This window comes from Salvia splendens, chromosome 17 (genome assembly GCF_004379255.2).
Source record: "Salvia splendens isolate huo1 chromosome 17, SspV2, whole genome shotgun sequence".
Classification (NCBI taxonomy): domain Eukaryota; kingdom Viridiplantae; phylum Streptophyta; class Magnoliopsida; order Lamiales; family Lamiaceae; genus Salvia; species Salvia splendens.
The window spans coordinates 7,573,110-7,645,198 of NC_056048.1; positions in this window are offsets into that span (position 1 = coordinate 7,573,110).

The window sequence follows — 72,089 nt, forward strand, 5'->3', positions numbered from 1 at the left end:
ATTGGACTTTAGTGACCTAAATATGTGTATAGATTGCATTAAAGGAAAGCAAACTAAATACATTGTAAAGAAATCAGCCACGAGAAGCACTCAGCTTCTTGAGCTAATACATACTGATATATGTGGTCCCTTTGATGCTCCTTCGTGGGATGGTCGAAAATACTTTATCACATTTATTGACGATTACTCACGTTATGGATACATATATCTACTGCATGAAAAATCCGAGAGTGAATGTGTTAAAGATATTCATTGACGAGGTGGAAAGGCAGTTAGATAGGAAAGTCAAAGTGGTGAGATCGGATAAAGGTGGTGAGTTCTATGGAAAGTATAATGAGACTGGACAATGTCCGTGCCCATTTGCAAAGTTACTCGAAAGTAGAGGCATTTGTGCACAGTATACAATGCCCGGTACTCCGCAACAGAATGGTGTAGCGGAAAGGCGGAATCGTACATTAATGGAAATGGCTAGAAGCATGTTAAGTGGTTGTACTTTACCCCTTTCATTGTGGATTTATGCTTTAAAGACTGCAACATATATGCTTAATTGGGTTCCCAGTAAGGCAGTTCCTAAGACACCTTTTGAACTGTGGACGGGAAGGAAACCTAGCTTAAGGCATATTCGTATTTGGGGTTGCCCAGCAGAAGTAATGTTGTATAATCCACATGAAAGGAAACTTGATTCAAAGACCATCAGTGGATTTTTCATTGGCTATCCGGATAAATCAAAAGGGTATACCTTCTATTGTCCTAACCATAGTACGAGAATAGTTGAGACAGGTAATGCTAGGTTCATTGAAAACGGGGAAATTAGTGGGAGTGGTGACCCTAGAAAGGTGGAAATTCAAGAAATCCACGACAAGGTTCATCCACATGTTGTTGCACCAAATGTTGTTGTTCCTATTGTCTCACAGACAAATAACACAATAGAACAACATGATAATATGCAAAACTCACTAACCAAAAATGAAGTAGATGAATCTGTCACAATTCAAGAAGAGAATAGTGAACCACAAACTTTGAGGCGATCAGTAAGGGAAAGAAGATCTGCCATTTCAAATGACTATGTGGTTTATGCCGTTGAAAGTGAATGTGACTTAAGCCTTGATGAAGACCCGATCTCATTCCGACAAGCCATGGAAAGTGAAAATTCTGAAAAGTGGTTGATTGCCGCAAAAGATGAAATGAAATCTATGGGTGATAATAAAGTTTGGGACTTAGTAGAATTGCCTAAAGGTTTTAAAACCATTGGTTCTAAATGGATTTTTAAAACAAAACGTGATTCGAAAGGTAACATCGAAAGATACAAGGCTAGCCTTGTTGCTAAAAGTTTCACCCAAAAGGACGGCATTGACTATAAAGAAACCTTCTCTCTAGTTTCAAAGAAGGATTCTTTAAGAATTGTTTTGGCTTTGGTGGCTCATTATGATCTCGAGCTACACCAAATGGATGTGAAAACCGCCTTTCTAAATGGAGAACTTGAAGAGGAAGTTTATATGAACCAACCAGAAGGATTCTTGGCAACAGGATAAGAATAGTTAGTATGTAAGCTGGGGAAGTCAATATATGGACTAAAACAAGCTTCTAGACAATGGTATATAAAGTTTAATGATATCATTGTATCATATGGTTTTGTAGAAATCATTGTTGATCGATGTATCTATGTTAAAATCAGTGCGAGTAAGTTTATAATTTTAGTCTTATATGTTGATGATATTTTGCTTGCTGCAAATGACATGGGTATGTTACATGATGTAAAGAAATATCTGTCTAAGAACTTTGAGATGAAAGATATTGGAGATGCATCTTATGTGATCGGAATAGAAATATTTCGAGATAGGTCACAAGGATTATTAACTTTATCTCAGAAAGGCTATATCAATAAAGTTTTAGAGAGATATAGAATGGAAAAGTGCTCTGTAGGAATTGCTCCAATTCAGAAGGGAGACAAGTTTAGTAAAATGCAATGTCCTAAAAATGAACTGGAGGGTAAGGAAATGGAAAGAATTCCATATGCATCAGTGGTTGGAAGTTTGAACTATGTTCAAACATGTACGCGGCCGGATATCACCTTTGCGGTTGGTATGTTGGGTCGATATCAAAGTAATCCTGAAATGGATCACTGGAAGGCTACAAAGAAAGTCCTCAGGTACTTGCAAGGCACAAAAGAGCACATGCTTACGTATAGAAGATCCGATCATCTAGAGGTCATTGGATATTCAGATTCAGACTATGCCGGGTGTGTTGATAGTAGGAAATCAACGTTTGGCTATTTGTTCCTTTTAGCCAATGGAGCAGTATCATGGAAAAGTGGAAAGCAGTCTGTCATTGCTACTTCCACTATGGAGGCCGAATTTGTGGCATGCTTTGAGGCCACTGTTCACGGATTGTGGTTGCGGAACTTTATTTCGGGGCTTAGAATTGTCGACTCTATAGCTAGGCCGCTGAAAATTTATTGTGATAATTCCGCGACTGTCTTCTTTTCAAAGACCGATAAGTACTCAAAAGGGGCTAAGCACATGGAGTTAAAATACTTATCTGTTAAAGAAGAAGTACAGAAACAAAGAGTGTTCTTTGTGCATATTAGGACGGATATGATCGTAGCGGATCCGTTAACTAAAGGACTACCACCCAAAATGTTTATTGGCCATGTAGAGCGTATGGGTATTATAGATAAAACCTTGCTAGTTTAGATATATTATGCTTGTAAAGTGTAAGACACTTTGAATTCAATAAAAGTTATGTTTCTGTTTATTGAATATGTTATCATTATAGTTTGTATATAATTATGGTTGTTGGATAACATATGATAAATTGAGAATAAATGTTCATCTCAATGAAAGGACAATGTGAATTGGAATTGGTGTGTGATGCATGGAAGGGATCATGTCGCTTAATGATGTGTGACCGCCATGATTCGACTGATTCTAATTTTATCATGGTATGTAAAGTATATTTTGAACTTGATATAAAAGTGTGCATTATGGTTATTAAATCATCAAGACAATACAAAGATCAAGTGGGAGAATGTAATAATATTTATATTCTTATGTGACCTATGTATCTATTGGTTTAAAATTAAGTTCAAGTTCATAATATTAAAAGCTAAAAAAAAGGGATTCTAATATTAAAGACGACACCGTGATGGATCGGTTTCGATTAAAGAATTAGAATCGGGTGTATTGATAACCCTCTTCTCCCACCTCTAATTATAATGTTATAATATAACATCTATATTATATACAAAAATAATAAATATATGTATGTATAAATGAGTTGATTATATATGTGTGTTGTCGTACATGCATGCATTAAGTTGACTATAATTATGGCAGTTAATTGTGAATTAACTGTAATATATGCATAAGTATTGCATGTATATGAATGTATATAGACGTGCATATGTGTAATGTGAGGAATCAGTTTCCAATCAGTTTCAAAACTGATTCTACTGAATCGGTGTGTCAGATTTCCATATTAGATCAGTATAGTTTCCAAATGGAAAGACACCTCCGTTGGTCTGTGCATGTTATAAACACACCAACAAATGCTTACAGTGTACTGTCGCCATTACACATATTTATACACATATATATACAAAGTGCTCTTGATTCCTTATCCGTTAAAGGGATCAAATAGAAGGCTTGAGGTCAAGGAGATGATAAACATCAATAGCAGCTTAAGGGGAAACATCAAATAGTGGATCCAACCCTACATCAAATTAATAAGCATGGATGGAGGTTGGTGATCTATCTCCAATTTATAGTGTATTAATATGGTTGAATTAATTCAAATCTAGAATTAGATTTCATTATCGAAATCATTAAAGTTGAGATATGGCTAACATTATTGTCTCTATTTTCTCGCTCGTACGGAAAAATAATCTCACTTATCCGTTTTATTACTTATGGTAAGTGGACTTCACATTCCATTAACTCGTCTCACTCGCATTTCATCATAAAACTAATATTAAATACAAAACTCATATTTCACTAACCTTTTAAACTCAGTTTTCATTATAAATTTACAATCCGGACCGAGTTAAAGTAAGACAATTAATTGAAGACTAATGAAATATTGTTTTAGTAATACTCCCTCCGTCCCTGATTGATTGTCACTCTTTTCCATTTCAGTTCGTCCCTCAATAATTGTCACATTTCATTTTTACCATAAATGGTAAGTAGGTCTCACATTCCATTAACTCACTTCACTCTCATTTTATTATAAAATCAATACAAAAAAGTGAGTATTACATTCCAGTAACTTTTTCAACTAACTTTTATTTACATTTCTTAAAATTTGTGTCCGGTCAAAGAGTGACAATTAATCGATGATGAATGGAGTTTAATTTGTATGAAATGATATATTAAATAAAAGATTGACTCCAATTGAATAAATTAAATATTGTCCTACAGTAGTTGTTAAAGATGGAAACGAAAATGAAATAGTGAAAGATTCAATTTACATATAAAATCACTAAAATAACCTTTATTCGATTAATTAATTAGAGACTAGATCCATTATTAAAATGTGATATCTCTATTTTCTATTTGAAGATATCAGAAGACTTTTCTCTCGACACTACTTCCAAGAATTAAAACTATCATTACAATTAACTTTCTAATGTATGCCATATAATTATTTACATTGGGATTTTGGTCATCTTCTTCCCCAAAACAACCGACTACCATATTTTTGAATTTGCATATGCATATTTCAAATTTAGTTCCAGCCCTTTTTCAATCATTTATTTTAGGTGATTTAGTGTTCAATCGAATTGATTCGGTAAGTGCTCAATATTGTCTTTTAAAAATTTTGTAGTACGAAAAAAAAAATTGGTTGAGGGCTTAAGCCCTACCATAACTCCATGTGTGTCCGCCCTCATATACATATTGATATCCTTAATATGAACAAAAGCTTGAACACTCATATTCCTCGTTGGGATAGGAAAATTTGATAAAGATCTCTACTTCAAGATTTAAAAACAAATAAAGATATTATTCTTGAAGATGAAATAAGATGCTCAACCAATTTACTCTAAAATTACATTTGCCTTTCAAAATACTATGTTGTTTTGGACCTCTTACAAATTTTTTTGTGTATGTACGTTCATTTATGATATGTGACATAATTAAGGAAAATTAAACCTAAGAAAAATTTCATAAAGTGGAAATATTATTGTGCAGTGCTGCAATATGAGAAAATTTCACAAAGTGTAAATATTATTATGCAGTGGTGCAAGTTCTTATTAGACATATAGTACTATTTGTGGATGTGATCACATTGGGCTAATAGAAAATAGAAAGGCAAAAAAATATTTCATACAATTAATATAAAAATTAAACTTAAGGAAAATTTTATAAAGTGGAAATATTATTGTGCAGTGCTGCAATATGGGAATATTTCATAAAATGGAAATATTATTTTGCAGTGCTGCAATATGGGAAAATTTCATAAAGTGGAAATATTATTGTCAGTGCTGCAATATGTTGCAAATTTTGCCAATTATTTTCTCATTTCTTATTAGACATGTAGTACTATTTGTGAATGTGTTCACATTGCACTAATAGAAAATAGGAAAAAGAAACAAATTCATACAATTACTATAAAAATATAAATGCGATAAAAAAATTAATATACAATAAAATGTATAAATTAACCACATAACAATTACTAAATAAAACGAAAGAACATAAAAACTAGAAGTGCTTAGAGAAAATCAACAACCAGTGATGCTCTTTTAAAAAGTTGATCTCAATATTAGAAAAAGTTAATCTCAATATTAGACATTAATTTGGGGCATTAGAAATTCCCTTCCCTATCTATTTATGTATCTTGCGTCTCTGATGTAACAAATACTCCATCCGTCCCCAAATAAGAGTCGCTAATTTCCATTTTGGGCCGTCCCCCATTAAGAGTCACTCTTCATTTTTACCATAAATGGTAGTAGGCCCCACATTCCACTAACTCACCCCACTCACATTTTATTATAAAATCAATATAAAAAAGTGGGTCCCACATTCCACTAACTTTTTCAAACAATTTTTCTCTACATTTCTTAAAACCCGTGCCCGGTCAAACAACGACTCCTATTAGGGGACGGAGGGAGTATTATTCTTGTTCACATTTCTTATTAGACATATAGTACTACTACTATTGGTCAATGTCTTCACGTTGTACTAATAGAAAATAGAAAAAAAAAATCAAATTCACACAAATACTAGTATAAAAATATAAATGAGATCAAAACTAAAATACAATAAAATGTACTATAAACTACTCCCTACATGATAGTTACAAAATATAAATGAGAGAACATAAAAACCAGCTAAGTGGTTTGAGAAAAAGTTCAACAAATGCTTTTTGCAAAGTTAAATCTCAATATTAGACATTTATTTGGGGGCTCTCATTTTCTTCCCCCTCTCTCTCTCTCTCTATATATATATATATCTCGTCTCTGCTGTTTTGTTATCATTCTCGTCCCACTGTCTATCTCTCGTCTCTGCTGTTTTGTTATCGTTTAGTTGTGATATTCATTGAAATGGTGCGAAGCTACCTCATTTCTTGAAATCTGAAAATCACCTAAAACCCCTTTTTTCATGATTTCAACAAATTGTCAATTTTTATCTTGAGAGATGTGTTTTTTTTTTTTGGTTTTGGAGTGATCATCTTTGCAATTTGTTGCCTTTGTTCCTTTAAATTCGGTTTCTTGTCTCTCTCTCTTTTTCTCTCTATACATGCAATATGTCTATGTAGTGTGAAATTGATGATATATCTTGTTTTGCATTAAGGGCGATCCAGTTTGGTTTTAATTATATGCACAAGGCCTTTTATCTCTCTATAACAGTACTGGCCAAAATGCTGTTTGGTTAATTACAAAAATTAAATGGTTTAGCCACTATTTTATGTTCTTTCTCTCTCTCTCTATATGCCTACTGCTGTACATTAATTAATAGTTCTACGTGTGATATTAATAATTTTTTATTTTTCTTATGAAATTTTAGGGTTCTGAGTGGGAGTGTATCAGTGACTTCAAAATTATCAAAACAATTCGGCTAGAACGTACAGTTCTGTTTAAAGTTGATGAAGCAAAATATCTTGTCGGAGAGATGATAGAATCTGCATTCCAAGTCCAAAGCCAACACACTAACGCCTATTATGAGGCAAAACTCTGGCCGCATTGCATCTACAGTAACAAGGTTGGTTCGACCATTGTTGCCGGCTATGAATTGCACTGGGATGACTTCGTCGAAGATCACCCACAGGCCGTGGAAGGAGCCAAGGTTCTCTTCACAAGCAACAATGCTAACATCGTTAAAGTCAGATTTGTTTAGAATTAAATTTCTGAATACGTAGCCTAATTAAGTTTTATATGTGGATGATGCATATTATTAGTACTTCAATTCTATATCGATGTCGCATATCATAAAGGATTGTATGTTCTATTGGAAATACTAATATACGTATTTTATTATATCTTAAATTTAATATATTAACATGTGTGTGTTTAGTTGCTTATTTTTGTGCTATTGATAGTAAATTTAACCTGTAAATTGATTTTATGCTATTGGTTTAGACCAACGTGGTTAATTGGTTTAATTATATTTGAGCATTTTTTTATTTATAATCTAAGCTAATGTGTAAATCATGAATTGGCAAACGTTAATTTACGAGAGGGGAATGTGAAGAAAATTATTTTTTGAAGGGATTTTCCAAATTTGTTTGTGTCACATTTGGTTAACATTTGTATCTATAGTCTACTCAAACGTAATTATCGCTTAATTATATAGTACTAGTATATTAGTAACTGTACAGATTTTATGAAAAAGGTAAATACATTTTGGACTTAAATCTTTCGTTTATTTTCTTGGTCTTTTACGGGTCGATTTTTTTACTTTTCGAATTAAAAATCCATTAAAGTGAATTATTAAGGAAAAAACATTAATTGTATGCTACCAAAGAAAAAAAAGAGAGAATAATTAACTATCATCATAGTTTAATTATAAATTATGTCTTAGTTATTGTTCATAAAAAGTGCATAAGTGACAAACTATCTACACAATTTATAGTCGTACAAGTTGAACCACAAAATGATTGTCCACAATATGTATTTTTCATAAACTAAATTATGTCTTAGTTATTGTTCATAAAAAGTGCATAAGTGACAAACTATCTACACAATTTATAGTCGTACAAGTTGAACCACAAAATGATTGTCCACAATATGTATTTTTCATAAACTAGATTTTTCAACAAATACTATACTTTCGTGATCAACCTTAATAATACAGTGTGGCACATTAAAAACAAATCGCGTTCATCGTCTGCAATCCTGAAATCAAAGCATCCTAAAATGATACTAGTAATAATAACTTACTGAAAAGTCTATGAACAATATAATTATACTACAATACAAGTAAAATTATACTACTATAATTTTTTCCTTCTTTATCTTCTATGTAGTTCATTTGTACTACCATTTTCCCCTTCTTTATCTTCATGCTATGTAGTAGTTCATTTCTATGTTTTTCCTTTCTTTATCCTAATATTAATTTTATGAATGTATTTCTTTTTATCTTAATTTGTACTCTTAGTGCTTTGTCCAAATAATTTAGATGAATGAAATATTTGTCCATCCTTTCTTCTTTATATTCCATTTTCTTTTCTTTTTTTTATCTAAAATTGTATTTTTTAATGTTTACGTCAAATAATTTATATGACTGAATAATTTGTCGATTATTTTTTCTTGTTTCTATTCCGTTTTCCCTTGATATAAATATATAGACAGTATATTTTTTTAATTTTTTTAGATAAATAGAATTATCCCAATTGTTATAGAATGAATTTATTCTAACACAAATTGTTAGTTTAATTGTGCTATAAAACGTGTTATTTTGTATTAAAATGTGTGGTTTTAAAGAGTATTTAATTTTTATTTAGATAAACAAATACTCTCTCTGTCCCATTAGAAATGAAACGTTTTCCTTTTTGGTATGTCCCATTAAAAATGAAACGTTTCTAAAAATGGAAACAATACCCTCTCTACTTTTTCTTCTCTCTTACTTTACTCTCTCTTCATTAACTCACAAAACAACACTACATAAAATCCTGTGCCGAAAAGCAAATGTTGCATATTTAATGGGACGGAGGGAGTATACAATTATCTCAATTATTATATTCAATTCAATGAATTTTTCGTGACATGAATTGTTAGTTTAATTATACTATAAAATAAACGTTATATAAAAAAATGAATTAGGATGTTTTATTTTTAATGAGTTATATAATTATTTGTCATATGTTTCGCATACCCGAATCAAATATTATGGATACGCCACAGTAGTGTGGTGTAATTTTTCTGTGTTAAAATGAGGGTATTTATAGATGAAAATGTAAATTTTGGGGTAAAAATAAATTAAAAGTGGAGAAAAAGCGGATACTCCCTCCATCCGCGATTATGAGTCACATTCCTTGGTGGCACGTGTTTTATCATATTGTTATTTTAATTTTGTGTTAAGAAGTTGTCACCTGGGCTAGAGTGCGTGTAGTGGATGATACTAATAGATAATACTATGTTTTAAACGCCACTAAAGAACATTTTATCACTGAACATTTTATCACTTCATCAATTAATGATACATTATTTTAACATAGTAGTAAGAGTATTTGTGATGTCTACAAATGTTTTGATTCTTATCAAATATTATTTGTTGATTTGATAAGTTGTCAAAATTTAAACAACATGCGATATTAAACTTGTAAAATATTCATGATTAAGAAAATCATGTTGGCCTAAATAAACCTTAAACTGTTGTATAGTTATTCAAATCATACATCAAAATATTTGGAATTAATACTTTTATAGGAACTATGGCGTGGAGCGTAACTACGGGCAGTGGGATGGCATCGTGTGGGGCCAGCTCGAGTGCACCGCCCGTTGCCAATGCAGCTTCTCACTGAGAGGAGAGTGGAGTGAGAGGTGGGGGTGGGTTTAACTAAAGTATCAAAATTACAAAATTAAATATTAAAAATTATATAAATAAGTAGATGGTTATTTAGTAAATTGTTAGTAGCTTGAATTTAATTATATATTATTAATTATTTTATACTATTATAATTAAGTCATGTATACTTAACTTTGAATAATTTAAAAATAATATTCAATAAATCTTATAAAATTTTATTGCTATTAGTCAATAAATAAAACATACTATTGTTTTGGGTTGTCATACCTCTTCTAACTAATGGTCTTTAGTTATTGAGTGGCATTTTAATTGCGGCTAGTGCTTACGTGCGATAATTAAATAGTAACTTTGTACTTAAATTTGGGCTGAAAATTTAGTATTAAAGTATTAATTTACAACTTATAATGCAAATAAATAGGCTTTGGCGTTGGTTTGAAAATTGTTTGCTCATAAAAGTTAGAATCTCCTTTAACGGAAGAAATCAAATAGAAGTCCACCATTAAGACTTGTTTACTTCCTACGCTATTCGATTCGTTGACATACCACATATTGTACCAAAAACTACGGTATGAAAAAATATCATACAGATACTATACCGAATTTTCGGTATGGGGTTACGGTATATTTTACCGAGAATGTCATACCGTACTGTACCGAAAACTATGGTATGATAAAATATCATACAGATACCATACCGAGTTTTCGGTATGGGGTGGGTCGTTACGGTATATTGTACCGAGAATGTCATACCGCATATTGTACCAAAATCTACTATAAGTTCGGTATTTTGGTATATTTTCACACCCCTATTAGCATCAATTAATGGTCATGATCGGACGCAATAATAAAAGAGTCTCTTTCCTTAATGACATAAAAGAGTAATCATTGAATTCCACTAAGGCCTACATACTAAGATAAAAAAAACTAAAGAGCCCATTAATGGCTAGTCTAATTTATGTTTACTAAGGCGAAAGTTAGGAATTGTAAACTCAGACTTATATTTTACTTTCATAAACATAACTCCACCACAATATAAATTATATTTAAACTAGTTATAAATTAATCTGACTTAATAAATGATTTTATGTGTATGGATGGTAAGTTCATGAATTTAAGAAATATTAAGGAAATGTGTTTAAAAAAGTTAATGAAAATGACCATAAATAGAGTAGAAAATAGAAAAAAAGTAAAGAAATGCAGAGTAAGAATAAAATAGAATGGAAAATTTTTATTAATTTTTATAAATAGAAATAACTGCGCCCCCGCCACCCACCGGAGCCCTAGATCTCTCGCCCCGACCACCATTGGGAGATTACGGTAAATAACTTTATTCTCTTACAAATCAATAATTTCATGTGTTTTTGCCTCTTCTAGATTATATTTACCTAATTAATGTATATTTCTGTTCATGGTGTTATTGATAGAATATATCAGATCTGTGCAGCGCCACCCACCGGAGCCCCCGATCCCTCGCCCCGGCCACCATTGGGCGATTCCGGTAAATAACTTTATTCTCTTACAAATCAATATTTTCCTGTGTTTTAGACTTTGTTTTTAGCATATACTCAAGATATAATTATAGGGCTTAGGTCAAAACACCGTAAAGATGCTTCAGTTCAGGTAGATTGCATTGTCCATATTTTATCTACAAGAGATAAGTAATATGAATTTATAACATCTCTCAAAAATGTGTTACTCAACTGTAGTCATTATCCATAACCTTAGTGATAAATAGTTTGTTAAGCATTAATAATATTCCATTGAACTAGAGGAGGAGCTCCAATGTGGCTCTTAACCAATTTGTTTTCTTCTATATTAACGTATTTGCTATTCCATTTCTTTTTTTTTCTTTTTACAATACTTTCACCGGAGTGACAACTCAAATTCAAATTTTGTTGAATGCCTCTTTCATTTTTATTTTATGTGCTGCAATGATTATTATAATTTTTTTGGGTCATGAATAATAGGATTGACTAATTTGAGATAATAATCATGACTATAAGAAAATGTATATGTAACACCCCTTACCCGGTAGATAAACCCACCGAATAAGTGATGTTACGTTTCAGTATCGAAAACCCGTGCTGAAATTTTTCTTTTTAATCTTTTGCTTGAAAGCACAATTAAAATCTATTACATTTAAAAAGTTAACATTTGTCCAGCGAAAGATTAAAGATTGAACTATTACACACCATGCCACGACTACTAAACCAGATTGACCACCAGTGACTCGCCAAAGATGCAAAGCTGCACAACACCACTGACATAATATCAACTCTAATCTGCGGGGGGGGGGGGGGAAGAGAGGGAGTGAGCTCGAAAGCCCAATAGCAATATCCAAACTACATAATTCAACTCTCTCAGCTAAGACAATAGTAACTATAATAAATACATTATTTCCATTTTAATCCTTTACTTGTTTTCATTTCAATTTCACATATTTCCAAAATTTCTTACAATCTTATTATATCAAACTTATCTGTATTTTCTTCATACAACTTTTCCATATATTCTTACTTATGTGTTTTCAGAGATTTCATTCGCAATGTCATTTCCTAATCATCTTAAATTATTATTACAATATATATATATATATATATATAGGGTCATGATCTATGGCAAACACCTCTTAACCATATAACTAGAGAACAAATCTCAGCCACACATCTTAATACTCCAGATTAATCTTATGGCTTAGCTATTTTTACATGTTTTAAATAAAAAGTAATTAACAAGGGTATTTTTGGAAACCATATTCAACTCCAACCACCTCCTTCAATTTTCCAACTCCAATTCACACTTCTTTTCCTCTCCCCTCTCTTCCTCCTCTCCCTAGCCTCCGCCGCCGAGCTCAACATGAGTGCCGCCATTAACATGATATGTATATAGAATTTTGAAATGGCTTCGTCACTTTATTGAATGAACTGTCTTTCCTTTTTTCGGATCTGAAAATAAAAGGGGGAAACGTACTCAGTAGGGTTAGCCTTTTCCTCTGAATGACATGTATTTTCTGCTCGCCGCAGTGTGCTGAAGAAAAAAGTAGCCCATTATCATGGAGTATCATTATTTTGGACGGACTATAATTCTAGTTTTCAACATAAACTAAACGAGTTTTCAATTTAACGAAAGACATATATATTATGCGCATAGAGAGAGAAAACTGCCGCGAGGAATGAATTTTAGTATGAAGAATTAGAACCATGTCGGATTGAAACGTATACACAGTTAGAAATTTAGTTTAAAGAATATGTAGGTCATGATATGTATATAGAATTTTAAATTTAGGGCATGATTTTACTTCACATTTGTTAACAAAACACATCACTATTAGCATGATTTTACTTCACTCTTGTTTACAAAACACATCACTCTTAGCATGATTTTACTTCACTCTTGTTTACGAAACACATCACTCTTATTATGATTTTACTTCACTCTTGTTTACAAAACACATCACTCTTAGCATGATTTTACTTCACTCTTGTTTACAGAACACATCACTCTTAGCTTGATTTTACTTCACTCTTGTTTACAAAACACATCACTCTTATTATGATTTTACTTCACTCTTGTTTACAAAACACATCACTCTTAGCATGATTTTACTTCACTCTTGTTTACAAAACACATCACTCTTAGCATGATTTTACTTCACTCTTGTTTACGAAACACATCACTCTTATTATGATTTTACTTCACTCTTGTTTACAAAACACATCACTCTTAGCATGATTTTACTTCACTCTTGTTTACAAAACACATCACTCTTAGCATGATTTTACTTCACTATTGTTTACAAAACACATCACTATTAGCATAATTTTACTTCACTCTTGTTTACAAAACACATCACTCTTAGCTTGATTTTACTTCACTCTTGTTTACAAAACACATCACTCTTAGCTTGATTTTACTTCACTCTTGTTAACAAAACACATCACTATTAGCATGATTTTACTTCACTCTTGTTAACAAAACACATCACTATTAGCATGATTTTACTTCAGGTTGCCTCCCAAATGATAGACAAATGAGTAGAGAGTATGAGTGAAAATGACAAAATCAATCAGCAGAAAATCACGAACTCAATTCTCCAACTTACAATGGAAAGAAAACAAAAAAGGAATTCGAAATTAGAGAAGGAAAATGGTGTAATTATCATCATATCATTCTCGAATTGTAATTATAGCTAGGGATTGGTAAAAGCCCCTTGTAGAACCCTCTATTTCAAAATTTCCTCCAAATCTCACTAATTTACAAAATGCAATACCGAGAATAAGACGAGAATGCGAAAACAAATAAATAAAATGTGTGTCGCGTACTTAGTGTTGGAATTGGGGTAATCTATGGAAGCATTAACAATTGAGAAAAACGGAAGTAGATCCAGTGGGATTAGTCGCAGAGATAGAAAGCATAGAGAATATCAACACGTCTCAACAAAGGTGACACGTCTCTATGTTTTCCTTTCATAAGAAGATGAGCAAAGCGAGTTCTAGCAACCGTCGCTACTGGCGGCACCACCACCACCACCACCCTTATCCATAGCCGACCTCCCCGCATTTTCAGCAGTTCCAGCAACGTATGATTTGCCGTCTCTATTTGATCCAACGGCATGGAATCTCCCTCATCAAACCGACACCTTAACATCTCAGTTTCTGGCCCCTCGAGGCGGCGATCTTCAAGAACTGGCTTGTGAGTTTCTGGCTAGACGTGAGCCATTTCCCTCTCAAATAGTGACAGAAGGAGAGAGTGTGTGTTTGTGTGTGAGCGTGAATAGTGTGTCTATGTGAAAATATGAGAATAAAGTTGATTTCCTAAAATACCCCTATGCAATTTTTATTAACTAAAAATGCTTACTTATTTTGGTCATTGGATTAAGATAATGAGTGGCTGAGATTTGTTCTCTAGTTATACACTTAAGATTAGTTATACATTGATCACTATCCTATATATATATATATATATATATATATATATATATATATATATATATATATATATATAGTTGTGATCATATAAAAACCCCTAATTTGTGTGATAACCCTATAACCAAATCTGGATCACATATATTTTCTAATCTTATGGCTGAGATTTAAACTTAAATTTACTTCACAAAAAAGGCACAGAGGGTAAATATGTCATTTCCCTCATTTAATTTCTGAATTTCGCTCCATTCTTTCATTCTCTCTCAGATCGATTCTCTCCTCTTTCTCAGCGATTTTGTTTCCATATTCCTCTTCTCATCGATTTTGTTCCCAGATTTGAATCCGATTTGGTTCATTATTCCATAATATCCAGATTTTCTTTCCATTTTTCTCGCATAATTGTGAATTGTGACCGGTGAGATGCTTTCAATTTTGAGTTCTTATTTTCATTGATTACCTATTCAATTGTTGTCAGATTCGCTTCGATGGAGTCTGTAGCAAATAACGAAGGTAACAATCATTATCTATTATTTAGATTATTGATTGTCTTCATATTTTAATTTATTGATTGTTTTGATTCATGTATTGAATTTGATTTTAGATTAATATTAGTTGTCAATTGGTTTATGTTTCTGATGTATTGAACTTCTTATTTAATTATATTATGTAGTGTTAAGATGATACTTTTGGCTTATAAATGTTAGGTGTACTATATAAAATGATAGTTTTGCCGGATAGAATGATAATCTGAGTTGATAAAATTATACTTTTGTCGGATAGAATGATACTTTGAGTTGATAATATGATAGTTTTATTGATTTGTAGGTATTTTCATTCCTACATACAATGATACTCTGAGTTGATAAAATGATAGTTTTGCCGGATAGAATGATACTCTGAGTTGATAAAATGATACTTTTGCCCGATAGAATGATACTCTGAGTTGATAAAATTATACTTTTGGTTTATAAAATGATAGTTTTGCCGCATAGAATGATACTCTGAGTTGATAAAATGATACTTTTACTGATTTGTAGGTATGTACATTCTTGTTTGTGATGATGCTTTGATGCCAATGATTGGTAGTTAAGATGATACTTTTAGCTTATAAATGTTAGGTATACTCCATAAAATTATAGTTTTGCTTCATAGAATGATACTCTGAGTTGATAAAATGATATTTTTATCGATAGAATGATACTCTGAGTTGAAAAAATGATACTCTGAGTTGATAAAATGATACTTTTGGTTTATAAAATGATAGTTTTGCCGCATAGAATGATACTCTGAGTTGATAATATGATAGTTTTACTGATTTATAGGTATGTACATTCCTGTTTGTGATGATGCTTTAATTCCAATGATTGGTAGTTAAGATGATACTTTTAGCTTATAAATGTTAGGTATGCTCCATAAAATGATAGTTTTGCTTCATAGAATGATACTCTGAGTTGATAAAATGATACTTTTGCCGATAGAATGATACTCTGAGTTGAAAAAATAGTTTTGCCGGATACAATGATACTCTGAGTTGATAAAATGATAGTTTTACCGGATAGAATGATACTCTGAGTTGATAAAATGATACTTTTGCTTTATAAATGTTAGGTATACTGCATAAATAAAATGATAGTTTTTCCGGATAGAATGACACTCTAAGTTGATAAAATGATACTTTTGGTCTATAAAATGATACTCTGAGTTGATAAAATGATAGTTTTGGCTTATAAATGTTATGTTTACTGCATAAATAAAATGATAGTTTTTCCGTATAGAATGATACTCTGAGTTGATAAAATGATAGTTTTATTAATTTGTAGGTATGTACATTCCTGCTTGTGATGATGCTTTGAAGCCAATGATTGGTATGAAATTCCAAACATTAGTAGAAGCATCTGATTTCTATGAACATTATGCTCGTTCAGTTGGTTTTGGCATTCGTAAACTGGGCAACAAATCAGTTCATGGTATTATTAAGTGGCAGTATTTGGATTGCAGCAGACAAGACTCTAAGAATTTTATGCATGGTGATTCATCCAAATCAACTGAAGTGTCTGTTAAGAAGCGTAGGTGTCGGTCATTTAGGTGTGAATGTCTTGCTAAGCTCAACTTGAGATATTTTTCAGATGGCATGAGCAAATGGTATGAGGTTTATCAGTTTGTTGAGTATCATAATGACTTAATGGTTGCGGATGAGCATAGGCATTTTATGACGGCCAATCGCAGTCTGGATCCTATCCATCGGAGGTTTGTGGAGGATTGTGGCAGGTGTAATATTGGTCCCACTCTCACATTCAAACTTTTGAAGGAGATAATGAGTGGACCTGAAAATGTTGGATGTGATATTATTGATATTAGAAATGGTTATCGCGATATTATGTCCAATATTGATGGTTCAGATGCTCAAATGATTTTTGATTATATGCATTCTCAAAAGGAATCATCGGATGCCTTCTATTATGAAATTGAGATAGGATTTCATGGAAAGTTAACTAAACTCTTCTAGGCTGATGCTATTTCAAGACGAAATTATCATATGTTTGGAGATGTAATTTCTTTGACTCAACATACAACACTAACAGGTATATTACTTTCGGCTGATAAAATGATATTCTTAGCTGATAAAATGATACTTTTCTGTATGTATGAGAATATAATTCATTTTTATGTTATGTTCTGAAGGTATTGCATGATTTTTGCTCCATTCACTGGAAAAGATAACCATTCCAGAGCAGTTACATTTGGAGCTGGATTGTTATCAAGTGAAGGTAGAGACTCATATGCTTGGTTGTTTGGCTGTTTTGTTCGATGTATGGGGGTAGCACCTAAATTGATTATCACTGATCAAGATTGGGGGATGAAACTTGCTGTTCAACAAGTACTTTTACAAACAAGGCACTGATGGTGCATGTGGCATATTATGGTTAAGGTGTCAGATAAGTTGCCCAAATCCTTGCTCGGTAATGAAGATTTCAAAAAAGAGTTGAATGCATGTGTTTGGTCTGATTTGTTAGAGCCTGATGAGTTTGATATAATATGGAATGATTTAATGGAACGGTATGGATTAGAAGACGTGCACTGGTTTGGATCGATGTTTGAAGATAGAGAATTATGGGTTCCTGCTTATTTTTGAGATTTTCCCATGGGGTCGCTTCTTAGGACTACAACAATGTCTGGATCAGAGAATAGCTTTTTTAAAAACTACACAAAGCATCGTGCAAATCTTGTACAGTTCATCAATTTCTTTAACTGTGCTGTGGGAGATCAAAGGAATGCCAATTCACGATTGAACTACTTGGATTACTCAACTATTCCGAATTTGTTAACCCAATTGCCTATTGAGAAGCATGCATATACAATCTACACTGATTCTATTTTCAAACATGTACAATAGGAAATAAGTATGGTATATGAGATTGTTTCAATAACTGTTGAGGATAACATCAAGATGCATAAGGTCAAGGACCAATATGGTAGAACATGGGATGTTAAGTATGATTGTAAGCAAGACACATTCGACTGTGGTTGTAAGAAGTTTTCCAGAATTGGTTTGTTATGTTGTCATATATTTTGTTTGTTGAAGAATAAGTCTGCTAATCTCATTCCTGAGAAATATTTTGGTCGAAGGTGGTTGAAGAGCTCTTTACTAAAGGCAGCCAATGGTCTACCATCTGAGGAGATACAACCATTTGAACGTATACTCCATTTTTAACCTTATTTGTAAAAACTCTATTTTTCAGTCAGAGAAATGATAGTATTTAGTATTTATTGTAATAATGTTATCTTTTACCTTGCAGATTTGGATGAAAAGCAGGAAGTTAAGAAAAAGTTGTTCTCCAACTTTTATCGATTAGTCCAAAAGTCTGAGGGAAGTATGGATCATTTTGTCTTTGTTATGTGTTGGTATTGATGATTTGGAAGAGCAAATATTTGGAAATTGTGCAATACCTTCAGTCACTGAAAAGAAAAAGATGGTTGAGGAATTTTATGGAAATGCAGTACCTGATGTAATTGATGTACATCCTCCGAATGTTGTTAGAACCAAAGGATCAGCTAGTGACAAAGTATCAAAGAGGGAGAGTGCAATAAGGAAAGCAAATAAGCCTCTACGATGATGTGGTAAATGTCATGAGATGGGTCGTCATGATTCAAGAACTTGTGGTAGATTCAATGAGAAGGCAGATTGAAGCCATTTGATATAAAATGACACTTTCAGCCGATAAAATGATACTTTTAGCAGATTAAATGATAGGTATTTGTGGTGTATAAAATGACATTTTTGTTTAATAAAATGATACATTGGGCTTATAAAATGATATATAAGCTGAGGAAATGACATATAAGCTGATAAATTGATACTTTCACGTGACAAAATGAAGTCAGAATTCCTTCTTCCTTCCAAAGTCGGTGTCTGAATGGGTTTATCATCTTGAACAACTTTTTTCAACAAACTATCATTTTATCCCCTAAAACTATCATTTTATGCCCTGAAACTATCATTTTATGCCCTGAAACTATCATTTTATCCACTGACACTATCATTTTATCAAGTGCAACTATCTTTTATCCCCTGAAACTATCATTTTATCAACCCAGAGTATTATTCTATCCGGCAAAACTATCATTTTACCAACTCAGAGTATCATTGTATGCGGGAATGTACATACCTATAAATAAATAAAACTATCATTTTATTCCCTGAAATTATCATTTTATCCCCTGAAACTATCATTTTTTCAACCCAGAGTATCATTCTATCCGGCAAAACTATCATTTTACCAACTCAGAGTATCATTGTATGCGGGAATGTACATACCTACATATAAATAAAACTATCATTTTATCAACTCAGAGTATCATTCTATTCGACAAAACTATCATTTTATCAACTAAAAGTATCATTCTATCCTGCAAACTATCATTTTATCAGACAGAAGTATCATTTTAATCAAACAAACCTATCATTCTATACGGTTAAACTATCATTTTATCAACTCAGAGTATCATTGTATGCAGGAATGTACATACCTACAAATCAGTTAAAATATCATTTTATCAACTCATAGTATCATTCTATCTGGTAAAACTATCATTTTATCAACTCAGAGTATCATTTTAATCAAACAAAACTATCATTTTATCAAATAAAATTATCATATTTAGTTTATATAAGGGCAAAATTGTCATTTCGTTATAAAATTGGTGCCTCGAAAGAAAACGTGAACTAGATGCTGAATTCAATTTCTCTCACACTCAGACCCTTCGAATCGCATCCAAACCCTCCGAATCGCATTCAAACCCTTGCTTCTTCAGTTTCGAAGAAAAACCATTCAACTTCTGAAATATGACGATGGAAAACGCTCTAGTATCATCGAAGAATGGTTGGATGAAGTTTTTTACTTATTTCACTTTTGTTTTTGCTCGATTTTATCATTTTGCCTGCGATTCTCGTTTTTTTAGATTCTATAGTTTTTTAGTGTAGATTTAGAGTTACATATGACAACATGATGAATTTACTTTGAATTTACTTTATATAATGACATAAACCGTTTAACACACTGAAATCTTTTGTGTATTAGGAAAGAACATTCGTGATGCTTCTGCTGATGATGATGATAGACAATTAATGATGGTTTTAGAAGGTAAAATGATAAATCTCATGTGTATTAATGATAAATCTTTAAATTGAAAATGATAGTTTCAGAGGTAAAATGATAGTTACACTAGATAAAATGATGGTTTCAGGGGATAAAATGATAGTTTCAGAAGGTAAAATGATAGTTTCAGAGTATAAAATGATAGTTTATGGGTATAAAATGATAGTTTCAGTGGGTAAAATGATAGTTTCAGGGGATAAAATGATACTTTGACTTTATATAATGACATAAACCGTTTAACACACTGGATCTTTTGTGTATTAGGAAAAAACATTGGTGATGCTGCTGCTGATGATGATAGACTATTGGCAGATGAAATAGAACGTATAAGAAATAACAAGAAAAGAAAGAATGATGATGCAAGTAATAGTAAGGCAGCTTCAAAGAAGGGCAAGAAAATAGTCGTTCAAGATGATACAGCCATTTAGTCACCGACTTTGGCAGGAAGAAGGAATACTGACTTCTTCGTTAACATGCTCGAATCTCTAAACAAGAATAAAAAAAGAGCTGTTAGAGAGATTGGGTTTGGCGCACTCCTAAACTTTAAAATAAGAAGTTTCCCAAGATCATTGGCATATTATCTGATTTACAACTTTAACCATAAAAGTTGTTCAATTAAATTGAACAGCGGGGAATCACTATTTTTAGATGATGAAGATTTTCATATAACTCTTGGGTCCCCTAATGGATCTTCACCTATGAGTAGGATCAAATTTCAGAAAAATATCAACATCAAAACCCAAATTGCTAGATTCTGTAAAGGTGGAGAAAAAAAATATGGTTCCAGCGTATGTTGTAGAGCAGATGATGAAAGACGAAGAAGGTGGTGAGTGGTTCAAATGGAATTTTATGATTCTCGTGGAGTATGCCTTGATTAACACTCCTGCTGATGGAAATCTGAGCCAACAAATTTTAGATTACATAGCTGATGTTGAGAAGATCAAAGAATACAATTGGTGTAGCTATGTCATATCCAAATTGCTTGAAACACGAAAGAGATGGAAAAGAAACACAGCAAAGATATTTACCGGACCAGTTATCTTTGTAGTGGTAAGAATATATTTTTTTTCCATTGTCTATGAATCTATTTACCGGACCAGTTAATGTAGGCTTGTTACGTCAACAGAATTGTGTTTGAAAAAAAATTGGTGCTAAGATGTTATCCAACAGTTAAGGGATGGACTGCCGAACTGCTGAAAGAAAGACAAAGAACATAAATGTATGGTTCAGATTTTGGTCTCGGTCATAAGTATGACCGATATAAAAAGCAACCACATGAAGAGAACGATGAAGATGATGAATCTGAATCTGAAGATGATGATCCTGAAGATGTAAAAGCTTTGAAGATGAATGATCAGGATGAAGAGGGGACAACCAGTGGAAGTCAAGAAAAGACTTTCAAAGATCAATGGAAGGAAGCTGCCAGGGAGTGTAAGGCCTCAATGTCAAAGATGCTTGATGTCCTTGAAGCAGCGCAGGATGAACTCAGGAACCTTAATACCTTTAAGATAATCTGTGACACAACAAGAAATGTAATGGGACTGAGAGAGGAAGGTGTGCAGAATGTTACAGAAAGTCAGAAAATAATGTCACATGCTATGAGCAACGATGAAATTGATGATCCTGAATGGATCGATATCATGATTGACCTAACTAAAGCTGCTGATAGGACATTTATACTGAAAAGTAGGAATGAGTTCCCTACCTTCACTCTGATACCGGAATATGAACAAACTCCTGATGAGAATAAAAAAGATGATGAGGTGGAAAACGAGCAAGAGAAGGAAATGGCTAATAAAGCAGCTCGAGAAGAGAAGGAAAAAGTTCCAGAGAAAGAAGTTGAATTGTTTCTCAATGATGAATATGAGGTAACTTTTAAAAATGATATTTTAAGTACATAAAATGATTGTTTATATGGTTAAGATGATATAGGTTTGATGATGTTTTTTGGTTGTTCTGTTTTATTTGAAAAATGATACTTTTGCATCATAAAATGATAGTGTAAGGGGATAAAATGATAGTTTCAAATGATAAAATGATAAAATGATAGTTTTGTGGAATAAAATGATAGTTTCTGTGGGTAAAATGATAGGTTGAGTGATAAAATGAAATTTTTGTTTCATAATGATAGCTTTAGATTTTTGGCTGATAAAATGATACTTTTGGCTGATAATATGAATTCAATTGGGTAAAATAATATCCCTTATGTCAATAACAATTTATATTTTTGATTGAAAGGACGAAAGATCATGTGCCATAATATCCACTGTCATGGAGGATATACATGGTGAAACAGGAGATGATGAAGATTTAAAAGACAGAGAAGAAGTTTTGAAAAAGGCCAAAGGGAAGAAGAAGGTTTCCCAAGAACCTCCAGTTGAAAAGGAGAAAGTGCCCAGAACAACAAAGAAAATTGTTGAAGCATTGTGCTCTCCCTACAATGTCAGAGCAGTAAATATAAAAGGAAAACTGAATAAAGAAGAGAAAGAAATAATGTACTACTGGTTGATGACACGTGAAGAAAGCGAATAGTAAGTTTTGAATTACATAATTATATTCTTATTAAATTCTTTTAACTAACATTAAATACGATTTTGAAATCAGTTATGAGATGGTTTATGAGAACAACATGATGAGCATGTTCAACATTGATTTCCACACCCTTGCTCCACGTACGTATGTCAGTATCAACATCATAGATGGATGGGTTGTGTACCTCAACCACCATGTAAAATTCAAATCAAATGCATCATCGAGTCGTCTTTTCATCAACACCACACCTACGGTACAGTAAACGGGTAAATAAGTAATAGCGTTACATTAAAAGTTAAATTTATTTACAAAAATGTAAACATGACAGGTATACAATATTACTGCAAGGAAATCTGAATGGACTCAAGCCGAGGCTCAAGAAAAATTCTGCACAGAGTTAAATGAATTTGTGTCAAAGATTTAAAATTTCAAATGGGAAAATTATGACATGGTAAGTCATAATGAGATATACATTACAGAACAACGTACCTATATATTTGAAAATGACATTTGTATATAATGTTTTGAAAATTAGATATTCTTTCCGATCTGGGCGCACGAACATTTTTATATCATGTGCTTCAATCTAAAATGCAAATGATGGATGTGATTGACAATGCTCTGATTACTGAAGAGTTGATTAAGAAGAAATATGGAGCTGCACCAAGTATGCTGGTATGTTTAGTTAAATGCATTCAATATCATTTAGTACGGAACATAATATCATTTTTAATCAACCTCATGTATGTTTTGTGTTATTTGAATAGAAACATTTCTTCCGAATTTATCTTGGAAATGGAGTTAATCCATCAATGGAGAGAATTGTCAAAACGTCAAAAATCAGACACATGACTCTGCCATGGCAGAATGATACAAATAAAGTTGACTGTGGAGTTTATGTGATGCACCATATGGAGACTTACATGGGTGGTCCAGTTCGTAACTGGAATTCAGGTTTAACAAAGAAGGGGACAAAGGCTTTCATAAAACTCCGTGCCAAATATACTGAAGCATTGCTTGTTGGAGATACTAACAAGAAGGCTTTTAAGACATTTTCAATGATACAACAGAAGTTTCAGAATGATAGCAAAAAAGGGGAAATCGATGTTGAAAAGATGATTAGAGAATTTGAACCCCCTAAAGATAGCTAGTAGTTGTAATAGTAACTTGTAAGACATTTTGTCACGTTAAAGTATCATTGTATCAGCTTAAATGCCATTTCTTCAGCTTATATATCATTTTATAAGGTTATTGTCATTTTATCCGCTTAGAATATCATTTTATCAGGTTAAAGTGTCAGCTTATATAGTTTTGGAGGGTAAAATAATAGTTGCACTTGATAAAATAATGGTTTAGAGGGATAAAATGATAGTTTCAGGGGATAAAATGATAGTCACAGAAGGTAAAATGATAGTTGCACTTGATAAAATGATAGTTTGAGGGTATAAAATAATAGTTTCAGAAGGTAAAATGATAGTTACACTTGATAAAATGATAGGTGCGCTTGATAAAATGATAGTTTTGGCTTATAAACGTTAGGTTTACTGCATAACTAAAATGATAGTTTTGCCGAATAGAATGATACTATGAGTTGATAAAATGATACTTTTACTGATTTGTAGGTATGTACATTCCTGCATACAATGATAATATGAGTTAATAAAATGATACTTTTGGCTTATAAGAGTGAAATTATCATTTTATCCCCTGAAACTATCATTTTATCAACTCAGGGTATCATTCTATCCGGCAAAACTATCATTTTACCAACTCAGAGTATCATTGTATGCCGGAATGTACATACCTACAAATAAATAAAATATCATTTTATCAACTCAGAGTATCATTCTATTTCACAAAACTATCATTTTATCAACTCAAAGTATCATTCTTTCCTGCAAACTATCATTTTATCAGACAGAAGTATCATTTTAATCAAACAAAACTACCATTCTATACGACTAAACTATCATTTTATCAACTAAGAGTATCATTGTATGCAGGAATGTACATACCTATAAATCAGTTAAAGTATCATTTTATCAACTCATAGTATCATTCTATCCGACAAAACTATCATTTTATCAACTCAGAGTATCATTTTAATCAAACAAAACTATCATTTTATCAAATAAAATTATCATATTTAGTTTATATAAGGGCAAAATTGTCATTTCATTATAAAATTGGCGCCTCGAAAGAAAACGTGAATTAGACGCTGAATTCAATTTCTCTCGCACTTAGACCCTTCGAATCGCATCCAAACCCCCGAATCGCATTCAAACCCTTGCTTCTTCAGTTTCGAAGCAAAAACCATTCTACTTCTGAAATATGACGACAGAAAACGCTCTAGTATCATAGAAGAATGGTTGGATGAAGTTTTTTACTTATTTCACTTTTATTTTTGTTCGATTTTAGATTCACGTATTTTTTTAGATTCTATAGTTTTTAGTGTAGATTTAGAGTTACATATGACAGTTTCAGATTTAGAGGTAAAATGATAGTTTCAGATTATAAAACGATAGTTTCTTTGTTTAGATTTATGAAAACCGTAGTTTCTGTGCTTAGATTTATAGTTGTTTCACTGATGTTAAGTGATTATGAAAACCGTAGTTTCTGTGGTTAGATTTATACTTGTTTCACTGATGTTAACTGATTATGAAAATCGTATGGCCTTTGTATTATGTTTACATGTTTAGATTTATAGTTGTTTCACTGTTGTTAGCTGCTGCTGCCGAAATAAGGTCTAAGGTGCGTGAAGATAGACCGCAACAAATTGCTGCACCTACAACCAGGGGCGTAGCCACTTGAGGAGGGTAAGGTGCAAATGCCCCCCTCAAAAAAAATTTGTACCATTTTCTTCATTTAATTTTTGCAAAATTTTCAATTTCCTTCATAAACGCCCTCCCTCAAACTCTAGAAATTTCTTTGTAAATATATTTTTGCCCCTTCTTAATTGAATTCTTGGCTCCGCCCCTGCCTACAACTGAAATAAGGACAAAAAATCAACAAGATGTCCTTCGAACAACAACTTCTGCAGAAATAAGGTCCAAATACAAACATGATATGCAACCAAAACAGAAACCAGAGAGAGAGTTATTTAATTATTTTGTATCTCAGTGAATAATTTTGAGCTATATTAAATGTCTATTCATGAATTTTACCACTTTTTTTGTATGTCTTACAGCCTCAAAGCGTGGGAGGTCACAAACCAACGATGAAGAAGAAATGCTTGCGAGAAAGAAACAGGATAAAAGAAAGAGTGTTAAAGATATTAGTTGTAAAATCAGAAGACCTAAATTGGTCGTAAAGATAGGGGTGAAAGTTCTGGTTGATGCCATTGAGAAAATGAACTCCAAACAAATAGCTTCTCTGGAAGAGATGGGTTTTGGACAGCTTGTTCATTTGAAGATACGATGTATTCCTTCTGACATGGCATTTTTACTACTTGAGAATTTTAATTACGACAACTGCTCCAGAATAAAACTTGTTGATGATCAACCATTACACATCACTGAGGAGGATGTGTATGCTACATTGGGACTGCCAAGAGGAGAGTTGATGATTAAAAGAGAAAAGAAGCATGAAATGAATAATGTAATGAAGACCATTATCAAGGATAAGAAGAACAAAGCAATAACCCCAGCTGATTTGCAAGAGCAGCTTGATAGTGATCTAGAAGGTGGTGAGTGGTTTAAGAAAATATTTCTTATTCTGTTGGACAATGTTTTGATCTCACCAACTGCCAACGGAAAATGTCTCGGCCGTATCTTGGACGATATTGGCAACATATCAAATGTGAGGCAGTACAATTGGTGCAGCTACGTGTTGGATACGCTAATCACAGCACATGATAGCTGGAAACTCAAGAACAAATCAACCCCATTCACTGGACCAATCACTTTCCTCTTGGTGAGTTTTCTATTTTAACCACTCCTTTATAGTTAAGTAAAAACATGCTTAGAGTGAAGTAAAATCATATTTAGAGTGATGATTTACACGGTTAAGTAGTAAATGCATTGTTAGAGTGATGTGTTTTTTATACATGAGTGAAGTAAAATCAGAATAAGAGTGATGTATTTTGTAAACAAGAGTGAAGTAAATGTGAATAAGAGTGAAGTGTCTTGTGTACTAGAGTGAAGTAAAATCGAAGTAAGAGTGATGTGTTATGTGAACAAGAGTGAAGTGTTTTGTGAACAAGAGTGAAGTAAAATCATAATAAGAGTGAAGTCCTTGTAATGCATTTTATTATTGATATGTTTTTGCAGGCATGCTATGTAGATAGGGTTGTCTACAGAACAAGACTGGTGGTTAGAAGATTCCCAACTGTCCGTAACTGGACAGAATCCATTCTTAAGGAGAAAGGACTGATGGAATTCGATAATGGAGGCACTATTGGAAGAGGATGCATAGAAAGTATCATTGATCCTGTCTCCATTGAATCTTTATATGCCAACAAGGATTCAATAACTGTCACTACCTCTGTCCCTTCAACTGATGAAGCCCCCCTTCAACTGATCAAGTTCTTTCGTCTGATGAAATTAAAAGTTCAATTTGGGAGGCTGCAGATGCTATTAGTAAAATGATGAGGTATATAAAGGATGCTCCAGCAAATACCAATAACACCAATTGCTTCAAAGTTGCAGCTATAAATGCACTAAAGATGGTTGGTGTGGAGGTTGATCAAGGGGACCAAGCTGTGTCTAAGCCAATTGAAAACATGACACAAGCTATGGAAGAGGATCAAGAAGATGATCCAGAATGGATTCAGCTTATGGAAAAAATGATGGAAGCACATGATGAAAAATGCAAATTAGTGAATGAAGGCACATCAATTTTGCCTGATATTAACTGGGGAAAGAAACCAGTAAGTTGAAGATTTGGGAAACAATTTATTTATTTTTTGAGTTTTTATTCTTATTTTATAACACATTTCACTATTTGCATGAGACAAATGAATGTGTTCAATCAGATTTGAATGTATCTGGCAAAAATCGTTCAACCGAAATAGTAGTTTACAATCTAGACATGGTAAGTGTTAAGCAATGATATATCTCATCCATTCACCAACACTTTTAACAAACATCAAGTGAACTATATGTCTTATATAGTGAAGTTTTCATATCATTCTTGCCCTGACAGGCAACTGTTAGGATTGAACAAATGGACATGCGTTCAAAAGCTGAGAAGAGAATATCAGCTTCATTGACATCTCCATTCCATGAAAGGGTGCTCCAGACCAAAACCAAGTTTACCTTAAAGGAGTCACAAATCTTTTTGTGGATTATGACAACATATAAATCAAATGAGTAAGATTTATATTATAGTTCTGATTTAGAAGAAAAATATACAAAAGATGTGCTAACACACACACATATTTGAACAGGGACGCCATAGTGTATGATGATAATATCATAATGGTAACAAAAAGAGAATTCAGTTCACTAATGCCAAGTTCACTAATAGAAGTGGGTGTCATCAATGCATGGACTTCTTATTTGAATAATGTGGAAGAATACAAGGCTCTATCTTCATCAAGGCGCCTCTTTTTCACAACATACCCATCCGTAAGAATAATATAAATTTTGAAAAATTAATTGCATGGTATATGTTCATTATAAAACATGTTTACTTCACTACTAATCATATTCATTTCACTATATGATCTTTAAACTTCATAAGTATATATGCACTATATTCTGATTTCACTTCACTCTTGTTCAGAAAATACTTCACTCTTGTTCAGAAAACACATCACTCTTGTTCACAGAACACATCACTCTTACTTCGATTTCACTTCATTCTTGTTTACAAAACACTTCACTCTTATTTCTTATTTACAAAACACTTCACTCTTATTTCTTATTTACAAAACACTTCACTCTTATTCTGATTTCAATTCACTATTGTACACAATACACAGTTCATTAGTTCTATAAAACAGGACACAAAGTGAATTATTTCCATCCAGATTTGACTGGTCTCATCTTTCAGCTGTATACAATTGTTGACAGGCCTGATAGGGTCGACCTCATGACTCTAATTGATAGATTCTGCGACAATTTACAAACTGAGGTTGAACAAATTCCGTATTTCAAATGGGCGAAGTAGATTTGGTAAATACTGAACTCAATTGTTTCTTTGTTATATTCACTAATTATTTTTATTCTGAAATTATTATTATTATTATTATTATTATTATTATTATTATTATTATTATTATTATTATTATTATTATTATCTACGTAGGTGTTCTTTCCAATATGTGCTGCAGAACATTACTATACCATATGCTTCAGATTTAGTACTAAAAGTATAGTGGTGATTGACAATTCGAAGAATGCTGACGATGAGGACGTATTAATCAAATATGATAACATCCCTGCAAATGTGGTAAGTATACATGATATATAGTGAAGTATTTTGTGATTACAGTGAAGTATAGTACTATTTATATTGAACTACATCTGATATTCATAATGATATATTGCAGAGATTGTTTTTTTGTCATTATTTGACAAAAATGGGTATCACAACCAAAACAAATCAATAAAGGATGTGAGCATAGTAAGGCTCAAAATGCCTTGGAGAACAACATCAAATGTAGAAGACTGTGGAGTTTTTTTTATGCGACATTTGGAATGTTATTATGGTGAGCATGAACAAGATTGGAAGTGTGGATTAACTGCAAGAAGCAAGGGAATACTCCAAAGACTAAGAGCAAAGTATTGCAGCACATTATTATTATCGGAAAACAACCTTGAGGCATTGAATATCTTGTCACTAGCATCAAAGCATTATGAAGAATATGGGAAAACAAATAAAATAGATATGGAAAAAATGATTGTACACTTCAAGCGTTCATGAACTATTGTAGAAAACTTCATTTAAATTCAATAGCAAGTTCTTATTGTACATTAATATCTTGTTTACTATTTAATTCACTGTTGTGCTGTATCTATTTACTTCGCTGAGTTGATAAAATGATACTTGTTGCCGGATAGAATGATACTCTGAGTTAATAAAATGATACTTTTGGCTTATAAATATTAGGTTTACTGCATAAAATGATAGTTTTGCCGCATAGAATGATACTCTGAGTTGATAAAATGATACTTTTACCGATAGAATGATACTGTGAGTTGATAAAATGATAGTTTTGCCGGATAGAATGATACTCTGAGTTGATAAAATGATACTTTTGGCTTATAAATGTTATGTTTACTGCATAAAATGATAGTTTTGCCGCATAGAATGATACTCTGAGTTGATAAAATGATACTTTTGCCGATAGAATGATACTCTGAGTTGATAAAATGATAGTTTTGCCTGATAGAATGATACTCCGAGTTGATAAAATGATACTTTTGGCTTATAAATGTTATGTTTACTGCATAAAATGATACTTTTGCCGATAGAATGATACTCTGAGTTGATAAAATGATAGTTTTTGCTTATAAATGTTAGATTTACTGCATAAAATGATAGTTTTGCTTGATAAAATGATACTCTGAGTTAATAAAATGATATTTTTGCCGATAGAATCATTCTCTGAGTTGATAAAATGATAGTTTTTGCTTATAAATGTTAGGTTTACTGCAAAATGATACTTTTGAAAGGATTGAATTTTTGACAAATCCAAACTTTTAAAGAATTGAACTATCATTTTATCCCCTGAAATCATCATTTTATTGAATGCAACTTTCATATTATCCACTGAAACTATCATTTTACCTTCAGAAACTATCATTTTATCCCCTGAAATCATCATTTTATCAAGTGCAACTATCATTTTATCCACTGAAACTATCATTTACTAAATTTCAATGAGTTCAAAACAGCAGAGAGAGCATAACCTGTCACTTATGTAGAACAAAACACTACTCACAAAATCAGCACTCAAATAAACTGCTTCGAATCTGCATTACTGTTGTACACAATAATATGGAATAACGTATGAATTGATGATACAAAACCAAGTGTGTAGTAAATTCAAAGTAAATTCATCATGATGTGATATGTAACTCCAAATCTACACAAAAAAACTATAGGATCTAAAAAAACGTGAATCGCTGGCAAAATGATAAAATCGAGAAAAAACAAAAGTGAAATAAGTAAAAAACTTCATCCACCCTTTCTTCGATGATGCTTGATCGTTTTCCATCGTCATATTCCAGAATTTGGATCGTTTTTTCTTTGAAACTGAACAAGCAAGGGTTTGAATGCGATTCGGAGGGTTTGAGTGTGAGAGAAATTGAATGCAGCGTCTACGCGCCCAATTTTATAATGAAATGACAATTTTGACCTTATATAACCGAAATATGATAGTTTTGTTAGATTAAATCAAGACCGCATATTTTAAAAATGTGTGGTGGAGATTTAGTTATAGGGTTATCACACAAATTGGGGTTATCATTATAATACACCCCTATATATATATATATATATATATATATATATATATATATATATATATATATATATATATATATATATATATTGTAATAATAAATCAAGATGATTAGGAAATGACATTGAGAATGAAATCTCTGAAAAGACATAAGTAAGATTATATGGAAAAGTTGTATGAAGAAAATACAAATAAGTTTGATATAATAAGATTGTAAGAAATTTTGGAAATCTGTGAAATTGAAATAAAAACAAGTAAAGGATTAAAATGGAAATAATGTATTTATTATAGTTACTATTGTCTTAGCTGAGAGAGTTGAATTCTGTTGTTTGGATATTGTTACTAGGCTTTCGAGCTCACTCCCTCTCTTTTTTCCCCTGCAGATTAGAGTTGATATTATGTCAGTGGTGTTGCGCAGCTTTGTATCTTTGGCGAGTCACTGGTGGTCAATCTGGTTTAGTAGTCATGGCATGTTGTGTAATAGTTCAATCTTTAATCTTTCACCGGACAAATGTTAAGTTTTTAAATGTAATAGATTTTAATTGTGCTTTCAAGCAAAAGATTAAAAAGAAAATTTTCAACACGGGTTTTCGATACTGAAACGTAAGATCACTTATTCGCTGGGTTTATCTACCGGGTAAGGGGTGTTACAAGTTTTGGTATCAGAGCCTAGGTTTAGGCGGTTCTGGATAAAAGTGAGTCAATAAAGTGTGTAGAAACATGCTACGTAGAAGTAAATGTCTGTTAGTACCAGTGACTTGATGCAGCTGCCTTGGTCTCAAGTGGAAAGAAGTTAGCAAAGTATGGGACATAGTTTCTCGTGTGACCGAGAAAGATGTTATATGGGATTGGCCACCCCATATAGCTCGAACCTTGGTAGCGTCGATATGTGTAAAAGATTTAAAAAGTGCAGGGAGGATATGTTTGAAATGTTGATGAAAAGTGTGTCTTAATGAAATATACTAATAAGTAAATGTAAATTATGAAAGAATATAAGTAAAAGAGAAGAAAAAGAGTTAAAGGAAGGATATGGAAAGAAAGTAATTTATAGACTAAGTGATCATTATGATATAAAGGTGTAACACGAAAATTCACAAAGGTATGTGAATTGTCTGATATAAAATGGATCAAGAGCCATAAAGTAATATCCTATAATGATAAACAAAAGTACAGAAATATGTGAAAGGAAATGTGTTTGGCAAAATGATAAATATTGAAATGAAAACGTATGAAACTATAAGGCATTATACGAATAAAACCATAAATGTGCAAATGAGCAAATGCGACGAATAAGAAATAAATTATATGATCTGAACACGTGTGCCCCTATATGGATTATATGTGTATTCTGAATCGGACAATATGAAATATGACGTGATGTGATGGAAATAAGAACTGAATAATAATGCATTACAATAAGCTATGTGATATGAAATGTGATACGATTGGAAATGTGAACTCCGTGAGAACTATGTGTGTGCTCTAAATGAGCTATGTGTACTTGAAGATGAAGTATATGAATATGTGATGTGATATGAGTTGGATATGTATGTTCTGAACGCGACATTTGTGTGCTCGAGATCTAGCTATATGCATGTGAAATGGGATATGATTGATATGTGTTCCCAAGTGAAGGCGATAAATGGCTCATCGAGACCTATGTAGAAATTATTAGGCAATGTTTGTTACCTTGAATAAATAAGCTTAAGTGTAGAGAGGTTATTTAGTAATCGCTATATCTGATGATATTTAATGATGCATAGGAATGTATAGAATAATATGATGTTTTTGGATGAAGTGATATATGTGAATGCGTGCCCTAAATGGGTTATACGGTGCTCAAAAATGAACTATTAGCATATAGTGTGATATAATGAGAAATTTGTGCGCTACATGTGATATAGGAACGTGTTCGAAGTTAAGTCATACGAGATGAAATATGATATGATTGAAAGTAACAAATTGTAACGACCCGCTAAGCCGATATTATTATAAACTATATTATTAGCTTGATTACCTATATAAGTGACTTTTATGCGATTAAATCCGAGCTTCGATAGATTGTCGTTGTTGTTTGTTTAGGCGTTAGACAAGTAAATAGAACACGTAAATATATTACACCTATATGAATATAATAAATTTAAATTTATAAATAAAGTACCATAATCAAAATTCTAATGTTTGATACATCCAACAAAAGTCCAACAAAATTTAATACATCCCACGTTCTAAGAAAACGAGTACTTCAATGCGGACGGCCCTGAACTTGAACCGATTATACCTACACCAAATTAAATAAACAAGTAAACAAATATTCAAATAATTATATTTTTTAATAAACAAATAACATATTAAAAAGAGAGAGGGCCGATCTTTTCGGACACAGCATTAAATGCTGCGTTAATGGTTTGCAGAGAAATCATATCCTCTGACACATATGGATAACATCCCTCTGACAAAGAATATTTTAATGATACATGTCCCACTTGCCATCTTTTTCTGTATATGTACAAAACATTTTTTTTTCAGTCACACACATCACCATTAGACATCCTAAATTCTCTATACACACTAACACCACATCGGATAGAGGAGTCCGAGTAGAGAGATTTGCACACAAGTCATGCACTACAATCTAACAATACTTTATTTCCACATCAAAAGAGGTAAATCACAAACCCTTCTTTTCCTTCAAATATGTAAGAGCATGCATATATAAATATGGTTGGAAGTAGAATATGGCACATCAAGTTAAACAGCATATTTCAATTTTAAATCTTCATATAACAAGGCATATACCACTCCAAATTCACCAAAATTTAGTAAATCAAAATAAAATAGAATCCTACTGCCTTAACAACTAGAAGGAAGGAGAAAAACTTACCTTTATGAATCTGCCGGATTTCGGCAGCGAGCTCGGCAGCCCGGAGACGACGTAGGCAGCCTCACACCTCTATGACTTTCAATAAATCTTGACAAATCTATAAAGTTAAAACACAAAACAAATAAATGAAAGATTAAATCTTTTTAGAAGATAAAAAAAGAGAGAGAGAAGAAGAAGAGAAGGAAATTTAAGTATTTACCTTCCGGGAGTTCGGCGAGGAGGCGGCGGCCGGGGCTGGAGTGACGCCGGGAAGCTGCGCCGGCTGTGCGAGACGTGGAGGAGGCCGAAGCCGCCACCTGTGCATGCACAGTGGCGGAGGCGGCGGAGGCTGATCTGAACGGGAGGAGATCTAGAGGTGGCGGCGGCGTCTGTGTTGCGCACGGTGGTGACGGTGCGTCGTCTGGCTCGCTGCGGTGGTGGTGGTGGTGGAGTGGTCTCTGAGAGAGAGATAGGAGAGGGAGAGAGAGGGAAACCGACACAGAGAGAGAAGAGAGAAGAAAGAGGGTGAGAAGGGAGAAAGAGGGGAGGAGGAAGGAGGACCACCGCCGGAGGTGGCGGTGGCGCAACGGCGGCACCGGAGGGAGGCTGGCGGCAGCGGCGATGTGAGAGAGAGAGGGAGGCTGCTGTGTTCTTTTAGGGATTTCAATTATGAAGAATGTGATTTGGGGAAGGGAAAGTCACGTATAGGAGGCAGTGTAATTTGGGCTTCTCACAAATTAATTAGTTGGGCCTAGAGGTTATAAAGTTGGGCCAAATTAATTATCTTTGGGTTAGTTCTTCTTTAACTTGGGCTAATGAATTAAATGGTTTTGGGCCATGAATATAATTAGCAATAGGCTATGCAAAATAAATCCGAGCCCAATCCCCTTCAAATTAATTTAGGGTTGCAATACATAGTGAGTGTGAGGCCCATTTTCGAATTTATTTAATTTCTGGGCTTAATAAATTAATTGGATGATCTATTTAAGTTGGGCTCCCCTTAAATTGTTTTGGGGCTTTAAAATATTAATTTGAGTGATAAGGTGGAGAATTTGGGTTTTGTAAATAAATCATTGGGTTGATAATTGAATTAATTGTGGGAACTTGTTTATTTAATTTTAGAATTTTTTTACCAAGGCCGAAATAAATATAAATTCTCGGTGGGAAATTATTACGATAAGTTAATCATGGGATTGAATAAATTTTTAGGAGTTATTTAATTAATTTCGAAATAATTTTGAAGTATGAATAATTTATCCCAAGCCCGGAAAACATATAATTTTTTATTAACAAAGGGGAAATAGTTGCGATAATTCAATTATGCACTTAAATAAATTTTGGGATTTTTGTTCGATATTATGATGAAAAATACGAGGAGCTACCGGAGGAATTATGGGCGTAAGCGGCCGACCGACATCGCCCCGCGACGCCTCGAGCGGCCACTAAGGAAATGGAAAGAAGGAGGGAGACGGCGTTCTCAAGTCACATAAATAATTAAGTTTAATAAAGAAGTGCTATTACTTAAATTTCCCAATTTAATTAATATGCAAGTTTCTAAAATTTTCTAACGGTGAACAAATGATCAAAAAAAATAAAGTAGGGGCATGCATTCCTATAAGTATGTGAATTTCTCGAGTCTTATTAGTACGTTGTTTGTTTTCAAAAGGCTATCTCCGCGAGTTAAGGGCGGAGTCAGGAAAATTCAAGTTAAAGAAACTAAACGATCAAGGTGAACTTTCCTATCCTACATACTAATGTGGATAAAAATGCAAATTATTTTGAGGTGATATTTTATGAAAACACGAACACATGTTCGTGATTTTTTAAAAATGTTGTCTTGCCATAAATGTTTTTGTATGATGCCTATCTGTTGGCTACGGCCAAGTGAATTATGAATGATGATAGAAGTCGAATTCGGGTCCCAGTGAGGGTGGTGTCCCCGCTCGGACTAGTGTACACAAGCTACCTCTGACATGTTGGGCAGAGCAGGTGACCGAGGAAGGTGGCCACCTTCCCGGCACAAGGATACCTCTGACATATTGGGCAGAGAAGGTGACCGTGGAAGGTGGCCACCTTCCCGGCACATGTATGTAAGGTGACCGTGTGAGAACACCATCTCAACGGCACAATGTGATCAGATATGGCTAAGTACAGGTAAAAGGGACTGCAGTCCAATGTGATATTTTTTAGTAAGCTTTCAACAACACCCCGAGTGTTACTTTGATGATGGCTTGACAATATTTTCAAATGTATATGTGTAATTTTCGGCAATGTGTTCACTGAGTACTTTTTGTACTCAGCCCTGCATACATTTCTAAATGTGCAGGTTGAGCAGCGAAGTGGTGGAGGAAGTGCTATTGAGACAAGACATTTAATTCAGTCAGATTGTGACTCTCGGAGGTTCATGTCTTCATACATGGAACCGCGTTCATTTGCTTCCGTTGTGCATCTTAAAAGACTCAAGTCTATTTTGTTCAAAACTCTGATATTTTGAAATTTTTACAAACAATTACTCGAGTCTTCATGATCGAGTATCTTTCTTCTATGTATCAGCACTTAATTAGTCTTGTCTCGCAACCAATGTTTGATTTTATTTTCCCTTATTTCTTCCCCGCTTCTTTAATCCTCCCCTAGTCGCGATCAACCGTGTTTTCTATCCTTAGAAAATGCGGTCGTGACACAAATTCATATGAATTATATGCTTGAAACGAACTATGAGAAAGCGAAAATGTTTATGATCGATACATGATGGGATTGGAAAATAAATATGGTTATTGATGAATGTTAACTTGTTATTTGAACTTGGTTGTGAATTTTTGGTTTGATGTGATAATCTATTATTAATATTGTATCTTGTTGGGTTTTGGGCATGTAGTAGTTATAGAGGAAACGCTGCCCAAATTTTGACAGAAGTCCATAAGATAAATTAATACGAAGTTGTGATAAATAAAATGAAAAACGAGAATGTATGATGTGTTGTGAATGATAATGAATGGAAACGTAATGAAAATATTATGATGGTATATGGAGAATGAAATGCACCATTTTATGGGCTATATGTGCCCGAATAAGGGCTATATGGTATATGATGAGTATGTTAATTAAACATATATGTGATGAATATGATATGTACGCCCCATGTGGGCAAAGAAAAGATGCAAATAACATGGAAATTACTATGTAAAGAAATGATAATGTGACATAATTTGATAAGTATGCTGATGAGTATTATTGAATCTGAGGATACGCTACGAATAGGAAATGACGTTATGCCATGAAATGCCATGAAATGCCATAAGGGAAACCATGACGCTTCTAGGATTTGTGTAGTATCCTGGATTGTAGAGCTTATCAAAATGTCTAGATATGTGAAGTGAATTAGTAGTTAAGTCGGACCCTTTGGTAGAAAATTTAGACGATAAGTGTTTCAACCGATTATCGACGATTTTCGTTGCCCGCGTAAAATCGTAATCAAAATTTCCGGCTAATAATTTTATAAATTATGGAAAATGACCTAAAATGTATGTAAATAATATGAGGAGTTGATTTGGGAAGTTTGAGGGTAATTGGAATTTTTATCCCCGATTATTTCGGTTTTTCGCAAAATCGATCGGCGAAACATTTGAGGTTTCGGACGAGAATAATTTTGCATTAAACTAGTATTAAAATGCTACGAGACGGTAAGAAGAAACATTGAAAATGAATTTATTTTATGGGGAAATAAAATAATACAAGATAAAGTATTTTAACTTAATTAATATTAAATAAAAGTTAGGCATAATTTAAATAAGGAACCTTCTAGACAATTGGAGTCACTTCTAGCACCTCAAACCTCATTTCTTCTTCAAAATTTCGTGCTTCTCCATAGCCATAGACATCTCAAGCTTTTATTGCAAATTCGAGCCCCGTTTTTCGGCATATCGGACTTACAATCGCGTAAACCCCGATAAATCAAGGTATCTCTATATTTCTATATTATTTTTATAGCTTGAATTTTGATGAATTAATGAGTGTGGATTCTGAAAATTTCGTTCAATATGGGTTGAGGAGTTTACACCGTTTAATTTTCGAAATATTGACGTTTGTGCTATCGTAAGGCGACATAGGTTAGGTTTTGATAGTTTAAATCAAGGATAAGATACTAAGGTATGTTGTTGAAGAAGGGATCAAAACCTAAGTTATATAATATTTAATTTTGATGGTTAATGGATTGAAAGGGACATGGATATAGGTTATACGATACGTAGAAACGCATTTAGAATCGAAAAATGAAAGAAAATCAGACTTTAGGCATCAAAATGGAAAGGGTTCGAAATCTGGACCTTCAATATCTATGGGATGTGTATTTTTATTGGTTAATTTGATAGTGTATTTAGAATCCACGTCGAACACTAGAGCCAACGTCATTTTTCGGGAATTTTTTGACGTCGTTTCGACAGTTTTCACTTTTTGGGGGATTGTTCCCAAAAATCCCTAAGTTGAAAATCTATATAATTAGAGGTTAACTAAGCTAATTGGGGATTCCTAATCTTGATTAGTGAGGTGAGTAAGGAATGTACGTAAAGTCGTTAGAAGTGAAGCAGATGTCGGTACCCTACAACCGAACGTATCGAAAAAAAGGGCATTAATAGATAATATGGTTATTGATTTAATTTTGATAATTTGATTATGGAAATATAATTTAGAATAAATATAAAGTTTAATGTGAATTTATGAGAATTTTAGAAATTCGGTAGAGGGGCGAGAGCCGATAAATTTGAAAATACGGGCGCAATGGTTAAGGAATGAGATAATAAGACATATTTTCGTAAGTATGTGAATAAATGACTAATAGTTTGATATTTATATAATGTGTAAAGGCGTATAGATCTATAGTACAAGAAGGTCACTAAGGAATTGACTTAGAAGGTAGCGAAGCATCGAAAGGTGATAAAGGCTTATGTTCATAAGCCTGCGAGGTAGCGTATCCTCTCTATGGTTTTCGATTCCTTTGGTTGAGATGATGTGTGCTATAATGTGATTATTTGTGAGATGTTAATTAAACAATGTGCTTAAACATGCTTATAATTTAATATGTGGATTGTTATTATACTTATTAATTTTAATTTGAATGATCTGCGGAAATCATGGTACGAATATGAATAAAAGACATTGGATATGATATGCAATGAAATATAATAAATTAATAAGATCTGAATAATGTGAAATATGTTTGAATAGATTATGAAGAGATATCCGTATGTATATGAAAAATAAGTTATTTGGTAAGCAGAACATGAATAAAATGAATACAAGAGAACGATGTGTAAATGTTATAGAGTATATACTAAAAGAACGTCTGTGAATACGATAAGAATAATTATCCGAAGTGATTTTTGGAAATGGAATAAATGTGAAAGAAAAGAGATTTGAAAGAATAATATGAAATAAAACGTCTTGTTTGCTTGGTCATATGTGTTGGGTACATTTGGCATACCATAGGACAGCAGCGCTGCATTATCTGTGATCACTCGTCTTCTGGATAACCGAAGCGAGGATCGTCTGTTATCTGATGGGCCCCTATCTGATCTGTCTGATCTGCACCCTAATGGGTGGTCTGATTATCTGTCTGCACCCTAATGGGTGGTCTGATTATCTGTAACAACCCAAAATTTTATAAGTGGTTTTTACGAGATCAAATAAAAGCTCGTTACGGCTAATGTTGTGACATTTCAAAGTGGCACCTAAGATTTTAAGGTATATAATGATGAGTCTAAGAAAATTTAGACAAGACATCCAATAAATGTTGTTTAATGTTTAGCAATTATTTCCAATGACTATCAAAGAATAAATTCAAAGAAAAGTTGTAGTGCCCGTTTCACAAACATCCAACATTACAAACAAATTGAATCCTAATGTAGCACAATTGAGGAGAAATTAAATGCAAATATAGTGGCAAAACGCATATCTTGGCCGTAGCATTTAATAGCAGATCCAAAATTGGATCTTTGAGATCTTGTAAAGATCTTAAAAAGATATGCGTCATTAATACAAGATCTTAAAAAGATATGCGTCATTAATAACTGTAGACACTTGCCAAAAGGGAGAAGCTTACATATACAAATATACCTTAGCCTTTCCTTTTCAACACTCATCACTTTGAAGAAAAATCACACACACGCTAACACTAAGAATCCGGGGGTAAGAAGTACGAGGGAATGAATGCAAATTTCGCAACACTAAGGCCCACAACTAACACTCACATCAAGGTATACTCTCTTTCAATCGAACATTTCTTAACATCATAATACAATCATTTCATCCAGGACTATTGATAAGTCGTATTCTAGGTCTTGGTTATTGGTCAGTATAATGTGCATAATTGGAATATATCTGCAAAACAGTTGCTAAAGTATGCAGGGAAGTGTTCTAGTCAGTATGGGAATGTTAGGAGAATTCAGGTGAGAAGGGCGTCAGGATGTTGCTATCCTGACCAGTATGCATGCTAAAAAGGCTCGAGATGGAGAAGAAGGATAGCTGGGAAGAATAGCCGCAAGCAAGGGGGCAAAAGAGTCATTTCATGTTTGAAGTGTACCCTAAAAATCAAGGGAGGCCTCCCTATAAAAGGAAGCCACTTGGAGAGAGAATCATCATCAATTAGGTCATCCACTCCTACACTTAGTTAGCAATCTCTCTTCGGTAGATCAATCCTTCAGCATTATCCTTCATATTCTCATTCCTCGCCGACAGCCATGGTCACCTGAAGATCATCAGTTCGTCGGAGTTCCACATCCTTTCGTTCCAGTCAGCGTGTTTCGTAGTGTTAACAGTTCCATCGCCCGGAGTGGCAAACAATCTTTATTTTCTTTCTTAGTTAATCGCACTTGTTTTCTTACGTTGGATCTGTTGCATTTTCAATACTTTCTGACTTGAAGTACTGTGGTTAAGATTCGAACGTTTTATGCTATGAAGTTGTTTTTGTGCATCGGTTCTTGTTTGATTTCGTTCTTTTCTGCCTAGATATCTTAGATCTAATCGTTACGGTAATTTCCAGTGTTGAATCGCATGTTTTCATTTCTGTAGTTAATCTCCCTGAGTTTGCAAGTCTAGATAGCTGTTAGATTTTAGATCTGAAATGGTTAAGTGTGAAAGCCTGGTTTATGTGATTTCTGCCACCTTACATGTCACCCAGTAAGCGTAATTTCAGTTTCGTTAGTTTAATCTTTTGATTTGGAGTTCTAATTATTAGATCTGTTCTTGTGAAGTTGTTATTCTGCATTTCTCGTTCATGGAATATGAGTTGTTTGATTTGTGTTCATACTCGTTGGAAAAGACAATGTCCACATCCAAATTTGGGACCACTTTTACTTTTTAGCTACTTTTGCTTTTGTCCTTTACTTTTCTTTACTTTTTAGCAGTCACTTTTCAGATCTGTAAGCCTAGTCACCTAACTACTACTTATTCACTGATATTTCGTTTAGCCTTTTATAGCAAACTCGTACCTTCTACATATTCCTAAACATCATGTTCCCCACTCTCACGTACACAAATGCCTGTCAAACATCTTTCACACCTCCTAGTCAGTAGAGTACCATCTTAAATTCCAGCCAAGATAAAGTCTCAACCCAAAGCGTGGTAGCTAACCAAACCTTTCCAGAATTTCACCACAATTCCCAAAGCGCATTCATCTATGTGGGATTCGACCCTTACGTCCACTATACTAGTCAGTAGAAGTGGGTTGAGGAATTATTGATACCAGGTTCAGGCATAGTTGGGGTTTCATCCTGATCAGTAGGATACATCCTGTGCTCGACATGACACCTGACACAAACCTGCTCTTTCAAATGGCGCCGTTGCCGGGGATGAATGGTGTTATTAACTGTTATTGTGTGTGAAACTTTGGAGTACATATTGTGGATAATTTTTCTATTTCTTTTTATTTCAGTTTATGAGAAGCAGTTCAGCTCCTGACCAGTGGAGACCGAAGATACTTCAGCGATGATCTATACTCGTAACCACTCGATCCGGCTTGTCGACAGCTTTTTCTGATTTAGGTTCGAGTAGTGACGAAGAACAAGACACCATAGAAGGAGGAATACCAGACAATCCAAGGCTACAGTTGGAAGGCAATCCAAGGAGAATGGCAGACCACGATGATGACGATCCAGAGATAGGGACGCTAAACGCGCATACCGAATGAGAACCACCGCAAGCTATAGTAGTCACCCCGGGGCTGACAGTCTGTGATGTGAAGCCCCATGTTATTGCAATCCTGCCCACGTACTGTGGAAAGAGCTATGAAGGCCCTTACGAATTCCTTCATGAGTTCTGTAAGATTTGTAGGGCACAGAGAAGGCCCGCAGGGGCGACCGAGGATGACTATAGATTGAAGGCTTTGCAGTTCATTCTAAAAGGGGAGGCTAACACCTGGTTCATGCGACTGCCCCCCAATTCCATTGAGAGTTGGGCAGATTTCGAGTCGGCATTCTTAGGGGAATTCTTCCCATCATCAAAGACGAGCGCGCTGAAGAGAGAGATCACTAGTGTGAAACAAGGGTACGATGAACCCTTGAGTGACTATTGGGCGAAATATATGAGCCTCTTGGATGCATGTGAATATAGATGCTACAGCCTGTGAAGAGGAAAGGAAGCTGCAGATGCAGGAGTTAGAGGAACTCAGATTGGAGTCGTTTGATTCAGCCATGTGGTACAAAGAGCGAACCAAATTGTGGCACGACAGGAATCTGAGGACCAAGGATCTTCATGTTGGGCAGAAAGTACTACTCTTCCAGTCAAGGTTGAAGTTCATGCCTGTAAAACTCAAGTCGAAATGGACAGGGCCTTATGTCATCACCGCACTCCGTTCTAATGGAGCAGTGGAAATTTCAGGGAGTCTTCCTAACTCTGAACCTTTTATCGTTAATGGACATAGGCTAAAAGTATTTAGGGATAACAGTGATGTGGTTGTGGTGGATGAGATTCCACCGCAACCACATACTCAGGTTTCATACTGACCGGTATGATGGGGATTGGAATTCCACTGAGCTAGCTCATTTTTAGCGTTATGTACATATGCTGGCAAAGTTAATTAATTTGAACCATTGCATGCTAGTTAATTTAAGAAAACCCAAAAATATTTTTAGGACCTCAAATGTTAATTGGGAGTACGTACTGACCATTAGAATACCATTTTGGTGAAACTCCCCAATATTATTTAAGTGTCCTTTTTACTTTGTTTCTACTCTAGGAAAATTAGGGGGAATTCATTATAGGGCAGAATTTGAATTTGAGGCTTGTTGCAGCTTTGCAGGTGGGCAGCAACTGAAAAGAGGCGCGTGGTGCAGTGAAAGGACAGGCGACGTCCAATCAGGAGACCGCTAGCTAAACCGCCCCTCACACTAACCCAAGCCAACCGCCTATCACCGGTTACAAACCCCAACTACCCTTTTTCCATCCCATAACTGAACCGTCTCTCCCAATTTTCATTTCACAAACCCTCAATTCTTCATCTCTCTCTGCATTTTGTTTCCACCATCACTCCACAAAAACCACCACCCACATTCACCCGAAAATCGCTGATCTAAACCATGGGAAAGAAAGCCTGGGCGAAGAAAGTAAAGGGCGAGAAATCTACTACTCGCCGCAGGGAAGAAACCCCAGAAATGCAACTGCTCGTGGAAGAACGACCTATGAACCCGCCATCTCCGGCGCCAGTTCCTCAGGCGCCGACGATGATTTCTTTAGACGCCATGGCGGAGTTTCTGCGACTACAAGACCCTATTCGAGCCTGGACAACGGCGTTGGCCGGTTTCAGTCAAATAGGGGGGCAGGGGACGCGACCAGAGGAGCTCCATCTGAACCGAATGTGCAATCCATGGTACAACCCACTGTTTCCATTCCGATTTCCACCGAAATCCCACCCAAAAGAAAATCTCAATCGGTAACCGTACCGCCAGAATCTTCAGAACCCTCCCAAACTTCACAACAAAGTGATTCGATGGAGGCTGGCCCCATATCCGCCCATTACGATTCCGACTCAGATGAACGTGAAGCGAGGAAAAGCATGGAACATGGGAGCCTACAGGGAGATGATGAACCAGAGAAAACGCCGGTGGCGGGGACCATTTCTCAAGGAACGGCGAGGGAAGAGATAGATTTAAACGAGACGGCCAAGAAACAAGGCCTAATGACGGATGACGAATTCCAGGCGATTTTGGATGGAGTAAACCAGAGGGAAGATGATACTGCCACGATGGGTAGGACAGGAAAGAAGGAGCCAGAGTCAGTAAACCCCCTGACAGAGGCGGGGAAGAGTGATGTGCATGTGGAAGCAGAAGGAGCAGAAGCAAGAGCGGAGATACCAAAACCAGCAGCACCTCCGGTGGCTAAACCGAAGGCAGTCAAGAGGAAGTTGGTGTTGAAGGGCGACCCTAGGGCAGAACAGCCGAAGCCGAAGAGGGTGTTGCAAAGATGCTTAGGGAAGTGGGCTTCCAGTAAAGCAAAGGTAAACACAGAGGCAGATCCGGTGGAGATCTTGAGTGATGAGGAGAGGACCACTCCCACAAAACCTGGGGAGGAGTCTTTACCTGCTACTGACCTAGAGGATACTGCAAGGGAAACCGAAGCGGTCTCTCCAACACCGAGTGGCCAAGGTGAAGAGGCTGACGGGATGGTTAAGGGTCTGAACCTCGCATCCAGGTCAGTAGGCCACAAGGAGACCGGCCCTACTACCCAGGATCCACTTTCGACACAAGCTGAGAAGGAACCCGAAGAAGAGAAAAACGAGGATGACGGAGAAGAAGCCAGATATCAAGTAGAAAGGAAACGAAAGGGGAAGGCCCCTATGAAGAAGAAGTCCAGCAACAAGAAGCCACGTACAGTGAACATAGGCATCATTATCACAGATCCAGCTCATAGAACCCCACCGCACCGTTAGGAGACAGACGACAGCGACTACGCTGCTAGTGAAGATTCGGACTCCGACAGTGATATCTCCCTGGAGGACGAGGAGTGCAGCGAGCAACAGCTTCCGCACGATCATCGGGAGCTAGTACATCCCCCGGTAGAGAGACTGAGGTACAAGCGCTGGACAGTGGACCTTACTGATGATCTGGTGGAGGAGATGAAGCTTCGACTCGAAGGAGCTACAAAAAGATTTCGATAGCAAGGATGAAGGGAGTAAGCAAGTGAAGAGCGGAAAGGTACTTCATATTCCTTCTTTAGACGAGTTGGGTGCCCACGAGCAGTTTCTCTCTTATTTGCATGCGTTAGGATTTGAATAGTTTTTGGAGAATGGAGATCTGAGTGTCCCGGTTAGATTAGCGAAGGAGTTTTTCACGACCTTTAGGTTTAAGGTCACCACTGATCTAGATGAGGAATGTATCAGTTTTAGGCTGTTTGGCGGAAAGATACGGATGAATCTGGTTGAATGGACAGTACGTTTGGGAATGTGTAGTCTGGAGGAGGCCATAGGGCCGGACTGGAGAAACAGGGAACGGGGAATCCCCAGTAGGCACATAGACTTTGAGCCCCAAGAGGCATGGGGTGAGTTAACTCACCCGGCCGCCGGCCAGTTCGCCTCCACTCTCTCTCGCTCCATTCATTTCAATAACACAATCCTACGCCTAATACAACTCCATTTGGATTTCAATTTGTTGGGACAGTCGAACTCCGCTGTCAGAACATTGATAACGGAGTTATACCTTCTCTGGTGCGCCAAGCACGGAAGGAAGTTACATCTGGGTTTTTGGACCGCCTACCAATGCCATCTAATTGCCACCCATCCAGCGAGAAATCTCACTCTATGCCATATCTTGGGAATGTTCGTCCGAAACAACATCATCATCACGAAGGCCGAAGTCTTATCCGACCAGATCATGGTGGATCCTCCTGGTCTCTTTGATACACATTTGTTCGTCCGAACGAACACCGTTTACATAAGGCAGGGCGTACCACGTTTCTATGCAATGGGAGAAGAAGCTATGCCTACAGGGAGAGCGAAGGCAACCCAGGGAACACCAGCGCAGGAGCAGAGGCAGGAGAGGTTGGAAAAGGCAGTGAAAGAGTTGGTAAAAGAGAATCGAAAAGCAAGAGCGGAGTTAAGCCGTATGGCAACCGTGATAGAAGGAATCTTGAAAGAGTTAGCTGTTGGGAAGTTGGTCCGTGAAGCTGGACCGAGTGGCCATGGAGGCCAGGCTAATGAACCACGAGTATCAGAGGAAGTACTACCCGAGACAGAAGAAGAGGAACAAGAGGAAGGAGATGCCGAAGAGTCGGCAGAATCTGGGAACAAGCAGTCCGAGAATGAGGAGGAACAACGGGAAGAACCACCTGTACCACAACCTGCCCCGCGGAGGAGCAGGAGAAACATGTGACCACCACCCCACCTGACCAGTTAGTTTTCTTTTTCATTTCAGTTTTAGTTTTTGTATTTTATTTATTTTTCTAGAGTTTTTTTTAGGTAGTATAATTTGTGTAGTATGTGAACAAACCCCTTTCATAACACTTAGCCTATACAATAGTCTAAGTGTGAGAAGTAAAGGGTTTGCTGTTTTGACGCTTGTGTTCTTATTTTCTTTGTTTTGTTTTCGTGTGTATGTAGCTCACACTTAGCCTACTGCGTAGCCTAAGTGTGAGGAGTTTTTGTATATATGTGTTTGTGTTTGTTGGGTTCTGTTTAGGTTTTAAACTTCTCCCACTTAGCCTATTATATAGTCTAAGTGTGAGAAGTTTTTAGTAGAAGCATGTGTTTTCTTGTTTAGTATGTCTTGTTGTGTTTTGATATGTCTGTGTGTCAACCATACTGGCCATCACCTTTTTCCACTTCACAGCCTCGTCTGAGGGCAGACACGTGTGAAGTGGGAGGGGGGAATGCACTGGCCAGTATGACATGTGTACATATGTGTTATCTGTGTCTAAGTCTTTGTGTAGTGTCTAGGTCTAGTTTTTTTTATTTATTGGGCTTAAAACTCAACTGTCTCGAACTGACGGTGAGGGGAATTGAGTGAGATAGGACATGCTGGAAAATGGAAACCACCCCCCCCCCCTTAGTATCTCCTAGTCAGTATAGATGATGCGAGTATGAGAGAAAAGCCCACACTTAGAGCCAAAACACGAAAGCCCTATTAAAATGGTGGGTTAAAAGCCTAAAGTGGAACCACTTTCGTGTTTGGCTCTAAGTATGGGCTTTTCTCTCATACTCACCTCATCTATCCTGACTAGGAGGTACTAACGGGGATGGTTTAGGTTTTCCAGCATGTCCTATCTCCCTCAATTCCCCTCACCTTCAGCTCAAGACGGTTGAGTTTTAAGCCCAATCACACACAACATAAAACTAGACCTAACAAAACAAAACAAAAGCACAAACACAAAGACTACACATATATACATACATCCTACTGGCCATTGCGTCCCCCCTCTCACTTCACAAGTGTCTGCCCTCAGATAAGGCTGTGAAGTGGAAAAGGTAATGGCCAGTACGATGGCACACAGACAACAAACAGCAAAACTAAAACAAAAACTTCTCACACTTAGACTATGGAATAGGCTAAGTGAGAGAGGTTTTATCACCTATACAGAGATCAACAAAACATAACCACAAACACATATATACAAACTCCTCACACTTAGACCATGCAATGGGCTAAGTGTGAGCTAACATGCATGCGACATAGAAAACAAAACAAACAAAACAAAGAAAACATGCTCCAAAGAAACAAACCCTTAACTTCTCACACTTAGACTATGGAATAGGCTAAGTGTTATGAAGTGGGGTTTGCGCGCAAACACAAATTATACTACCTAAACAAAAACCAACTCATAACAACAATACGAAAAGTTAAAAGAAAAACTGAAACTTAAAAAGAAAAACTAACTTGGTCAGTAGGGGGGGTCTATCGGAGTCTCCTGCTCCTTCGTGGGGCAGGTGGTGCAGGTCGTTCTATCGGTTGGTCCTCCGGTTGGTCTGTCTCCATTCCAGCTTGGTTCTCATCATCCTTTGCCGGCTCCTCGGCAGTTGCCGGCACCTCGGCTTTCTCTTCCTCTTGCTCCTTCACTACGGTCTCTGGGACTTGTGGTTCAACATCCTGGCCAGCATGGCCGCTTGGTCCGGTATCCTGGGCTACACTGCCCCTTACTCTCATAGCTTCAGCCGCCCTCTGGTGGCTCACCTCCTCTAGGATATTGTCGATCATGGACAACAGCCTATTCATCTCCGTCTGTATCTTGTGGTTCTCCTCACCTAAATTAGTCACGATCACTTCCATAGACGCTTGCCTCTGGGTCAGTATCCTCTGCTCCGCAGATTCCTTCAACACCCGTTCCACTACTGATGCCAATCGGATCATTTCTGCACTCATCTGTCTGTTCTCCTCCGCCAATTCAGTAACCGTCCTTTCCAATAACGCGACTCTTCCTCCTGCCGTGGCTTCCTCACCCATTGCATAAAATTGCGGTCGTCCCACCCTCATGTAGACCGCATTTGTCCTAACGAAGTAAGGTATGTCGAATAATCCCGGTGGCCGCACCATGGGCAGCGGAGACAAGTCTTCAGCCTCAGTGATAATGAGGTTGTTGCCTACGAAAGCTCCCAAAATGTGGCAAAGAGTGAGGTTTCTGGCAGGGTGCGTAGCGATCAAGTGGCACTGATATGCCGTCCAAAATCCAAGATGCAGCTTGCGTCCCTGTCTTGCGCACCAAAGGAGATACACCTCCGTCATTGAAGTGCGGACGGCTGAGTTAGATTGGCCCAGCAGGTTGGCATCAAGGTGGAGCTGTATTAGTCGCAGAACTGGATCATTGAAATGGATGGAACGGGAAACAGTGGACGCGAATTCTCCAGCGCCGGGGTGAGTAAGTTCAGCCCAGGCCTCCTGTTGATCAAAATCCACGTGCCTACGAGGGATACCCCTCTCCCTGTCTCTCCACTCAGAACTGATCGCTTCTTCCAATGTACACATGCCCATCCGACATGTCCACTCTATCAAGTTCATACTAAACTCTGCCGCAAACAATCTAAAACTAATGGACACTTCATCCAGGTCCGTTGTCACCTTAAACCGAAAGGTAGTGAAGAACTCCTTCGCTAATCTCACACTGATACGTGGATCCCCATTTTGCAGTAGCCACTCAAAACCCAAAGCATTTATATAAGCAAGGAATTGGTCACGAACACCTAGTTCATCCAGAGAAGGGTAGTGTATTACCTTGCCGCACTTAATTTCCTTGCTGCCATCGTCCAGACTCTCGAAGGTATCCTTCAGTTTCTGCTTCTCGAAGAGTTTCATCTCCTCGGCGATCTCATTTGTGAAATCCATGGTCCATCTTCTATATCGGAGCCTCTCCACTGGTGGGTGGACAAGCTCTCGGTGATCACCTGGGAGCGACTGTTCCCCATATTCCTCCTCTTCCACGGACTCATCACTATCCGATGCAGACTCCTCACTAATCTCATACTCACTATCACTCTGCTCTTGCCGGCTCGATGGGATCCTCTGAGAAGCTTCGGTAATCACAATTCCTGTGTTTGCTGCCCTGGACCTCTTTGTTACTGCTTTCTTCTGGATTGGAGCCTTCCCTTTCCTCTTTCTGGCTCGCTGATATTGTGCTTCTTCCTCCTGAGCAGTAGGCTGTGCAGGTTCACCCCCTGCCTTCGTTGGAGTGGCTTGTTCTTCCTCGCTCTCGATCTCTACTGGGTTCTCAGCCGTTCTTGTCTTGGCCTTGTTGGCTGCTCTTTTACCCAGGCATCGCTGAGATACCCGCATCTTCAGAACCAATTGCCGCTTCACTGGGTGGGGGTTTAAGACGGGAGGCGCCACAGCTTCCGGTACTTGAGTGTCTACGGTTGGTCTCTCCTCATCTACTTGCATTCGATCATCCCCTACTTCCACTTGGGTATCAACTGGCTCTGGCCCTTTTTCTTCACTCTGTTCTTCCCTCACCTCTTCCCCTACTGACTGGGATGCCTTATCCTTCGGTATGGGTTCTGTAAAAGCTTGTTCATCCTCTCCTACTGCCCTCGATGCGAGGTCTAGACCCTCAGCCATTAGAGCAGTATCTTCCCTGCGATTCACCTCTTCCACTATTGATTCAAACTCCGTTTCCGTCATGAGGCCGCGCTTTTGGGCCGACTTATTCAGGTCGATCTCCTCCCTAATTACTTCTTGGCAAACCGCTTCCACTTCTGGCGTCTCCTCAATTCCTTATCCCCCTTCCTGGTCTTGTTGCTCCCTTCTCAGCCTTTCCGCTCTTTCTTCTTCATCAGAGGCATAATAAGCCGCAATGGCCTCGAGATCCTCAAGTTCGGCTTCCTGGGTCGTCGGAAAAATTCCTTCCGTCTCTGTCATTTCGGCTTCAGTTGGGGGGTTGCTTTCTTGGGGAATCATCGGCGGAATCGGCAATGTAGATGAAATAGGGGTCAAGGGTTGCGTAGTGGTTACTGGCATGGTTGCCGCATGAGTTGCTCCGGCTCCGCTCCCTTGCCCTCTACCTTGGTTAAAATACTCTAACTCCGTTGCCCAATTCCTATTCGGATCCTGCAATCGGAGAAACTCCGCCATTGCATCCAGAGAGACCATCGGCGGGGCTTGTTGTGTTGGCGCGGGACGTTGTGGGTTTAGTGGTGGTGGTATTTCAAGGTTTCCTTCCTCACTGGTTTTCTTTGAGGGCGGTTTGATTTTGGTAGCAAATGCTTTCTTCCCCATGGCTGAAAATTAGGGCTTGTAAAGAGTGGAATTTGGTCTTGATATCTGGGAGAAAATGGAAGAAAATGAGGGTTTGTGATTTACGCTTTCTTGAGAGAGTATGGGATAATATCTCTTGAAAAAAAAAAAAAAAAAAGGAATTTGAAAATGAGGGTTTGTGAGGGATAAAGTTTGGGACGGTCGTTTAGTTTAGGCGAGAGATAGCAGTTGCAGGTGGTTACAACCGGCTATAGGGAGTTGCCGGTCGCGACGCTTGGACGGAAGGCGGTTAGGAATGCTGGCCCCTGATTGGCTATCGCGTCTACTCTCTCTGCTCCACGCCACTCCAGCCGCTGCCACCCTGCAAAAGCTGCATAAGTCTTAATTCAAAATTTCGTCTTTTCTCGAAACCTACCATTACTTGCCTAATAAGGGAAATAATTCAAATGGGCTCTTAAATTAGAATTGAAATAGCACCAAATAGGTAGTCTCTTGGTCAATGTGTACTCCAAATTAAATTTAAGGCCCGAAAATATTTTTTGGATTTTCTTAGAAATTATCTGACATGCAAAGACTAATTACGTATTTACAATATTTACACCTTTCTTGGGTAATTTGGAATCCTACTTGGCCAGTATACGCAGAAAATTATCAAAATGGAACTAGCCATGTGGAATTCCAAATTCCTATCTTACTGATCAGTATGAAACCGATGTAAGTGTTTGCAATGGAATTTCATCCACTACACCCACTTCGCTATTCTCCCTGAATATTTTCAACCTATGTCCATTTACTATGAAAGGTTCCGAGTTAGGAAAACTCCCTGAAATTTCTACTGCTCCATTGGATCTTAGTGCAGTTATGATGTAAGGTCCTGTCCATTTGGACTTGAGTTTCCCTGGCATAAGCTTCAATCTTGACTGGAAGAGTAGTACTTTCTGGCCAACGTGGAGCTCCTTAGTTCTCAGATTTCGATCATGCCACAGTTTGGTTCGCTCCTTGTACCACATGGCTGAGTCGAATGACTCCAATCTAAGTTCCTCAAGCTCCTGCAGCTGCAGCTTCCTTTCCTCTTCGCAGGCTGTAGCATCCATATTCACTTTCTGTACTGCCCAGTATGCTCGATGCTCGATCCCAACCGGTAAATGGCACATCTTCCCAAAAACGATCCGGTAAGGGGACATGCCTATGGGGGTTTTGTAGGCTGTTCGATACGCCCAGAGAGCATCCTCTAACCTCACACTCCAGTCTTTCCTCGAAGTGTTCACAGTCTTCTCCAAAATCTTCTTTATCTCACGGTTAGAGATCTCCGCTTGACCATTGGCTTGCGGATGGTACGGGCTGGAAAGTCTATGGTGCACACCGTATTTCTTCATTAAGGCTTCAATTGTGCGATTACAGAAGTGTGTACCTTAATCTGATATGATCGCCCTTGGAACTCCGAACCGGCTGAAAATATGACTCTTTAAGAACTTGGCCACCTCCTTTGCTTCACACGTACTTGTGGCCTTGGCTTCTACCCATTTGGAGACGTAATCTACCGCGACTAGGATATACAGATTGCCATAGGACGAAGGAAAAGGCCCCATGAAATCCATTCCCCATATGTCGAATAGCTCGCAAACTATTATGGGTACCTGCGGCATTTCGTCCCGGGCAGATATTCCACCGGTCAGTTGGCAACGCTCGCAACTTCTGCAGAACTCGTACGCATCTTTGTTGAGTGTTGGCCAATAAAAGCCGCTATCCATAATCTTCCTTGCCGTCTTCTTGGATCCGAAATGTCCTCCGCATGCTAACGAATGGCAGTGGGTTAGAACATCCCGCTGCTCCCAGTCAGGAATGCACCTTCTTATCACTTGATCGGATCCTACCCTCCATAGGTAGGGGTCGTCCCAAAAGTAGTATTTTGCTTCACTCTTGATCTTCATTCTTTGTGCCTTGGTAACACTTGGTGCTTCTGGAAGTTCTCCAGTTACTAGGTAGTTGGCCAGGTCCGCATACCATGGCTCCTGCCCTACCTTCTCCTTTCCTTTTGCTGTATCATTCTGACCAGTAAGTTTGTACACTTCTTCCCAATCAATTTTCCTGGGCGCAAAAATCACCTCACATAAATGTTCCTCTAGAAACTTATCATGCACTTCGTCACTGTTTCCATCTTGCATTATTCTGCTCAAATGGTCTGCCACCTTGTTCTCGACTCCTCTCTTATCTTCCACCTCCCAATCAAATTCTTGTAACAAGAGTACCCATCGGATCAAGCGTGGTTTGGATTCCTTCTTGGCAATCAGATACTTAATGGCTGCATGGTCAGTATATACTATGACCTTGGATCCCAACAAATATGGCCGGAACTTCTCGAAAGAATACACCACTGCCAGCATCTCCTTTTCAGTGGTATCGTAATTCCGCTGGGCTTGATTCAAAGTCTTGGACGCATAAAAAATTACGTACCTCTTCCCATCGATCTTCTGACCCAGCACGGCCCCTACCGCAAAGTCGCTGGCGTCGCACATTACTTCGAAAGGATGGTCCCAGTCAGGAGCCCGTATGATAGGTGCGGATATCAGCTTTTCCTTGAGAAGATTGAAAGCAGCCTTGCATTGCTCATCAAAAACGAACTCCACGTCATTTTGAAGTAGCCTGGTAAGGGGTTGGGCGATTTTGGAGAAATCCTTAATAAATCGTCGATAAAATCGGGCATGCCCCAGAAAACCCCTAATCCTCTTCTGATCAGTAGGGAACGGTAATTTAGATATAACGTCCACCTTTGCTCGATCCACCTGGATTCCCCTTTCCGAGACCACGTGTCCCAGAACAATCCCTTCGGTGACCATAAAATGGCACTTCTCAAAGTTCAAAACCAAACTCTTCGCTTGACATCTCTCAAGAACTATATCCAAATGATGAAGGCAAGAATCGAACGAGTCTCCGTAGACCGTAAAGTCATCCATGAATATCTCTATGCAATCCTCAATCAAATCAGAAAATATGCTCATCATGCAACGTTGAAACGTACCTGGAGCGTTGCATAGGCCGAAAGGCATGCGCCGGTATGCATAAGTTCCGAATGGGCAAGTGAAGGTGGTCTTATCCTGGTCTTCAGGATCCACGTAGATTTGGAAATATCCGCTGTACCCATCCAAGAAGCAAAAGTACTTCTTCCCAGCGAGTCGCTCCAACATCTGGTCGATAAAAGGCAGAGGGAAGTGATCCTTCCTTGTTGCATTGTTCAGCTTGTGGTAATCGATGCACATTCGCCAACCCGTGACTAGCCTCGTTGGAATCAGCTCATTCCTCTCATTTTGGACGACTTGGATTCCCGACCTCTTTGGAACCATGTGGATCGGGCTGACCCACTCACTGTCTGGCACTGAATAGATAATCCCTAGCGACAACAACTTCAAGATTTCCTTCAATATTTCCTCTCGCATGTTAGGGTTTACTTTCCTTTGGGCATCTCGATGTGCCTTTGCTCCCTCTTCCAGCCTAATATGGTGCATGCAGACGTCGGGGCTAATTCCAACTAAATCTGTAAGACTCCATCCAATCGCCTTCTTGTTCTTGCTCAGCACGGTCAGTAGCCTAGCTTCTTGTTCCTTCGTAAGGCTGCTGCTGATGATCACTGGATAGGAGTTCTCACCTCCGAGGAAGGCATACTTCAAATTCGAGGGTAACTTCTTCAGCTCAACTTGGGGTGGAAGTGTGTCTTCGGTTAGGGGGTTTTTCTCGGACTCTTCCCCTTTTTCTAAATCTCCTTCTGATGGTTCTTCTATACTGACTGGTAGCTGAGCCCCTGCGGCTCCTATGAACTCCGACTTTTGACAAAAATCCTTGATTGCTCCTTCAATTTCTTCATCGGTCAACCCCTGGCTACTGATCAGATCACACCATGCAGCAGCTTCTACGTCAGCCTGTTCATAAACATCTAAAGCCTGGAGTCTCTCCTGCAATAGTTCGGTCTCAAAAAAATCTTGGACTAAAGGGTCAATCACATCAACATAGCATAGATTTTCAGAATCAATAGGTTTCTTCATGGCATCATTTATATCAAAGGTAAACTTCTCCCCATGAAAATCAATGCAAATAGTCCCCTCAGCCATATCCACGATCGTCTTGGCCGTTCTCAAAAATGGTCTTCCTAACAAGACTCCACTAGACTCCCTCGCTTCATGCTCACTCATTTTGATCACATAAAAATCAGCAGGGTATGTAAAATCATGCACTCTAACTAATACATTCTCTAAAACTCCCTCCGGACTTATGCACGACCTATCAGCCAGTTGGATCAATACTCTAGTACTTGACAGCCTCACTCCCTTCAACCGGTTATAGATAGACAATGGCATGACATTTATAGACGCCCCCAAATCACACATTGCATGTTCGACCTTCACATCTCCAACAGTTATTGGTAAGGTAAACATACCTGGGTCGGCTCTCTTGGGTGGTAACGTCTCTTGCACTATTGCTGACGCTATCCCTTCCACCATAATCTTGCCATCTTTCTGGGCTCTCCCGGCTATGAAGTCCTTTATGAATTTCCCAAGAGGGGGTAGTTTCACGGCTTGGAGAAATGGTATGGTGACATCCAACTTGCCAAAAATCGACAAATAGTCAACCGGGTTCTCTTTCTTCCTCTTTGTAACAAATCGGAATGGGAATGGTTTCTTCTTCTTCTTCTCCCCTTTTTCTAATCTACTTGTCCCTTAGCAACCTTCTTGGAGTCTTTCCGGGGTAGTTCCTAAGTCTGGGCTTCCATTCTGGGCTCTTCCTCTCGATGAGGTTCCTTCCTGGTCAGTAGGGTTTCGGGTTCATCTCCTACAATTGGTGTAGCATCCAAGAAGAATGGATCCTGCATCTGAGGCATAGGCCTCCCTAGTTCTTCCGCTGAAACGGTATCGCCTCCTATCTTCGTTCCGTTAGATCCTCCACTAGGTCGTTTGGGTTGAGGCGCGTCATAAGTAGTTCCGGTCCGCAACGTAACCTTACTCACATTTGCCTTGTCGGGCATTTGGACTGTAGATGGGAGTTTACCCTCATTTCCCTTCAAATCCCCCACCGAACTGGCCAGTTGGGCTAACTGCCAATTCATCATATCCATGTTCGCCTTATGTTCTTTCTGGGCATTTTGCATCCCCTGCACGACCTCGTTATGGGATTGCAAGTCTCCTTTGATGCTCTGTTGTGACGCTAGCATTTCACCCATCATGTCCTCAACGGACCTCCTTGGCCTGTTCGGATTTTGGAAATGATTCGGCCCTTGGTGTTGATAGTTCTGGAAGTTTTGCTGGCCTTGATTAGGCGGGTATTGGTTATACTGGGCAGGAGGGACGTACTGATCTTGAGGATATTGATTCTGGTGCTGGGCTTGAAACTGATTTTGGTTCTGATGGTGTTGGGGTGCATGATTTGGCTGATTTTGGAAACTGTGGAAGTTTCTCTGGTGGGGTGGTACATAAACAGGATTCGGGTTTTGGCTTTGTTGGTTTCTTCCTGACCAGTTGGGCTGGTAGTCTGGGTTTGCTAGTCCACGGTTAGGGTTTTGGTTTGGATTGGGGTTATACTGGTTCTGTCCTTGGTTCTGATTTTGGCCCCCGTCTCCCCATCGAAAGTTTGGATGATCCCTCCATGGTGCATCCCGTTGTCTACCCTGAATCCAATGCCCACTGGAATTGAAGTACCCCGCAGCATTGACATGTTCCATATTCACGTAGTCACTAGGCTGTTCATAGTTCGGTCCTTGATTTCCCTGTTCTGCACCTTTGTAATTCCCAGCTGGGGGAGGTGGTGGGGTGCTTTTCTCGATCGCACTCAGAAGTGACTTCTTCAGCTCATCCATCTTCAAGTCCATTTTCTGCTCCAGTTTATTTTCCTGATCAGTAGACGAGACAACAGCAGCCCGCTCTCGGTTGTATCCTTCCCTTGAATGGTCATACTCTTTCTTTGCATTCAGTAGCTTCCTTAGGACTCTCTTCGCTTCGCTGACCCGTAATTGTGTGAAGCTTCCTCCTGACGATGAATTTGCCAGATCCTTGGTACCGCGTTCATACCTTCGTAGAAAGTATGATGCACTTCAATGTCCGTCATGCGATGGTTGGGACATGATTCCAAAAGACCCATGTATCTTGCCCAATAATCGCTCAAGGGTTCATCATACCCTTGCTTCACATTAGTTATTTCCCTTTTCAGCGCGCTTGTCTTTGATGACGGGAAAAACTCGCCTAGGAATGCTGACTTGAAATCGGCCCAAGTCTCAATGGAGTTGGGGGGCAGGCGCATGAACCAGGTGTTGGCTTCCCCCTTGAGCACAAATGGCAAGGCCTTCAACCTATAATCATCCTCATTCGCTCCTGCTGGTCTCCTCTGCGCCCTACAAATTTTACAAAACTCATGCAGAAACTCATACGGCCCTTCATAGCTCTTCCCACAGTATGTAGGCAGAATCGCGATCACATGAGGCTTCACATCGCAGGCGGTTTGCCCTGGAGTGACGACTATGGCTTGCGATGGTTCTCCCTCGGTATGCGCGTTAAGGGTACCGATCTCTGGATCCTCATCTCCGTTGGCGGCCATCTGAACTGGAATGCCTTCCAACAGTGGTATCTCCTCTGGTATTGGTCCTTCTATGTTGTATTGCTCTTCGTCGCTACTCGAACCTAAGTCAGATAAAGCCGTCGACAACCCGGATCGAGTGGTTACGAGTATCGATCCTCGCTGAAGTATCTTCGGCCTCCACTGGTCAGGAGCCGAACTGCTTCTCATAAACTGAAAAGAAAAGAAAAAAAGAAAGGTTATGCACAATATATACACCGAAGTATCACTCACAGTAATTGCAAATAACGCTATCCATCCCCGGCAACGGCGCCATTTGAAAGGACCTGGGTGCGTAGGTGTCGTTCAAGCAAGGATATATCCTACTGATCAGGATAGAGATCCTAACTAACCTAGACCTTGGTTTTCAAAGATTCCTCAACCCATTTCTACTGATCAGTATAGTGGTGGTAAAGGTCGAATCCCACAGAGATGGTGCGTTCTTAAACTACCGCGGTGACAATTGGAAGATTTGGTTAGCTACCACGCTTGGGTTGAGTTTCTACCTAGGCTGGAACTTAAAGGAGGTGTTCTACTAGTCAGACGGTAAGGAAAACATTTGGAATGTAACTGTGTACATGGAATGGGGAGACAATTTTTGTAACAGAAAATATTTGGACGGGTTTCTATTTTGGGCTAAACAGAATATTCAGAGTATAGTGGAAGTTGATGACTAGGCTGACAGGGCTTAACTAAAAGTGAAGGACAAAAGCAAAAGCATCTCGAAAAGTAAGTGGTCCCCTCCAATTGAAATAGACATCATCTTCTTCAACAAACACTTCCAAAATTCAGATAACAATTCCAGATTCAACACGGAAAACTCAGATTAACAACTCGCGAACACAGATCCAAAACTAAGAAATCAAATCTGAAATCAAACACTGAAACTGGACTTCTGCATGCTGGTCAACATGAAAGAACGATTCAGAAAATAAAACTAAGCTTTGCATGCAACGATCTACTTTCCGATCAAACAGTACTTGTTTATCTATCCTAAAGAAATTTGTTACGTAAACGGAATTGAGAGATTCAGCACTTTAAACACCGAGAAACTTTAGATCTAAGCTAACTAGGCAAGGAAATAAAGAAACACCACAATAAACGAAACGGAAATCAACTTCATAGCATAAACACGTTCGGATCTTCAACAAAGTACTTCAAAAGCAGAAAAATATCCAAAGGCAAACAAGATCCAACGTAAGGAAAGCGGAGAAATTTAAAACTACGAAAGCCAATGTAAAGTGTTTTGCCACTCCGGGCGATGAGACTCTAAACTACGATCTTGCTGGCTGGAATGGACGATGACTGGAATTCTGGGAACATCTGAACGTCAAGTGATCATGGCTACGGCGAGGCAAGAAGCGGGACACGGCTGAAAGACTGAAACTACCGAGAAAACTTTCTACCTAAAGATGGTGGTGAATGAGTGAATGTGTCTCTCTCTCCAATTTGGCTTCCTTTTATAGGGAGGCTACCCTTGATTTTAGGGTAATCCTCGTTGCAATTTGACTTCTTTGCCCTTAATTGCGGGTAATCCGTCCCAGCTATCCGTCTTCTCCATCTCAAGCCGTTTTAGCACGAATACTGATCAGTATGAGATCATGCTGGCGCCTCCTTCACCTGAACATTCCGAAACTTCCCTACTGGCTAGAATGCTTAACATGCACACTTTTAAACATCTGTTTTGCAAATATAATCAATTAAGCACATCATACTGACCCGTAACCAAGGCCTAGACTAGACGACCTTATCAAACTGCTCACACTTACCACAGGCTTGTCCTCAAGCGTGAAGAACAAACAAAGAAAAGAATAAGTCGAATTCTAGCCTGGTTACTCCCCTGACCGACTCTACCTAACTTAGACTCTAAAACTATGACCGCAAAGAAAAACACAAACAAACACAAGAGAAACATAAACACATAAAAAGACTGGAAAACACATAGATCGGGCTATATTTTTCAACCAATCCCTCCCCTCTGGATCAGGTGCAATCCGGCCTTAGACAGCCTTGAACTTCTGCCACCCCCCTTTTCTCTTCCAGTCAGTATATCTGTTTGTCAAGATCGCCCACACTCTCGGCCCCAACACTAGGTTCGCTCAGTCACTCATACCTCACAGGAATGTTAGGACTGCATTCTCTCATTAGCTCACCACAATTGCTTCGGACTTAGATTCCACGAGTGGCTACTGAAGGACTTATAGGCTTGTAACGGGGTTGTTGGCTTGTAATGTTTTCGGTGGATGTTCCTAAGGCTCTAAGGTTCAAAATTTCTATTTTTATTTATGCGGGGGGGGAACTGTGTATATTAGGCTTCTGATCAGTTGCTTCTTTAGTTGGCGCTTCTGGCTTTGGTCTCCACTGGTCAGTAGCATCTTGTGGCTTCGCCACCCTTATTCCTTCATTCATCTCTTTTTGTGGTCAAATCTTTCTGACCATTTTCTTCATTTTCTCGGTTCCCTCTCTTTTTTTCTTTTTTTTTCGTTCCTTTCGTGGCTTTGCCACCCTTATTCCTTCTTCTCTTTTTTGGACTGGGAATGACTCCCTGGTCGATTCTTCTTCTAACTTTTTCGCCCAGCTGGTTTCTGCTTTTTCCGCACTTCTTCCTGGCCAGTAGTAAGCTCCATTTGTTTCATGCCTATACACAGTCCCAGTCGGCTGGGGTGTTTATCTGGGTATATAAAAGGTTAAGAAGAAGGGTTCTAAAGGCGTTTTTTTTTTTTTTTTTTTTTTTAAACGGGGGGGGGTCCTACTGCCTTCTGTATTTGCTACCCCGTGATCACTTCACCCTAGGCGAATTGTGGCAGCCTCTCTTTTCTTTCCAATATATGTGGAAAGTGGTTCCACTTTAAGGCTTATAACTCACATTTTTAGAGGGCTTTCGTGTTTGGCTCTAAGTATGGGCTTTTCTCTCATACTCACCCCATCTATCCTGACTAGGAGGTACTAACGGGGATGGTTTAGGTTTTCCAGCATGTCCTATCTCCCTCAATTCCCCTCACCTTCAGCTCAAGACGGTTGAGTTTTAAGCCCAATCACCACAACATAAAACTAGACCCTAACAAAACAAAACAAAGCACAAACACAAAGACTACACATATATACATACATCCTACTGGCCATTGCGTCCCCCCTCTCACTTCACAAGTGTCTGCCCTCAGATAAGGCTGTGAGTGGAAAAGGTAATGGCCAGTACGATGGCACACAGACAACAAACAGCAAAACTAAAACAAAACTTCTCACACTTAGACTATGGAATAGGCTAAGTGAGAGAGGTTTTATCACTATACAGAGATCAACAAAACATAACACAAACACATATATACAACTCCTCACCTTAGACCATGCAATGGGCTAAGTGTGAGCTAACATGCATGCGACATAGAAAACAAAACAAACAAAACAAAGAAAACATGCTCCAAAGAACAAACCCTTAACTTCTCACACTTAGACTATGGAATAGGCTAAGTGTTATGAAGTGGGGTTTGCGCGCAAACACAAATTATACTACCTAAACAAAAACCAACTCATAACAACAATACGAAAAGTTAAAAGAAAAACTGAAACTTAAAAAGAAAAACTAACTTGGTCAGTAGGGGGGGTCTATCGGAGTCTCCTGCTCCTTCGTGGGGCAGGTGGTGCAGGTCGTTCTATCGGTTGGTCCCTCCGGTTGGTCTGTCTCCATTCCAAATACATTCTTCTAAAACTCAACTCCCTCCGGACTTAATGCAACGACCTATCAGCCCGTTGGATCAATACTCTAGTACGTGACAGCCTCCTCACTCCTTCAACCCTTCAACCGTTCTAGATCGCATGGCATGACATTTATAGACGCCCCCAAATCACACATTGCATGTTCGACCTTCACATCTCCAACAGTTATTGGTAAGGTAAACATACCTGGGTCGGCTCTCTTGGGTGGTAACGTCTCTTGCACTATTGCTGACGCTATCCCTTCCACCATAATCTTGCCATCTTTCTGGGCTCTCCCGGCTATGAAGTCCTTTATGAATTTCCCAAGAGGGGGTAGTTTCACGGCTTGGAGAAATGGTATGGTGACAGCCAACTTGCCAAAAATCGACAAATAGTCAACCGGGTTCTCTTTCTTCCTCTTTGTAACAAATCGAATGGGAATGGTTTCTCCCCTTTTTTCTAATCTACTTGTCCCTTAGCAACCTTCTTGGAGTCTTTCCGGGTAGTTCCTAAGTCTGGGCTTCCATTCTGGGCTCTTCCTCTCGATGAGGTTCCTTCCTGGTCAGTAGGGTTTCGGGTTCATCTCCTACAATTGGTGTAGCATCCAAGAAGAATGGATCCTGCATCTGAGGCATAGGCCTCCCTAGTTCTTCCGCTGAAACGGTATCGCCTCCTATCTTCGTTCCGTAGATCCTCCACTAGGTCGTTTGGGTTGAGGCGCGTCATAAGTAGTTCCGGTCCGCAACGTAACCTTACTCACATTTGCCTTGTCGGGCATTTGGACTGTAGATGGGAGTTTACCCTGCATTTCCCTTCAAATCCCCCACCGAACTGGCCAGTTGGGCTAACTGCCATTCATCATATCCATGTTCGCCTTATGTTCTTTCTGGGCATTTTGCATCCCCTGCACGACCTCGTTATGGGATTGCAAGTCTCCTTTGATGCTCTGTTGTGACGCTAGCATTTCACCCATCATGTCCTCAACGGACCTCCTTGGCCTGTTCGGATTTTGGAAATGATTCGGCCCTTGGTGTTGATAGTTCTGGAAGTTTTGCTGGCCTTGATTAGGCGGGTATTGGTTATACTGGGCAGGAGGGACGTACTGATCTTGAGGATATTGATTCTGGTGCTGGGCTTGAAACTGATTTTGGTTCTGATGGTGTTGGGGTGCATGATTTGGCTGATTTTGGAAACTGTGGAAGTTTCTCTGGTGGGGGTGGTACATAAACAGGATTCGGGTTTTGGGTTTGTTGGTTTCTTCCTGACCAGTTGGGCTGGTAGTCTGGGTTTGCTAGTCCACGGTTAGGGTTTTGGTTTGGATTGGGGTTATACTGGTTCTGTCCTTGGTTCTGATTTTGGCCCCCGTCTCCCCATCGAAAGTTTGGATGATCCCTCCATGGTGCATCCCGTTGTCTACCCTGAATCCAATGCCCACTGGAATTGAAGTACCCCGCAGCATTGACCTGTTCCACATTCACGTAGTCACTAGGCTGTTCATAGTTCGGTCCTTGATTTCCCTGTTCTGCACCTTTGTAATTCCCAGCTGGGGGAGGTGGTGGGGTGCTTTTCTCGATCGCACTCAGAAGTGACTTCTTCAGCTCATCCATCTTCAAGTCCATTTTCTGCTCCAGTTTATTTTCCTGATCAGTAGACGAGACAACAGCAGCCCGCTCTCGGTTGTATCCTTCCCTTGAATGGTCATACTCTTTCTTTGCATTCAGTAGCTTCCTTAGGACTCTCTTCGCTTCGCTGACCCGTAATTGTGTGAAGCTTCCTCCTGACGATGAATTTGCTAGATCCTTGGTTACCGCGTTCATACCTTCGTAGAAAGTATGATGCACTTCAATGTCCGTCATGCGATGGTTGGGACATGATTCCAAAAGACCCATGTATCTTGCCCAATAATCGCTCAAGGGTTCATCATACCCTTGCTTCACATTAGTTATTTCCCTTTTCAGCGCGCTTGTCTTTGATGACGGGAAAAACTCGCCTAGGAATGCTGACTTGAAATCGGCCCAAGTCTCAATGGAGTTGGGGGGCAGGCGCATGAACCAGGTGTTGGCTTCCCCCTTGAGCACAAATGGCAAGGCCTTCAACCTATAATCATCCTCATTCGCTCCTGCTGGTCTCCTCTGCGCCCTACAAATTTTACAAAACTCATGCAGAAACTCATACGGCCCTTCATAGCTCTTCCCACAGTATGTAGGCAGAATCGCGATCACATGAGGCTTCACATCGCAGGCGGTTTGCCCTGGAGTGACGACTATGGCTTGCGATGGTTCTCCCTCGGTATGCGCGTTAAGGGTACCGATCTCTGGATCCTCATCTCCGTTGGCGGCCATCTGAACTGGAATGCCTTCCAACAGTGGTATCTCCTCTGGTATTGGTCCTTCTATGTTGTATTGCTCTTCGTCGCTACTCGAACCTAAGTCAGATAAAGCCGTCGACAACCCGGATCGAGTGGTTACGAGTATCGATCCTCGCTGAAGTATCTTCGGCCTCCACTGGTCAGGAGCCGAACTGCTTCTCATAAACTGAAAAGAAAAGAAAAAAAGAAAGGTTATGCACAATATATACACCGAAGTATCACTCACAGTAATTGCAAATAACGCTATCCATCCCCGGCAACGGCGCCATTTGAAAGGACCTGGGTGCGTAGGTGTCGTTCAAGCAAGGATATATCCTACTGATCAGGATAGAGATCCTAACTAACCTAGACCTTGGTTTCAAAGATTCCTCAACCCATTTCTACTGATCAGTATAGTGGTGGTAAAGGTCGAATCCCACAGAGATGGTGCGTTCTTAAACTACCGCGGTGACAATTGGAAGAATTGGTTAGCTACCACGCTTGGGTTGAGTTTCTACCTAGGCTGGAACTTAAAGGAGGTGTTCTACTGATCAGACGGTAAGGAAAACATTTGGAATGTAACTGTGTACATGGAATGGGGAGACAATTTTGTAACAGAAAATATTTGGACGGGTTTCTATTTTGGGCTAAACAGAATATTCAGAGTATAGTGGAAGTTTGATGACTAGGCTGACAGGGCTTAACTAAAAGTGAAGGACAAAAGCAAAAGCATCTCGAAAAGTAAGTGGTCCCCTCCAATTGAAATAGACATCATCTTCTTCAACAAACACTTCCAAAATTCAGATAACAATTCCAGATTCAACACGGAAAACTCAGATTAACAACTCACAAACACAGATCCAAAACTAAGAAATCAAATCTGAAATCAAACACTGAAACTGGACTTCTGCATACTGGTCAACATGAAAGAACGATTCAGAAATTAAAACTAAGCTTTGCATGCAACGATCTACTTTCCGATCAAACAGTACTTGTTTATCTATCCTAAAGAAATTTGTTACGTAAACGGAATTGAGAGATTCAGCACTTTAAACACCGAGAAACTTTAGATCTAAGCTAACTAGGCAAGGAAATAAAGAAACACCACAATAAACGAAACGGAAATCAACTTCATAGCATAAACACGTTCGGATCTTCAACAAAGTACTTCAAAAGCAGAAAATATCCAAAGGCAAACAAGATCCAACGTAAGGAAAGCGAGAAATTTAAAACTACGAAAGCAATGTAAAAGTGTTTTGCCACTCCGGGCGATGAGACTCTAAACTACGATCTTGCTGGCTGGAATGGACGATGACTGGAATTCTGGGAACATCTGAACGTCAAGTGATCATGGCTACGGCGAGGCAAGAAGCGGGACACGGCTGAAAGACTGAAACTACCGAGAAAACTTTCTACCTAAAGATGGTGGTGAATGAGTGAATGTGTCTCTCTCTCCAATTTGGCTTCCTTTTATAGGGAGGCTACCCTTGATTTTAGGGTAAATCCTCGTTGCAATTTGACTTCTTTGCCCTTAATTGCGGGTAATCCGTCCCAGCTATCCGTCTTCTCCATCTCAAGCCGTTTTAGCACGAATACTGATCAGTATGAGATCATGCTGGCGCCTCCTTCACCTGAACATTCCGAAACTTCCCTACTGGCTAGAATGCTTAACATGCACACTTTAAACATCTGTTTTGCAAATATAATCAATTAAGCACATCATACTGACCCGTAACCAAGGCCTAGAATACGACTTATCAAACTGCTCACACTTACCACAGGCTTGTCCTCAAGCGTGAAGAACAAACAAAGAAAAGAATAAGTCGAATTCTAGCCTGGTTACTCCCCTGACCGACTCTACCTAACTTAGACTCTAAACTATGACGCAAAGAAAAACACAAACAAACACAGAGAAACATAAACACATAAAAGACTGAAAACACATAGATCGGGCTATATTTTCAACCATCCCTCCCCTCTGGATCAGGTGCAATCCGGCCTTAGACAGCCTTGAACTTCTGCCACCCCCCTTTTCTCTTCCAGTCAGTATATCTGTTTGTCAAGATCGCCCACACTCTCGGCCCAACACTAGGTTCGCTCAGTCACTCATACCTCACCAGGAATGTTAGGACTGCATTCTCTCATTATGCTCACCACAATTGCTTCGGACTTAGATTCCACGAGTGGCTACTGAAGGACTTATAGGCTTGTAACGGGGTTGTTGGCTTGTAATGTTTTCGGTGGATGTTCCTAAGGCTCTAAGGTTCAAAAATTTCTATTTTTATTTATGCGGGGGGGGACTGTGTATATTAGGCTTCTGATCAGTTGCTTTCTTTAGTTGGCGCTTCTGGCTTTGGTCTCCACTGGTCAGTAGCATCTTGTGGCTTCGCCACCCTTATTCCTTCATTCATCTCTTTTTGTGGTCAAATCTTTCTGACCATTTTCTTCATTTTCTCGGTTCCCTCTCTTTTTTCTTTTTTTTTCGTTCCTTCGTGGCTTTGCCACCCTTATTCCTTCTTCTCTTTTTTGGACTGGGAATGACTCCCTGGTCGATTTTCTTCTAACTTTTTCGCCCAGCTGGTTTCTGCTTTTCCGCACTTCTTCCTGGCCAGTAAGCTCCATTTGTTTCATGCCTTACACAGTCCCAGTCGGCTGGGGTGTTTATCTGGGTATATAAAAGGTTAAGAAGAAAGGGTTCTAAAGGCAGTTTTTTTTTTTTTTTTTTTTTTAAAACGGGGGGGGTCCTACTGCCTTCTGTATTTGCTACCCGTGATCACTTCACCCTAGGCATCATGTGGCAGCCTCTCTTTTCTTTCCAATATATGTGGAAAGTGGTTCCACTTTAAGGCTTATAACTCACATTTTTAGAGGGCTTTCGTGTTTGGCTCTAAGTATGGGCTTTTCTCTCATACTCACCCCATCTATCCTGACTAGGAGGTACTAACGGGGATGGTTTAGGTTTTCCAGCATGTCCTATCTCCCTCAATTCCCCTCACCTTCAGCTCAAGACGGTTGAGTTTTAAGCCCAATCACACACAACATAAAACTAGACCTAACAAAACAAAACAAAAGCACAAACACAAAGACTACACATATATACATACATCCTACTGGCCATTGCGTCCCCCCTCTCACTTCACAAGTGTCTGCCCTCAGATAAGGCTATGAAGTGGAAAAGGTAATGGCCAGTACGATGGCACACAGACAACAAACAGCAAAACTAAAACAAAAACTTCTCACACTTAGACTATGGAATAGGCTAAGTGAGAGAGGTTTTATCACCTATACAGAGATCAACAAAACATAACCACAAACACATATATACAAACTCCTCACACTTAGACCATGCAATGGGCTAAGTGTGAGCTAACATGCATGCGACATAGAAAACAAAACAAACAAAACAAAGAAAACATGCTCCAAAGAAACAAACCCTTAACTTCTCACACTTAGACTATGGAATAGGCTAAGTGTTATGAAGTGGGGTTTGCGCGCAAACACAAATTATACTACCTAAACAAAAACCAACTCATAACAACAATACGAAAAGTTAAAAGAAAAACTGAAACTTAAAAAGAAAAACTAACTTGGTCAGTAGGGGGGGTCTATCGGAGTCTCCTGCTCCTTCGTGGGGCAGGTGGTGCAGGTCGTTCTATCGGTTGGTCCTCCGGTTGGTCTGTCTCCATTCCAGCTTGGTTCTCATCATCCTTTGCCGGCTCCTCGGCAGTTGCCGGCACCTCGGCTTTCTCTTCCTCTTGCTCCTTCACTACGGTCTCTGGGACTTGTGGTTCAACATCCTGGCCAGCATGGCCGCTTGGTCCGGTATCCTGGGCTACACTGCCCCTTACTCTCATAGCTTCAGCCGCCCTCTGGTGGCTCACCTCCTCTAGGATATTGTCGATCATGGACAACAGCCTATTCATCTCCGTCTGTATCTTGTGGTTCTCCTCTCCTAAATTAGTCACGATCACTTCCATAGACGCTTGCCTCTGGGTCAGTATCCTCTGCTCCGCAGATTCCTTCAACACCCGTTCCACTACTGATGCCAATCGGATCATTTCTGCACTCATCTGTCTGTTCTCCTCCGCCAATTCAGTAACCGTCCTTTCCAATAACGCGACTCTTCCTCCTGCCGTGGCTTCCTCACCCATTGCATAAAATTGCGGTCGTCCCACCCTCATGTAGACCGCATTTGTCCTAACGAAGTAAGGTATGTCGAATAATCCCGTTGGCCGCACCATGGGCAGCGGAGACAAGTCTTCAGCCTCAGTGATAATGAGGTTGTTGCCTACGAAAGCTCCCAAAATGTGGCAAAGAGTGAGGTTTCTGGCAGGGTGCGTAGCGATCAAGTGGCAATGATATGCCGTCCAAAATCCAAGATGCAGCTTGCGTCCCTGTCTTGCGCACCAAAGGAGATACACCTCCGTCATTGAAGTGCGGACGGCTGAGTTAGATTGGCCCAGCAGGTTGGCATCAAGGTGGAGCTGTATTAGTCGCAGAACTGGATCATTGAAATGGATGGAACGGGAAACAGTGGACGCGAATTCTCCAGCGCCGGGGTGAGTAAGTTCAGCCCAGGCCTCCTGTTGATCAAAATCCACGTGCCTACGAGGGATACCCCTCTCCCTGTCTCTCCACTCAGAACTGATCGCTTCTTCCAATGTACACATGCCCATCCGACATGTCCACTCTATCAAGTTCATACTAAACTCTGCCGCAAACAATCTAAAACTAATGGACACTTCATCCAGGTCCGTTGTCACCTTAAACCGAAAGGTAGTGAAGAACTCCTTCGCTAATCTCACACTGATACGCGGATCCCCATTTTGCAGTAGCCACTCAAAACCCAAAGCATTTATATAAGCAAGGAATTGGTCACGAACACCTAGTTCATCCAGAGAAGGGTAGACTCTCGAAGGTATCCTTCAGTTTCTGCTTCTCGAAGAGTTTCATCTCCTCGGCGATCTCATTTGTGAAATCCATGGTCCATCTTCTATATCGGAGCCTCTCCACTGGTGGGTGGACAAGCTCTCGGTGATCACCTGGGAGCGACTGTTCCCCATATTCCTCCTCTTCCACGGACTCATCACTATCCGATGCAGACTCCTCACTAATCTCATACTCACTATCACTCTGCTCTTGCCGGCTCGATGGGATCCTCTGAGAAGCTTCGGTAATCACAATTCCTGTGTTTGCTGCCCTGGACCTCTTTGTTACTGCTTTCTTCTGGATTGGAGCCTTCCCTTTCCTCTTTCTGGCTCGCTAATATTGTGCTTCTTCCTCCTGAGCAGTAGGCTGTGCAGGTTCACCCCCTGCCTTCGTTGGAGTGGCTTGTTCTTCCTCGCTCTCGATCTCTACTGGGTTCTCAGCCGTTCTTGTCTTGGCCTTGTTGGCTGCTCTTTTACCCAGGCATCGCTGAGATACCCGCATCTTCAGAACCAATTGCCGCTTCACTGGGTGGGGGTTTAAGACGGGAGGCGCCACAGCTTCCGGTACTTGAGTGTCTACGGTTGGTCTCTCCTCATCTACTTGCATTCGATCATCCCCTACTTCCACTTGGGTATCAACTGGCTCTGGCCCTTTTTCTTCACTCTGTTCTTCCCTCACCTCTTCCCCTACTGACTGGGATGCCTTATCCTTCGGTATGGGTTCTGTAAAAGCTTGTTCATCCTCTCCTACTGCCCTCGATGCGAGGTCTAGACCCTCAGCCATTAGAGCAGTATCTTCCCTGCGATTCACCTCTTCCACTATTGATTCAAACTCCGTTTCCGTCATGAGGCCGCGCTTTTGGGCCGACTTATTCAGGTCGATCTCCTCCCTAATTACTTCTTGGCAAACCGCTTCCACTTCTGGCGTCTCCTCAATTCCTTATCCCCCTTCCTGGTCTTGTTGCTCCCTTCTCAGCCTTTCCGCTCTTTCTTCTTCATCAGAGGCATAATAAGCCGCAATGGCCTCGAGGTCCTCAAGTTCGGCTTCCTGGGTCGTCGGAAAAATTCCTTCCGTCTCTGTCATTTCGGCTTCAGTTGGGGGGTTGCTTTCTTGGGGAATCATCGGCGGAATCGGCAATGTAGATGAAATAGGGGTCAAGGGTTGCGTAGTGGTTACTGGCATGGTTGCCGCATGAGTTGCTCCGGCTCCGCTCCCTTGCCCTCTACCTTGGTTAAAATACTCTAACTCCGTTGCCCAATTCCTATTCGGATCCTGCAATCGGAGAAACTCCGCCATTGCATCCAGAGAGACCATCGGCGGGGCTTGTTGTGTTGGCGCGGGACGTTGTGGGTTTAGTGGTGGTGGTATTTCAAGGTTTCCTTCCTCACTGGTTTTCTTTGAGGGCGGTTTGATTTTGGTAGCAAATGCTTTCTTCCCCATGGCTGAAAATTAGGGCTTGTAAAGAGTGGAATTTGGTCTTGATATCTGGGAGAAAATGGAAGAAAATGAGGGTTTGTGATTTACGCTTTCTTGAGAGAGTATGGGATAATATCTCTTGAAAAAAAAAAAAAAAAAGGAATTTGAAAATGAGGGTTTGTGAGGGATAAAGTTTGGGACGGTCGTTTAGTTTAGGCGAGAGATAGCAGTTGCAGGTGGTTACAACCGGCTATAGGGAGTTGCCGGTCGCGACGCTTGGACGGAAGGCGGTTAGGAATGCTGGCCCCTGATTGGCTATCGCGTCTACTCTCTCTGCTCCACGCCACTCCAGCCGCTGCCACCCTGCAAAAGCTGCATAAGTCTTAATTCAAAATTTCGTCTTTTCTCGAAACCTACCATTACTTGCCTAATAAGGGAAATAATTCAAATGGGCTCTTAAATTAGAATTGAAATAGCACCAAATAGGTAGTCTCTTGGTCAATGTGTACTCCAAATTAAATTTAAGGCCCGAAAATATTTTTTGGATTTTCTTAGAAATTATCTGACATGCAAAGACTAATTACGTATTTACAATATTTACACCTTTCTTGGGTAATTTGGAATCCTACTTGGCCAGTATACGCAGAAAATTATCAAAATGGAACTAGCCATGTGGAATTCCAAATTCCTATCTTACTGATCAGTATGAAACCGATGTAAGTGTTTGCAGTGGAATTTCATCCACTACACCCACTTCGCTATTCTCCCTGAATATTTTCAACCTATGTCCATTTACTATGAAAGGTTCCGAGTTAGGAAAACTCCCTGAAATTTCTACTGCTCCATTGGATCTGAGTGCAGTTATGATGTAAGGTCCTGTCCATTTGGACTTGAGTTTCCCTGGCATAAGCTTCAATCTTGACTGGAAGAGTAGTACTTTCTGGCCAACGTGGAGCTCCTTAGTTCTCAGATTTCGATCATGCCACAGTTTGGTTCGCTCCTTGTACCACATGGCTGAGTCGAATGACTCCAATCTAAGTTCCTCAAGCTCCTGCAGCTGCAGCTTCCTTTCCTCTTCGCAGGCTGTAGCATCCATATTCACTTTCTGTACTGCCCAGTATGCTCGATGCTCGATCCCAACCGGTAAATGGCACATCTTCCCAAAAACGATCCGGTAAGGGGACATGCCTATGGGGGTTTTGTAGGCTGTTCGATACGCCCAGAGAGCATCCTCTAACCTCACACTCCAGTCTTTCCTCGAAGTGTTCACAGTCTTCTCCAAAATCTTCTTTATCTCACGGTTAGAGATCTCCGCTTGACCATTGGCTTGCGGATGGTACGGGCTGGAAAGTCTATGGTGCACACCGTATTTCTTCATTAAGGCTTCAATTGTGCGATTACAGAAGTGTCTACCTTGATCTGATATGATCGCCCTTGGAACTCCGAACCGGCTGAAGATATGACTCTTTAAGAACTTGGCCACCTCCTTTGCTTCACACGTACTTGTGGCCTTGGCTTCTACCCATTTGGAGACGTAATCTACCGCGACTAGGATATACAGATTGCCATAGGACGAAGGAAAAGGCCCCATGAAATCCATTCCCCATATGTCGAATAGCTCGCAAACTATTATGGGTACCTGCGGCATTTCGTCCCGGGCAGATATTCCACCGGTCAGTTGGCAACGCTCGCAACTTCTGCAGAACTCGTACGCATCTTTGTTGAGTGTTGGCCAATAAAAGCCGCTATCCATAATCTTCCTTGCCGTCTTCTTGGATCCGAAATGTCCTCCGCATGCTAACGAATGGCAGTGGGTTAGAACATCCCGCTGCTCCCAGTCAGGAATGCACCTTCTTATCACTTGATCGGATCCTACCCTCCATAGGTAGGGGTCGTCCCAAAAGTAGTATTTTGCTTCACTCTTGATCTTCATTCTTTGTGCCTTGGTAACACTTGGTGCTTCTGGAAGTTCTCCAGTTACTAGGTAGTTGGCCAGGTCCGCATACCATGGCTCCTGCCCTACCTTCTCCTTTCATTTTGCTGTATCATTCTGACCAGTAAGTTTGTACACTTCTTCCCAATCAATTTTCCTGGGCGCAA